This window comes from Mustela nigripes, chromosome 5, assembly GCF_022355385.1.
Source record: "Mustela nigripes isolate SB6536 chromosome 5, MUSNIG.SB6536, whole genome shotgun sequence".
Lineage (NCBI taxonomy): Eukaryota > Metazoa > Chordata > Mammalia > Carnivora > Mustelidae > Mustela > Mustela nigripes.
Genome location: NC_081561.1, coordinates 56,308,940 through 56,381,028, shown reverse-complemented (window position 1 = coordinate 56,381,028; position 72,089 = coordinate 56,308,940). Strand labels below are relative to the sequence as shown.

The following is a 72,089-nucleotide window of genomic DNA, read 5'->3' as shown; positions in this document are numbered from 1 at the left end:
TCTCTCTCTCTCTCTTAAAAAAAAAAAAAAATACTGTGATTAACAATTGATATTTTTGTAGTTGCAGACCACTTTTACAGATGTCTCTTAGGTAGAACCAAAAAATTTATTTTGAGTGACTACTTAAAAAAAAAAAAAAATACATATATATATATATATATAGAGAGAGAGAGAGAGAGAGAGAGAGAAAGAGAGAGAGTTTTTTTGATACATGATGGGTCTTTTCTTTATCGTTCAGTTTATCTGAATCATGCAGATTTTTTAATAGATTCCACAGTGTACACATTATAAACTGTAAGTTATTCATCTAGTAAGTATTTATTGAGCACTATTCACGTATGAATTAGAGAATGACCCTGATTTGTTGATTTTGACAGTTTACATTTTTGATACCAAGTCTGCTATTATTAATGAACTGATAATTACATTTACAAATTGCCTTAATTGCCTATAAGTGTTCTTAATGTAGCTGTAGGATGAATAAAATATTTGTGATTTATGTATACATATCAGATATTTTAGAAGTCTTTGAAAAGGTGTTTTCAAAGTCTTATTTCCTCTGGGAAAATGAAATGGATGGCAGACTTTTTAATCTGAAAAATAAGAGCATCACAGGAGAATGAATAAACATACACTGGTGTGTTGATACAATGAAATGCCATATAGTGTACAGCAATAAAAAAATGAATGGATTATGGCCACATGTGTCAACATGAATCCATCTGAAAAAGTGTTGAGGGTGGGGAAAACAAGTTAGAGACATGCATACAGTATTATTTCATTTACATGAAGTTTGAAAAGCATATAAAATCAAACTGTCGTTTCAAGATACATTTGTATATGTGGTAAGTAAAGGAAGGAAGGAAGACTTTTCCTGTAAAGGAGAGGAGGAAAGTAGGATTGCGGGTCATTCTGGGTATCAGAGGTACTGGTAATAAGAATTTATTTCTTGAGCTGACTTGGAATTCTTAGGTCTTTTAATAATTTTATTGCTATAGCTTACGAATACATAGTCTTTATGCATTATTAGAATCTAAAATGTTTGGAACAAATCATTAAAAAATTAAAGGATTAAAAAAATTGAAGGATATTGATATGGAATGATTGACAGAGAAATATATTATTAGTCTCTTTAGTTGAGAAGTTACAGAACAAGATAATATAGTTTGATCTGTTTTTGTAAAAAGAAAACAATTACATAAAAATTTTATATTCACAAATGTGTTTTTAAAAATAATGAAAATGTGATAATAGGATAAATATTTTAGGAATAGATCCTTATTTAGGTATAATTTAAATGTATAATAAACTCAAAATAATAGAATAATTAGAAAAAGAAAGCATTCATTTAGTAGTAACATTTTAGAAATACAAAGTTAATATTTTAGCAAATTTTCTATTATATACCAAAATAAGCTTTAAATAAATTTGAGTTAAATATTTAAATTATAATTTAAATTGAAATAGTAGGACATTTATTCTTAATATAGTTTTATAATCATTAAAATAATAGAAGAAACTAGTTTTGAAACTACAGAATTTAAAAGTTCCTTTCTTTCTCATATAGTCTTTCTTCCTGAGCATTTTCATGCATTTTTCAATCGAATACTTCTATAATACTTTTGAAGAGAATTTTCCTAGCATTTGTCCAAAAGCTGTGAATATGTCCCTACTCTTTGATTTAGAAATTTGATATACTGAATATTCATGATGTTAAATAAAATTTCTATTCTTTCCACTCCCCACCCCAAAAGCAACTAACCAAAAAAACCTGGATATTTGAGTGTCAAGCAACAATTATCAGAAATATGATAAGTTTAGCAACATGGAAATATTTTAAAACACTTTTTGAAATACATACTTACAGCTGTGGAGAGATGACTATATAAAAAAGATAGATGGGAACACAGAGAACTGAAAACATGAGTTAAGGAGGAAGGATTGTTGGCTAGAGTTTTTTGTTATTGGTTTGGTAATTTTAATGTAATGTTTAATTTTTAAAAATAGAGAAAGAGACATGTAAAGTCCAGGTAATCCTGTTAAATAATTTGTGTTGTACTGTGACATGTTTTGACATTACCAAATTGTTTGGGCTTTCGAGTGTCCAGCCTGGAAAAAGCATGATAACTGAATATGGAAAATTGCTTCTAAAGGACCATTATTATTTCTTTATCATGAGCTGCGCTCCCTATTCACTTAAAAACTTATTTATCACAGATGGGTTTGCCATGGTACTGCTGAGTTTTCTTTTAACTGTTGTATTGAACCATTCCATTAGTGAATTTGAAATTTTTATTGATTAGTATGGCTGTTTTCTTTAAAAAGTTTTTCCCAGTTTTGGTATGTCAGGTAAGAGATTCTGTTAACATTAGTCAAATATATTGTTTAAATGAAAGACTTAACAGTAATAAATTGTTTTTAGGAAAGAACTGGAAAAACTACGAAAGGATTTGGAAGAGGAGAAGGCAATGAGAAGTAATCTAGAGGTAAATCATTTCTCCTAACATTGAGATTGTAGTCAGCGTAAACTACATGTGTTTTTCCATCTCTTCTAGGTGATAGGGTTCACTACAGTTATGCTGTCCTACTTAAGTTGGACACTCCCTGCTGCTTGATAGCCATTTAATTAATCTCTAGTTGACTCCCTATCACATTCCGTTCATTCGTGAAGCAAATATTTTTGAGCGCTAGCTCTCTAAGGCAGTGTACGAGAGGCATTAGGTATACATTCATAAATAAAACGAACATGGTTCTGGCCTCATAAGAGTGTGTAGTTCTAAATCTTTTGCACTCTTGCTTTTTTGAACTATTTCTTTTTTTTTTCCACAGTTAAACTTTTTTCAATTCATTTTTCTTGGCCTGGAGGCAAGGGTGGTGGTGGTGAAGGTGGTAATGGGATGGCTATAGATTTGTTGACTTGATGTCTCACTGAGCATTTACTTTTTAACTATAATGTTATCATCTTCACTCTTTTCTGAGGTCTGACAATTTTACTTATTTTATCTTCCATTTTTCCATCTGTTCCATTTGCACATACTTTGGTCTTTATTTGTATTCTTGTTTTCTGAATATTTCAGGAAAAGTGTTTTCTGCCTTTTTTCAGAAGCTCTGCCCATTCTGTACTTAAGTATTTCATATACCTCCCTATTTATACCTGGCCTTATTGCTTACCCTATTTCTCTTGTTAGCATTGTGAAACAGAAAGAACATGGGACTTCAAAAAAAAACTCAGGCCTCTCTTCTGACTTACACTGTGTGTCAGTTAGGCTTGGCACCTCCTGTACATTATCTCAGGGGATACACATAACAACTGGTAAGGATTATTGTTCCTATTTTAAGGATGAGGAAACTAGGGTTTAGAGTGATTAAATCAGCAGTTAGGCTGAAATTTTTAACAGAAACAGCCTTCAGAATTTTGCTCTCAGGGATTAAGTGACACTGTTTGAACTTGAGGAAGTCACTTAATCGCCTTTTAGCTTTAGTTATTGAGATAATGTATATGAAGGTCTTTGGAAAATGATCAGAACCCCGTTCTTACTCTTACATCTGATGTATCCCTTTTATTTGCACTTTCCGTTTTTTCATGAAAATATTCAATATTTCGATTTTTCAAAAAAACCAAAGCTCCCTTGCAGGTCCAGCTGCCTTGAGTTTCATTTACTGCAAAATAAACAACTTAAAAAAAAAAAAGTACATCTGTGGTCTCTAATTCTTCACCTTTAATTCAGTCATTAACAACTCTTACATTTTAGGTTTACTGAATGCAACTCCAGTGTCTTTCCAGTTTCTACAGCATTTCACATTTTTAAAACTATTGCCACTTTTTCTGTCCTGATTTATGTGATCCGGCATTCTTTTGTTTCAGTCCACTTCTCAGTCTCTTCTTCCTTTCTCTAAGTAAAATGTTCCTTCAGAACTGCCTTGGCCCTCCTCTCTTTTCCTACCTGTGCCCTCAAGCATCATGATTAGCTCCTATGCCTCTCCCATCTGAATCGGATTCCTTTTTCTAGCTTCTGTCCTATTTCCAGCTGCTTGTCTTTCTGAATGTCTTTCCACTGTGATCTTAGAATTAGCATGTCCTCTTTTATGTTTATCATTTTCCTTTCCTGCTTTTCTGTCTTTTTCTGTTGATCATTCCATTGCCTTTCAAGTCTTACAGACATGGTGCTTCCATTCTAGTTCTATTCACATTCACACCTGTTAGCTTTACTCCATCACTTATATCTATTTCTTCCTAGTATTTTTGTCCTCTTCCTATGCTCTTTATCTTCTGTTTAGCTGTTTAAGTTTCTCTCATTCTTACCTCAAATTAATCTTTCTTTACTTAGTTCTTTTAGGAACTTTCTGTTACTTGCTGAGTAAGGTTCAGACTTCTCAACTTAGCATGTGAGGTCTTTGATGTCTTAGTCCTAGTTGTTTTTTCTTTTCTTGCTTGCTGATCCTCAGTTGTCCCTCACAGTTAATTCATCTGAAATTTGCTCTTACTGTATTTTCTTGGATTTTCCTTTTATTTCATCTTCTCATGCATAAGTTCTACAGATTCTCAGAGCTTACCTCCAGCAGTCACCCTCATTAAGTTAGTACCCATCTTTCTCTGATTTAAAAGTAATTTTGTCTTCTTCCAAATTCATGTCCTTTATTTTGAAAAGCATAAATAAGTAATAATTTTCTGTCTTATCACTGTGACATTATGGACTTACTTTTCCCATCTTCTAGATTATTAGACTATTTGAGGGTGTCTGTCTGTTCTATCTTTGTCCATAACTCTGAGCAAAGTGCCATATATATTAGATAATAAATTTTTGTCAAATCAAAGAATACATATTAAAAATGTCTTAAATTCCCAATATGCAACACAGTAGAAATTCAGAAATTAAAATAAGTTTCTTGATTTTTATTCCTTATATTGTATATGTACACATAGTCATATATGAAAATTAGGTGATATAAGCATAAGGAACTAATACATAAATTTCTCTATATGATTTAATTTATTATAAAAATCATGGCAAGGCAAAGGAATTATTTCATTTTTGAGGAATTTCATTTGATTCAGTTTTTTTTAAGCAAAATCAGCTGTTTCTTAGCCTCGTGCTGATTTGTATTACAGGCTTTTTTTTTTTTTTTTGGCCTAATGGGGAAAGTTTGACCCTTTATTTATAAAAGCACCTTAATAAGACAGAGTTTTAAGATCGTACATTGAAAGGAGAAATTATATTTCCCTAAAGATTAAAAGTAGTACTTTGAACATACAGTATTAAATTATATTGAGGAATGATAAAAGGACTAAAGATGAACAATGAACATAAAAGTGCTAGAAGAGAAACTCTAGCAGTAAATATATTGGCTTGATATCTAAATCTGTGTGACCGCAGTATGTAAGGAGTATTACTGATTGAGTGCAGGGTTATTCTCCCTATTCCTTCTTTCACCAGTGTTTCCCCCGCCCCCATTTTCTTGGCATCCTTGCTCATTAAAATTGGTGTAGTTGGTTCATGTATCTTTGGAATGGAGATAATGATAACACTATTCTGATGATTGAAGTTACTTTGTCTCAATCCAGGCTAATGACCAAGACTTGTTCCAAACCAGTGCTGTTAGATCCTAGAATTAACAAACCATACTTGAATGGTTAGAATCCCTTAGGAGATGGTGAACATACTGAAATTAGACCTTTTGACTGGCAAAATGCTTATTATTTAAAAATGAATTATTTGTCAGAGGTTAGCTATAGCATGTATTATTTGTATGCAGCATTGGGGATAGGTATGATGCTTTCAGGAGAAGGTAAGGCCCAAATATTTCCATACGCAGTGAAAGGTCAGAGATCATCAAAGCCTTACATAATTGGCAAGAGTAGAAAACTGGACTTCAGAGCCTTTGACCCAATCAGTGCAAATTCTGTACCACTTGCTAGTGTATGGTATTGAATCTTGTGCTTCAGCTTCATGATTTGTAATATGTCGGAATTAAATAACCATAGGTATTGTGAACAGGTATTGAGTTTTCCTAATTCTCTTAAGTTTCTTACATTGTGAATTTCTGTTAAATGAAAGATGTCTTCTGCCTAAAGGTGGAAATCTTTCCAACAAATTGACTGAATCTTAGATAAATTCCTGGGTTTTAAAAAGAATTTAATCTAGAACGTATTGCTTACAGATGAAAATGAGACCAAGTGAGGTTAAGGGATTGCCAATTTCACATACGTAGTAAGTGAAAAACATAGGACTAAATTGGTCCTTTATTATTACTATTTTTCAGTTCTTTACTGCCCACATCTTTGTTTAAATACAGGTACTTGTACATTTCTTAATTTAGTTTTAAGGATTCTCTTGTTCTTTGGAGGGTGGATTTTCTTACAGTATTTTTTCACATACTCCCATTAATTAACATTGTTCCAGCTGAAACAACTGTAGTTGCTGTTTTGTGGTTGTCTTCTGCCATTTAGGAACTTGTGTTGTGATGTGTTCTTCTGTTAAACTTCTGCATTGATCACAACATTGGAAATTGGATTTTAAAATGGAAATCAAAATCTGGAGTCTTCAAAGTATGATTGGATCTTAATGACATAGGATAAAATAAAGAAATTTGACTAAATATATTTTGTTTATTGTCAATTTATGTTTTATATCTTAGGTGGAAATAGAGAAGCTGAAAAAAGCAGTCCTGTCTTCTTGAAATGGCATGGCCCTGTGTTCTTAAGGTTCCAGGGATTCAGAAGCAACACTATGAACTTCAACTGACTTGTTACTTAAAAATAACAAATGCTGTTGTCATGATAAAGAAATATGAGTATTTGAACTATAATCTATAAAAAAAGTAGGGAGAGGGTAGTTTTTTTTATATATATTTTGTTTTGCCAATATGAAAAAAAAAAGAGGCCTTATTTCTTATGTGCTGGAATTGCAAACTTTTTTCTTAGTTTGCTTGAAAATACTACTGAATCTGTATAAAAAGGAAAGAAAGTTCACAATAGTTTTTTTTTTTACTGAAACTTGTATTATTTTTAAAGAGATCTATACTATAAATATGGTGATATCTTTACAAATAATCTGTAAAATATACTATTTGAGAGGGACAAATTAGCTTTATAGTAACTATAGCCACTACTTTTCCCATAATACATAAGGGAGATAAACTTTGTATATAAATATATTTTTTACTTTTAGCTTCTTACCCAGGATTACACTGTCGTGCCTGTTTGTTTGCAGTGCTGTTTATACTGTGGGTGATGAAATAGGAGTTTCCTAGCTATAAACCAGATTATTCACCCAAGCATATAGTAATAACTAATGAAACAATCAAAATAACTTTTAGAATATTTTATATTGCTTGCACTTGTAGGGTTCATAAAAGGAATTTAGTTAAAATGTATTGGATTGTTAACTGTATTTGGGGAAAATATGAGCTATATTTTAAATCCATTAGGTTAAGAAACTAAAAATGTTAATTTAACCCTTAACTTGTGCCTAGAAACTACAGCACATACAATATGCAAACACCAGCCTTATTGCTCTATTTTTCTGCTTATTTTACAGGCTCAGATATTACTCATTTTGTGATCTTGTGATTGAGTTCTTCACGTTCCTCCCTCTGATTTTTAATAATGGTAATATGAGGAGAAATTCAGTGTGAGGTTTCATACTTTGACAGATTATCATTATGTAAATACTCAGGTTTTACAATATGTAATTGACCTAAAAGACCCTAACTGGTGGAGATGTTTCAAACTGTCATTTAGGTACCAGAGTGTTAGTATATAATAAAACATAACAGTACAGCTTACTTAAAACCAAATATAGTTGACCATATTCAAAATGCATTTTCACAGGATAGATGAACTAGTAGTTTGTTCAGAGTCGATTTTGAACAGTTGAACATCTTAAAATGTATCTATAGATAACATGTCTTAAAATATGTGGGTTTATATTAAAAATAGAACTGACTTTTCATTTATAAAAAAATTAGATTTTAAGCTTTATTAGAACAGATTTTCAGATTTTGAGTACCACCTATCATGTGTCCGTTTTGTGTTATTTTAAATAACCAAACCAATATTTTCTCTTTAAGTTTTAATATATACTGAAATCTTGTTTTAATGAAATTTTGCCATCTTGTCTCACATATAAGAGAATTGAAGTAGAAAATAATAGAAATTCCAGGAATTACTTAATGTTAAATTCACAACTTACATTAATGCTTTTGGGGAAACTTGATTGTTGTGCATTGAGCATGTACATTTTAACTCTTTAAAGTCCTTGGGCTTTTCTGATGAGGTCACTACTGAATGGAATTGTTTACTCCTAATGTGTTTAAAAGACTTGTTGAATGAGTTCCTTCTTGCTTAAAAAAAAAAAAAAATTAGATTTTATTTTCTTTTAATGAAAGTCCTTAGATAAAAATGAAAACATTGTATCCTAGAAATCATTCTCCAGCTTTCTGACTGGAACAACTATTAAGTGACCCCTCTTCACCCTGATAATGGGGTGAGGGAAGTTTCCAGCAGATTTCAGCCTGTTCTTGAAGTTTTTCTTGGTCATTTTCTCACTAGTGCATAAAATGAAGGTGGTCATGAATGCTGACACACATTTAAAGTATCTGCTTTGTATACACCTCAGCCAGAATAGAAATTAAAGTACTGTTTCTATTAGAAAATTAAAGTATTGTGGCTCTATTTTTCTGCCCTTGATCAAAAAGTAGAGTTCCTAAAGCCAAACTCAAAGGGAAAAAAAATGATTACTTCACTCTAGCAATTTACCAGTATTTGCTCTTGATATGGGAATTTTATTATTTTTTATTCATGAAATTCATATCACAAAATGGTATATAATGATAATAGTCTTTATTTGGGGAGAAATCATTGTTTTTTTTCTATGCGTGAGTATAAATGGCAGACTAGAGAGGAACAGCGTGGAATCTGTCATTGCCAAATTATTAGTGAATGTATTTTTCAAGTTTGCTATTCTTTGAAACACATATTACTAGTTTTCCTACTTGTATTTCAATACTGGAAGTATTGTGTGTGTGTGTGCTTGTGTGTGACCACTAAGCTTTAGTGGTTGGTCTTACTATAAAGCTGTTACCTCTTTACAAAATCTAAGTTTGAAGATAGGAAGAGAATAGGGGTTCTCTTTTTTATGCTTTACTGTGATCACAGGAAAAAACAAAAAAACAAAAAAATAAAAACCCAAGTGCTCTCTTGAGTTGTTGGTAAACATTTTATGCATGCATTTAAACTTGAAATGTATGAACAGAATAAGACAATCAGTTAAATCAGAAACGAGAAGCGTTAAAAATGTAATGGCCTTGTTTTGCTGTAGCAATAAAATGACCAAGTGCAATGACTTGATTTAATAAAATCATCTTTTAAAAGTTGCTGCTATGAATATTTTTAGCCATAAAATTCTACCCTTGTTTTCTCCTGACTTGCCTTCAGTAACTATTATGTAATGCAGTTGGTGTTGTGGTATTCTAACATTCCAAAAAGAGGAAAATTAATAATAATATATATATATGTGGGGAAACTCAAAATAGTATACTTCACTGACTTGTTTACAGGTGCTGTAAAAAAGCATGCTTCTCCCTCAAAAAGAAAAACAATAAAGAATAGTATTGCCAGTTTTGTTGGTCTTTATTAGTTATTTTTCATTAACATCAGCATATATTTATTGCAAAGTATGATGAAAATTCTATTACGTGGAGTTTTCCAAATAAGGGAAACAATGTAAATAATAAAATGAAAGCCATTAAAAGTTCTAGATCCATGTGACTTTTACTGAACCTTTATGAGTCTATTTTTCCCTGGAACTATGACATGATCATTTCTGCCTCAAAGGTTTATTGGGATAATTTGAAATGATTTTTTACGAAGTATGTTACAGAGGCACAGAGTGGATTTTTTTTCTTTTTAATTGGAAGCTTCTGTTCTACTCCGCCACGATGTAAACTAGATGGATAAGATTAAAAGAAGGGCGCAGTACTTCTTCTCCCTCTGTTTTTGAATACGCCAGCTCATTCTTTTGGGGAAGATAACAGCTTACGTTTGCATTATATTCGAATAGAACTGCTACCATCTTAAAGATTCTGCCTCCCTGACTACCGGAGAGTACTTTGCCCAAATTGAGTTCCTGACTTAGAGACTGAGATTTTAAAAATTGGAAAGAAAAAAAAAATTTTTTTTTTTTTGAAACAGAAAGCACTGGTCTCAGCATGGGAGCGCTTTCAGTTAATAGTCTGTCATCTGGAAAAACCTGTGATTTGGAAGAACAGATCTCTAAATAGAGCATTAAGAGACGGAAACAATCCTGAAGGGTTTAAAACAGATTACAGTCATTCCTAAATCACAGCTATCCATCCACTGCTTGGTTTCTTAAGCATAAACTCCCTCTTAAATTTTTTGGGTTTCTGATGTCACAACTGGAAGTCCTGGTAAAATCAAAAAACCAGAGTCCAGAAGACATCAAGTCCCATGTACTCTAGATGAAAATACGCCACATACACAGCTGTAGGCTTTTTAGAAATCCACTGGAGGATTTGAATTATAGAAAAGGAATAAGACACCAGTATGAAGTAATATAGAAAAAAAAATGTGGCAAGTCATTTAAGTTACAAATGTAGTTTGAAAATTTCTACATGCTTCTTACTGCACTCGATAAATACCAGGCATAAATTAAGCCTTCCAGGCACAGGATGGTGAAGTTTTGGATTACAGAATTTTATTTTTTATTATTATTAATCTGGGAAATAAAGGCAGAAGGAAATATAGATAAAATTAAATGTCCTTACAACCCGCACCCCACTGACAAATCCTTGAGGTGGTCAGAGTGTAATGTTCAGCCAGGAAGCTCCTGACTGACCTAATGTTAATGCTTTGCTAGAGGGAAAAACAGCCTTGGTTTGAAGGCTTGACAAACTGCAGGGCCCTCAGTATCCTGTGAGTCTTCTTTAGCATGTGAAAATCTTTCTGAACTCTCCCTTATCTTTACTTCCCCCACCGCAAAGCACAGAAAATCAGCGGCTCCTCACAGTCCCTGGGCAGCAGCTCTTTCTTGTCCCTGTGCTTTAGTAAAAACCCTTTTTGTACAAACACAGCTTTAACGAAGAGACTTTCTTGGTGGTTGACTACAGAACCTCACCAACATTCCAAAACTATGTCATTGTTTTTTGGATTATAGAATTTTGGCTTTTGAAGGGACATTGCAGAGGTTTAACAATCCAATCTCTGTGCAGATGGTTTTATATGAAAATAGAATTTACAGGTTTAGTCTTATTCTAGGAAATAAAAGCAAATAGCACTTGAACTCGAATCTATTCAGCTTTATTACTTGCCAGTTAAGATTTAGAGAGTAGACTGGGCCTTGGTGTTAAAATTTGTTTCTGACTACTAAACATTATTGCTTTCATTTTGCCACTAAAACTTTTCGTTGTGAATATGCCTGTATATAAGGAAAATAAATTTAGAAATAGGTATCAGTATTTTTTGTATAGAGCCAATAATCTTTTCTATCACAGAAGGTGTTGTGGTTTTCATTTTGCAGCTATTGGGTGGTATTCTTCTCCTGTTGGGTTGCAAGTGTTTTTTATTAGCTGCATTTCAGTTCCTAAAAAATTGTGTGAATAAAGTTATTAAAAGTAAAACTCATTTTTAAAAAGTGTTCTGAGTAACTTAATCCTTCAGTGAAGAAAATTACTTCCTTTAACATTTCATTATTTCTCAAACAGTAATTGAACAGAATGCAAATACAATCTGATATGACAGAGCAATGACATTTTTACTTCTCATCTCCCTTGAAATGGACTAAAAACAAATAAGATGAAAAATAGATTTAATAGATTAAGGAAGAGATGTAAAATGAAAGCATCACTCTGCAATAAGGAAACAACCACAATTTATAATAATAATAAAAAAAAATAACCTCCCAAATGCTTTGAGGTTTGGAACAAAATGAGGGACAGCCTGAAGACCGGCAGGAGCCTCCCTAGACCCTTGTCAAATGTAGATTCCTCTGAAATGTTTATCTGATCATCTTGGGCCCAAATCCTGTACAGCAGAATGGCAGGGGACGTGGAACTGAAAGAGAAGCCACACTAACTGTAACTATTAATTTGAAGGCTGAAAACCAAGGGGAGGGAGACCTGCTCTTAGGACAGAAAACAGCTCTGATGAGAGGGTGTTTAGGTAACAGATGGAATTAAAGCTGCAGTTCCTCCCTCTGCTCCTCCCCAGCTAGTCAGCAAGTAACTGACGGCGTTCAAAGGTGAGTAATCAGACACAGGACACACAAGGACCTTTTAAGATAGCTTGTGCTATATATTTTTTTTAATATTTTATTTATTTATTTGACAGAGATCACAAGTAGGCAGAGAGGCAGGTAGAGAAAGAGGAGGAAGCAGGCTCCCTGCTGAGCAGAGAGCCTGATGCGGGACTCGATCCCAGGACCCTGAGATCATGACCTGAGCTGAAGGCAGAGGCTTAACCCACTGAGCCACCTGGCTTGTGCTATATTAAGATGCGTAAAACATCCTAAAACAAAGGCTTGATCCTGCAAATAGAAGCCTCTGTCACCCAGGCGCCCCTACGTGGTCAGTTTAATTACCCTAAGGGTAACAGGAAATGTATCTTTACTCAAAATAGACGTCAATGTCAAATACTGAGCTAATGTTTGCATTGTGCTTACCATGTTCCAAGCACTCTTGCAAGTAACATTTGTCTGTCATCTATCCTGTATCTCAGAAATTTTATTTAATAGGCACTATTGTTATCCTGCACAGATGAAGAAACAGGTTTGAGAGGTTAAGCAACTTGACCAAAGCTGCTGGGCTAGAAGAGATGTAGCTAAAGCCAGACATGTTTTGAAGTCTGTGTTCTTGACGGTATGCTAGCCCTACATAGATAATATGCGGGAAAGAAGAAGCCTGAATTGGGGAATTCTTCCGTTCGTCCAGTCTTTGTAATCCTTTACATTACCAAACGTTTTCATCAGTGCAGGAGTTAGACTAGATAATTTACAAAAGTCCATTTTCATGGACTCCCATAGTCTGTTTAGATTTCTTTGTGTGTTGTGGTCACACATAAAATTTTAAAGAACATTCTCTGTTTCTTAGTGTACATCTTTGCAATCGTAAGTGGATTTCATGCCTTTTTCGGGCAAGGAGGGAAAGAAAAGCCTTGCTTGGCTCCCATAAAGAAATGACCGCTAGATGGCAGTCAAAGCTCAGCTGCTTCTGCGTAAACCACAAAGACTTGTAGAAGGGGCAAATAAAATCCTTGGGCTCCGGCCCTTTGAATTCCCGCAGAAGTGGGATACAAGCACCACCCTTTCCTAGCCCAGCCATTTCTGCTGGATTCCGCATGATAGAATGAAAAGAACTGAGGCCTTGGAATCCGAGAGCTCGGTCTTTGAAAACTAGCTCTAAAAAATTAGTAGCTGTGTGAATATGCAAATCATTCAACTTGTCTCTTCCCTGATATCTGAGGAGATTTTTAAAAAAATTACGCCTATAGCTTAAAGCCTTTCCCTCTTCTCATACTCAGAGAGAGAAAGGAGGGCCTTGAGCACTTTGTATTTATTTTTTCCCTGAGCATCCCTGAGCAAATGATCATGTCACAACCAAAACCATCTTTCACAGCAGCAACCAAACCATCTTTCTCCTGCTTGTAGAGACCATGAAGAAGGTTCCTCTGAACCCCGGGTTGCTGTACGGGTTCTTCAGCTCTTCTAACACGTATCTGCAGTTGTCTGTCCTTGCTTTTCTGGGAGCTGCTTGTTTCTCCATTTTGTCCTGCTGTGTATTCTGTATCAACCTGGCCAAAGAGAACAAATCTCCATGGGCACTGAAGAAAAACTCAACAAAATCGCGAGCTTGTGCTCTGGGCTGCTTATGGAGCTTCTGATAAAGCATCTCTTATTTTGCCACTTCTGCCTTCTCCCCAGGGGCCTAGTGTACTAGTGTAGAGTTGAAGTCTGGCATGACAGCCCAGAGCAGGCAGTCGCTGGAGAGTCCATGGTGCTATGACTATATCTGAAAAAGCAAATCTATTTTCAGTTCAAACTAAGCCTAAAATGACTTTCTCTCCAAAGAGAAAAAGGAATTAAAGTATCTGTATCATGGTGATGACAGGACTACAGGGTCGCAGAAGCAGGGAAGAATAGTATTGCAGAGAGGGCAGGGTCATCAGAGTGTGTAGAGGTGGTACCCATGGTGTGGAAGGATGGAGTGAGATATCAGACAGCTCTTTCCATAACTGGCAGACCGCAGTCAGCCATCTGTAGGGCACTTCAGGGAGGAGAACGATTCCCTGAGTATCAGTTGATAAGCGCTCAAGACTTAGACATTATTTTGAGCAAGTGACAGAACTAGAGATTCTTCATAGTGATAGAGGTCCTGGAGTGTGACAAAAGCATCGTGGCACATGAAAGTATTCAGATGTAGAAGGAACCATTTTCTTAATCTGATGAAGTATATCACCTATCCCACGGTAGCAGCGAAGGAAATGAAGAATGAAAGAAAATAATGTATATATTAGGGGCGCCTGGGTGGTGCTTCCTCTGTCTCTGCCCCTACCCCCAAACTTGTGCTCTCTCTCTCCCCTAAATAAATAAATAAATAAATAATCATTCAAGACTTAATACACAGGGGGCACCTGGGTGGCTCAGTGTGCTAAACCTCTGCCTTCAGCTTGGGTCATGATCCCAGGTTCCTGGGATCAAGCCCCACATCGGGCTCTTTGCTCAGCAGGGAACCTGCTTCTCTGTGATCTCCGTCTGTCAAATAAAATCTTTAAAAAAGATAATGTATATTTTAGTCCATTGCATATGTCAATATATGTGTAATGTAAAAATGCTTTGTGCTTACTTGATTCTATCTTGATCTAAAGCCCTTATTCCCACTGATGGCAGGAAAAAAAAGACAAAATTTATCATTCAAAGGCAACAATTTTAGATGGCTTGCATTATATGTATATAAAGTAGCAATTAAAGTTCTTAAGCTGTTTCCTCCCCTCAAAGTTCTTTGTTCTTAGTGTGGTATCTGTGTGCAGGGAAATTAGATTCATCTTGGTAGTAGGAGGAGGTGAACCTCAGGTCAGCGCACTGTCCTTTGAGTCTTCATTGGTCCCCATGGCAATATCTTCATGGATCCCATGCCCACTGAGGTGCTGTTCATCCTGACGAGATTCTCATGGCATCACATTGATAGCACACTTGGCTCCTCCCCAAATGTCCAAGAACAGGTCTGATTGCAGCACTGCCTCATCTCATGCTGATTTTTCCAACAGTTCTTGAAGCTTCCCCCAACTAAGGCATCCACAGATTTCTGGGTAAAGTTATGCCCAGGCAGGGGAAGAGAGAGGTTCTCGACGCTGAGCTCACTACACGCTTATTTCCTTTGCTTTTACTATTTATTGTCTTCGTTCAACATTAAGCCAGGCCGGGCACCCCATGAGACCCCTCGGGTTAGTTTGAAATTCCCCATGACATGTGGGGGGAAACGGGGCTTTCATCCTTCATTCTTGGGTCCCAAGGGTAGCTGTGTGCTCCTGAGCCCCTTGCTTCCCTCCGCCCTTTGCTTCCCAGGCAAGTATAGATTTAAGAAGGTTCGTGTATCTCATGTCTTGCCTTGCTCTCAGGCCCCTCCTGTCCCAGAAGGAGAAGGGCTCTGTATTCCTTTCCCATTGCTTCAGTGATCACCACAAACTCGCAGCATAAAAACAAAGTAGTATCTTACACGCTGGAGATCAGAAGTCTCACTGTATTAAATCAAGGTGTCAGCAGGGCCAAGTTCATTTTTGGAGGTTCTGGGGGAGCATTTTTTCCTTGCTTTTCTACAGTTTGTACAGCCTGCCTGTGCTTCTTGACTCCCTTTCTCTGTCTTCAAAGCCAGCAGTGTTGGGGTCCGTCCTCACATTGGCTCCCCCGACCCTCGTGTGCTGTCGCATCTGTCTGTGACCCCGACGTCTCCATCTCCTCCTCCCACTTTGAAGAGCCCTTGGGATGCCACTGCGCTCATCCTGAGAATCCTGGCTAACCTCCCCGTCTCAAGGTTCTAACAGGTTCTAACTTACCACATCGGCAAAATCCTGTTTGCCACCTCTGGGAAGATATCCACAGGCTCCAGGGACGAGGACATCTACATGGACATCTACGATGTGGGGAAGAGAGATAATTGTGCGTCCTACTACAGGCTCTCTGCTTCCTGTCAGACGGACTGAAATGTTCCTATACACCAGTCCCCTTCCCTCCTGTTTGGTGTAATGTCGGCAAGGCCTCAGGGGAGCAATTCAGTTCACAAGTGACAGAAAGTGCGTTTTTAGGGGGTGTATTTTAAAAAATCATTCCCAGTTTGAGCAGTGATGTATTCATGGGATTCTGTCAGAGTTGAGACTTCAGGGTGTCCTACAATTCCTTTGTCATCTGCATAATCCTCTGAGGTTTTAAAAAAAAAAAAAAGACGGAACAAAGAACGCTTTGCATATTATTTCATGTATAATAAATAGCTGGCCTGGCCGACTGGACACTACCTTTCTAGAGACTCCCAGGAGTCCCCCAGTAGAACCTCAGGACTGGAGTGCCCCAAACGGGAAGTTCGAGATAAGGGAACATTTTCACAGTGTTATCACTTTCAAAACTGTTTTGTTGTTTTTGCATTTTCTTTCAGACACTTTTTATTCTTTTTTTAACTTTATTATATGGCGTTTCCGCTGCTGGCACTGCAGGTACATGGGGGGCGGCCTGCAGATGGAGAGGCAGAGGCCCCGGGGCTGGCAGGGGCGCCTTTGCTCTCCTGCACTGCAGGCTGCCTGGGAGTCACGGGCTCAGCCTGGGCCTTGGATTGCTTCCCTCCGAGCTAAGTCTTTCTAGGCGCTTCTCCCTCCTGCCCCTTCCATCCCTAGAGTGCAGTCAGAGGCGGCAGGGCCTCCTGTAGACTCTGTGATCTCTGGTGCCACCAGCTTTGCAGGTGCGGGCTGAGCCTTTCGGAGATAACTTCCTAGTTATCTGTTGCTCCCCTAGCCCTTCCAACAGATGTGGAAACCTCTCATTTCCTAGATTAAAACCCTCCATACTTGGTATACAAAGAGTTGCTTCTGTTTTCTGAACTAAATCCTGACTGAACGTTTTTGTTTTGCACTCTTTTTTATTTAGAAAATGTTGCATTGTAAAAACTTGGAAAATAGGAGTCTAAAAAATTTCCCACAAACACAGTAACTGGAAAAGAGACAATAATTACGAATATTTAAAAAATTAAGTATATATCCATTTGGCAGAGATACATATGGGATATTCTATCACTTGATATTTTATTAATATTTTTTTACATCATTAAACATTCTCAAAACATGAATTTACATTTACAATATTATATTACATGTAATATTCCATCATATAAACCCTAACATATGTTTAACAAATTTAATTGTTGGATTGTTAGACATTTACATAAATTTGTTTTTCATTTATTATAAGGCTGTGACAAATCTTCTTTTACATGAATATTTAGATACATCTCTTATCCTTAAGATAAAGACCTAAAAGTGGCACATCCAGCTGAGTTAATGGTTTGAAGATATTTAATGCTTTAAATACATGTAGCCAGAGCCAGAGTATAAATTGTACCAATTTATACTCCCTACTTCTCTCTTCACAAGGCTTACATCAGTCTGCATGGGCTCCAAGTAAGCTGAGCCTCCATTCCTGGTTTACCCTGGGTGATAAATCTATGGTAGCCATAGCAATAGGTGACACTAATACAAATCCATTAATACCCACCCATGGTGAGGCAGAAAGAAGAAAGTGAGACTAGAGAAGACCTAATGAGAGGAACGCCTGGGTGGCTCAGTCAGTTAAGTGTCTGCCTTTTGCTCAGGTCATGATCTGGGGTCCTGGGATTGAGAACCGTGTGAAGCCCTTCACGGGGTCCTTGCATGCAGGGTTCCCTGCTCAGGAGGGAGTCAGCTTCTCCCTCACCCTTTGCTCTTCCCCACTGGTCATGCTCTCTTTCTCTTACTTAAATAAATAAAACCTTAAAAAAAAAAAAAAAGACCTAATGAGAGAATAATAGAGAGAAGTAAGCTAATGCTCTGCTCTACTCACCCCTCCTTCTGACCCTCGTGCATTGTTCCACATGAGGCTCTTCCATCTCAGGAGAGCTTTTCTCTTATGAGGATGAATTCTTCATCGTGAGACAGTGAATTCCTAAGGCTAACAGTCTGCTAGAAAACTTTCTGTTCTTCTAGACCCTTGTGAAGACAGATTAGATTCACAAGCTTTGATGCCTGATATTTAGAGCACATCCCAGTGTGATCTGTATTTGCTTTTCTAGTTTTTCCTTCTGTTTCACTCATGCCCCACAAGGCACATATGCTCTGAGCTATATAACGCCAGTAAAGTGACGGGAGAATTAGTGATAGTAATGGTAGTAGGAATGGTAGTAAAGATAGCTAATGCTCATAAGGCCTTAGAATGTGCCAGGTACCCTTGGAAGACATTTTAAATGGATTAACTCTGACAGTCCTTTGAGGAGGGTAATATCAAATCCCGTATTTGTCTGCATGTAAACACACACACACACACACACACACACACCCCAAAACCACAGTACAGTGTAATTTTTTCTTATAATGTCATAAAGCAGGAGGCAGTCAGCCCAGCACTTGTGTAAATTGCTCAAAGAAGGTATTGAGAACCACAACTTCCTCCATTTCTGTTCTGCCATCCTTAGCTTATGGTTTTCATTCTTGATTTTACAGAAAAGGTATTGCATCTGAATCCCAGATAGATGGTGAGAATGCCTTCTTTCATATGCCTGCGGAATCTGCTCCCCTGACTTCCCTTTCTTTTAATGGGAAAAAATAAGACCTTTTCCAAAAGCCTCCCCCAGTGACTTCAAATAACATCTCATTGACCAGAGCTTGGTCACATCCCCAGCTCTAGTTGCAAGGGTCTCTTGGAATGCATGCATTTTAACCGAGCCCATCGCAACTCTGAAAAAGATCAGACAGAACTTCTTAAAAAAGGAAAACAGAGTATAAATATTGGATGAACAAGCAGCTGTCGGCCACGTCCCCATCTCAGATGAGCAAACTGAGGAAAGGAGAGATTATAACTGGCCGGGTTCTCATAGCTGGTGGGTGATGGATTGGGCATAAATGTGCCTTTTAGAGAACCAAACTCTGGTGCAGTGGTTTGAGGATCCCTCCACAGTTATTTTGGTTCAGAAGAATGCACACATGCACAAACCTGATTTTCCTATAGGTTTAAGGGTTTGATGCGTCTTTACAGCCTGTTTTAATAATTACTGTTTGAGGACCCCCTAGACACCTCTATGACACTAAATTGAATTAATAAGAACTAAAACTCTCTCTTACAAAAAGTTTTGCAAGACAGGATCTACAGACAATGCAAGGAGGAAAGTCTAGGTTACATGTCAGTATTTTTACTCACTACTGAGGAATTTGTTTCTACTCTTGGACTAGGAGATAGGAATCAAGATCTGGTTTCTAACCTGGCCTTGTTTTCCCCATCTCGGGGAGCTTAAGTAGATTTTATTACATCATTGGATCTTCCTTCAAATGAAAAATTAGAAAACTTGAATTTGAAGGGCTGTTCAAACTCTCCCATTATATGCGTTTAAAAAGTGGTATGTTTAGCATTACCCCTTCTTGCCCTTATAGCCACCTGTATGAACTGTTGGTTGTGACCCTTCTTTAGAGTCAATCTTGTTTAATCTGAGGGAGGACTTCCATAGTCAACAAGTCAGCAATGTTTTCCCACGAGTCCAGCAGCTCCTGAGAAGTTAAGGACGTGGGTGCTTCTGGAAGACGTCCCTTGAGACCCGGACCCGTAGGATCCCAGGCAAGGACAGCCATCACGCTGAATGAAGGCATTGGGAGGTGCATCTGGAAGTGAACCAGGACTGGAGCTGCCAGTAAATATTAACACAGGAAATCAGCCGAAAGGACCAGTCCTTTAAAAAGGAAAACAGGGAAGTGGCTTGAGGTGAATTGATGAATACAATGAAAAGGAAACACGTCCCTGCTGGGACTCATTCGCCATCCCAATTCCTTCCAGCAACCAGACTCTTCAAGTTACAGGCAGCAATGGCTGATTTTCTGGTAGATGATAAGGCTGGAAGAGAAGGATAAGAGGATCTCCGGGTGATCCAATTTAGCGTACAAACCTCTTTAGTGATTAAAATGGGAAACGAGGTTCTCAAACACATAAACGGTGGAGTTGAAGAAACGTGAGGGGGTGGGCAAAGAAGAGGGAATGAAATTAAAATTGATGGCGCATTGTAAAACTTGACATAAGCTTTCCTGATGGCTGAGAATTCAAACCAACGTTCTTTCCTGTGTTAAACAATATTGGAACTGAACATTCTTTCCTGTCCCACTGTGAAGTAACACACACACAAATAAGCAAAAATAGCTTAGGTGCTTGCTCTTCAGGAAATATTTACCCCTGGAAAATAAGTTCTGTTCCACAGAGAACAGCTTATTATCGACCACAGCAGTTTGTTCATCAAGACGTGCTGGAGACCTGTGCTGGGTTGTTCCCATCCTGTGGAGTCTTCATGTTGTAGACCGGCCAATCCCAACCAATTCTCCGATTTTCAAGGCCTGAAAACTCTACGAATATCCTCCCCTGACTTCTGTCTTCAGAAACCAGCTAAGTCTGCCAAGGTGGTGTTCTCTTACTACATACAACACATCTAACGGACTCAACTTTGTTTGATCAGTAAATTGTTTGGGTTGTCATTTGGGCCATTGACCTGTCAAGAGTGAACTGTTGTTCTTATGTATGAAACACAAGTAGTATTGTGTCAGAAATGAGGTTACTATATCATACCAGATGGCCTTTAAATGTTGTGTATTGGGTTAAATGTCAAGATTTCTTTGGCTTCTTCCAAGAAGGTCTTAGTAATCCTTGACTTTTGTTCACCCTTGGAAATCTGAAGAGCTCACAGAAACTGTATTTCCCGTGTCAGTCCTGTGGCAACTCTCACCCTCCTCCCTTCTTCTTTCTGCTCCACCCCCAGAGAAGGCAGAAGAAGGTGACCGGAGGTGATAGAATTTGAACCAGTGTTTTTTCGAGAATGAGTAATTGTGGATATTCAATGCATTAACAACCAAACATTTACTGTGTGTGTACAGCTCTGATTTTCCTGTGGAAGTGGGAGATAAGCAGACAACCACCAAATAAATAAATATGTAAATAATTATAGCTTGGAATAAATGAACTGAGTGGAAACAAATGGTACCACAATTCAGGCTGATGGAGAAGGCGGGCAGATGGATGGGGGTCCCTATTTAGAGAGAATGGTCAAAGAAGATTTTCCTGAGAGAGATCCTGGAGCTAAGACCTGAGAGAGGAGTAAGGCGGGACTGAGGTAAAGCAGGAGAGGGTCCTAAGGACACAAGGTTTAAGGAGGCTGTCACTCTCGGTCAAATGCAGGTTTGTTACTTCCCTGAGTGGGAATCTTCTTAAGGTTTTCTCCCAGGTGCTTCTCTTTCTTCATCCTAGTCTACTTGGCATGCTAGAGAGGAGAAATAGCCAGTCCCATGAAGAATGGTGTGTGTGTGTGTGTGTGTGTGTGTGTTGAAGAAGACAGTGGGACAAGTGAGCGCAGCAAAGGAGACATGAATATTGGTCTTAGGCAGAAGAAACAGGGTATGCAATGGCTGGAGTGAAAGCAGCTTAGTATGTTTCTGGAACTTTTCTATCTCTGGGTCCTTATGTCTAGATCAGAGAGGACTGGAGGAAGAGAGGCCCACAATGGGATTGGAGAAACAGACATATCCCAGGCCAGCCAGGCCTTGCAGGGTGCATGAGGAGCACGAACTTTATTCTAAGTGCAATGAAAGTAAGTTTAAATCAGTGGTTTGAAGAGAGCAAATGATATGATCGAATATATGCTTGAGGAGACTTTTGAAAGAGAGATTTGAAGGGCAAGAGAAATATCAGGGAGATGACATGAAATTGTTTGTATTAGTGTAGCCAAGGGGAAAAGATGTCCTGGACTGGCTGGAGATAGAAAGAAATGGACAGATTTGAGATATATTTTGAGGAAAAAATGATAGGACTTGCTGACACACGAATGTGGAGCTGAGTAGAAACATGGCCACAGATCAAGTCTATGGAAGTGGATGAGCTACTCCAGGAAGGACAGAGGTAGGGTGGGTGGGGAAGAGAAAGTGAGTCAAGGGATGAGGAGAGAGGACTTGGGAAACTTACAAGTCAGTAGAGAAGAGACCAGAGAGGAAATAGCAAGGTGAGGAACACATAGATTTAAGTAAGGGATATTTCAGCAACCCAAATGTCCGTTGGTAGATGAACAGATAAACATGTGGTATATATACACAATGGAATATTACTCAGCCCTAAAAAGGAACAACATTCTGACAGAAACTACAACATGGATAACCCATGAGGATATTATGCTGAGTGAAGTAAGCCAGTCACAAAAAGACAAATAATGTATGATTCCACAATATGTGAGATATCCAGAGAACCAAACTCATAGAAACAGAGAGTAGAAGGGTGGTTACCAGCGGCTGGGGAGAGGGAGAAATGGGGTGTTAAGTTTTAGTTTTGCAAGATGAAAAATTTCTAGAGATCTATTGCACAAAAATGTGAATATACTTAACACTATTGAATGTTAAAAATGGTTAAGATCATAAATTTTATTTATTCATTTATTTTTTAAGATTATGTTTATTTGTCAGAGAGAGAGAGAGAGACAGAGAGAGCACAAGCAGGGGGAGTGGCAGGCAGAGGGAGAAGGAGGCTTCTCGCTGAGCAAGGAGCTAGATGCAGGGCTTGATCCCAGGACCCCGGATCATGGCCTGAGCCGAAGGCAGACACTTAACCAACTGAGCCACTCATGCATCCCTAAATTTTATATATATTTGTATTTACCAAAATAGTAAGTTTTAAAAGGTGTTTCAAAAAAGGGAGAAGTGGTCAACTGAGTTAAGTGCTGCCAGGAGATCAAGTGCGAAGAGAACAGAGTTGATTGGTTGATTTATTAAGATGGAGAACATCGGTGACCTTTCTACATTGGCTGCAGTGGTGTGAGGAGAAAACTGAAGTGGGGGGAGACCAAAAGGTTAGGAAATGGAGACCTTCTCAGAAGAGGGTTAGCTGGGAAGGAAGACCTAGGTCAGAGTCAGTAGGAACACAGGGAACAAAGCAGGGTTGTTGTTTTATTTTAGGATGATACTTGAACATATTTGAGCATTAATGGGATTACCCATTATGGAAGAAAAGATTGATAAGGCAGGAAATGGGAAATCTAAAGGAATGTCATCCTTGAAAAAGCCTGAGGAGAAGGGATAGAACTCCTGGGAAAGGACATGTTTTGACAGGACAGACACTTTCTCTAACATAGCAAGAGGGAAGGAGGAGAAGGTGGGAACGTGTGTGGGGTGGAGGTGAGAAGCAGATAGAGTTCTCATCTGATGGCTTCTATTTTCTCTGTAAAATGTGAAGTAAGGATGGTAACATGAGGGGTGGGGAGAAGTTACAACAGTGGTTTGAAGAGAGCAAATGTCATTAGTAATCCAGGACTGTGGATAAAAGGACCTTGCCAGTGAATCACAGCAGGATTAACCACACTGCATGGAGGGGCTTTGGAATTCTATATTTATTATTTTAAAGTAAAACTACCATTTTTATATTTTATCTATTATGAGATGCACCTCTGGAATTGAGATATATTCTCGTATTGTTCTGTGGGATTGTATAAGGTTTCGGGACATGAGAGACTCCATTTTGAAGCTCCATTTTCCTTTTGCACCAATGAGCTCTTAAGCTGGGCAACGACAGAAATCATTTCAAAAGCAGTTGCTCATGAACTTTCAACAAAGCAACTGGCATTCTGATCAAATGACAACAGTGAAGTTAATTAATACATTCCAGGGACAGTTTTGTTTGATAGCACCAATAAATTAATCAATGAGGTGGTAATCGAAAGTAGCTCAACTGGTCAGCACCAAATTAGCAACTTTTTTTTTCCCTCTTTTCTTCTTTGTGTAACTTGTGGAACTACCCTATCCCTCTTTTTCAGAAAAACCTCAGGGTTTTCCCTATACAAGTGAGACACTTTTCTGGTAACTCTGGAAACTGTGCTCTTCCAAATGTAATTCTGAGACTCCAAATAAATATTTTATTCTTTGTCGGTTTTGCCTCCTTTTCTTGGCTGCCAGTCTCAGAGTCTTATATCATTGTTTAGAGATTAATTGTCTGCTTTTTTTTTTTTCATAATGGGCCATAAAACAAGGGGAATCTTATAATCAATGGGGTCTTTGAGTCAGTGACATATGGCACCTTTATTCCTGCAGGTCCATCGGTTTGTGTGCCCACATGGAGAAGGCATTTCTTTCCGGGTTGGGTTACAAAGACAAGATGAGTAGGTAACAGCTCAACCATAGCTGTCAATCCCAAAGAAGCCAAATGAGCCCACTCAGGGAATAATGTCACTGCAACAAGACTGTGAGCCCTGCTTCCTGAGGGGCTCTGCTCTTCAATACTAGAAGTATTTAATCTGAAGTTTGGTCTACAAGTCTAATTTCTAAGTTATTTTTCCAGGTAAGACTTTACCATTTTACCATTCTCTTGTAAACTGAACTAGCCTAAAACAACAGTCCAGGACCGCCCGGGTGGCTTGGTAGGTTGAGCGTCTAACTCTTGATTTAAGCTCAGTTCAGGATCTCAGGGTTGTGGGATCAAGCCCAGCTCAGAGTGGAGTCTGCTTCTCTCCTTCTCCCTCTCCCTCTGCTTCTACCCCCTGCTCTCTCTCTCTTTCTCTAAAATAAATAAATAAATATAATTTTAAAATACACACACACACACACGCACACACACACACAACAACAACAGTCTAGACTTCTTTTACCAAGGTGTCCAATATAGGATGTTCGGCAATTGTATCCTAAGTGGAAGGTCGTTATCCAAGAGAGGTCCAGAAAACATACATCACTATTCATTAAATATTTGTTAATTATCTGCTGTATCTCAAGCAGTCTGTTTGGGGGGAAATAAAAATAAATAAAATCTGGGTTTCTGATCTAAAGGAGCTCACAGTCTGCTGTAAGAGACAGAAAAGAGACAGAGTTGTTACTGGAGATATTCATTCATGCAATCACTTGGGTAACTTGGGTAACAGATTTTTGATCTCCTACCAAGTGGCAGGCACAATTCTAGCTTCTAGAAATATAGCAGTGATAAAACTGACAAGGTTCTTGCCCCCAAGGTCCTTAGCTTCTAGTGGGGGAAGACAATAACCCAATAGTGTTCTAATAAGCACGATAATTTTGAGTAGTGGTATATATTAGAAAAATAAATGGTACTTAAGATAGGGGTTAGGAGTATCAACTAAATTACTTTGGTTGTGAGTAATAGAAAACCTAACAATGGCATAAGGAGACTTAATTATTTTAAAAAGCCAGATGTTATTGATTTCAGTAATTTAGTGGCATCATTAAGGACAAAGGCTTTTTCTATCCATTTTTTCCTCCATATTGGAATTTCCCTCAGCCTTATGGTTGCAAGATGGCTGCCATAGCTGCAGACATTACATCTTCTTATGGTTCCGAAAGGCAGAGGAAGAAAGAGGTGGGGAAAAGGAGAGAAGATAACTTCCTCTCCCTCCCTAATTGTATCAGGAGAAAATTCTTCCTAGAACTCTGTCATCTCCCAGTGGACTTTCCCTTAAAATTCACTGAACACAGTCACCTGGCCACATTTAATTCAGTGACCAGAAAAGAAGACCTGTATTGCCACAACCTGTTCAAAATAGTTATGAATCATCAAATGTAAATTTGGGACAAGACAGAAGACAGAATGACCTTGGGTGGGAAATAATGACTGCCAGAACAGGGAATATTTCTCTGAGGAGATGACGTGTGAACTGAAACCTACATGGTGTGGTGGCACTGCTCTTGTGCATCATGGACCATGGTGTGCGAAGTAGGGAACTGGGCAGGGGTGGTTGGTCACGGAAGGTCCAGCAGTGCAGGAAACACCTGACGACTAGAGTGAGTCAGCCAGGCAAAGCTGTGGGTGGGGATGGGTGGAGGCCTCTCAGGTTGTAGAAGAGGCCAGTGGGATGGAAAAGGGATGTAAACCAATTTGTAAACTAGAGCAAGATGAACGAGACGGGCTAGGTTGCAACCCTGGTGAAGATGACTTCAGAGGGGAAGATTCAGATTCCAACATGGCAAAATTAGTGGTAAGTATGTGTGTGCAAAAGGAAGGGTACTCAGTTTCACTTCAGTCTTTGGAGTAGATTCTGTGAGGAAAGAGCCCATGGGGTTGAATCCTGGCCAAGGACAAGGAGTTAGCCAGCAACCAGAGTTAGGAAAGTTGATCTAGGCATGGAGCACAGCTTATACGGAGGCTTGGACACTTGAGCTAACATGACGAAAACACTCAGTAAGGCATTACCAGTGTGTAATGTTGGGGGGTGTGAGTCAGGGCGTGATGGGTGAGGAGGCTGAAGGCATGCTTGTGAGCTCTGCTTTATTTAGTGTAGACCAGTACTTACTTACCTTTTACATAGTTGAGAGTCCCAGGTAAGAATAGTCAAGTTGGTTTTCTCATGGTGCAGTGGGAGGTTGGCCTTGGATGATCTTCAAGAACACTACCAGCTTTTACATTCCTGGTCTCTAGTAGGTGCTCAGTAAAAGTTTACTGAACAAATGAACTATGAACAAGCTTCATTTTTTCCTGCTGCCTAAAGTTTGATCATCCCTACAAATGGCTGTGGCCTGGCCCAGCCCTGCAGGCTCCATGAAGTGGTCCCGACCACCAGCCTCCATCCACTTGCATTGGACTAACTGCTTCAGTTCTTCACAAAGGAGACTTTGTCCATTTTCATACGTATGTTTCTTCTCTTTCTAACTAGAGTGTGAACCCTGAGACCTCAGGATCATATTTCATATAAGTCAATATATCTACCACTATATGGCGCATTGAACACATTGTATATATACAACAAAAATATTGAATTTCCTCATTTGATGGATGGACTTGGTTGAATTTCAACCTCACAGCAAATTCTCAAATTTCTTGCCACTCCTTAGAAGATCAAGAACTATCTAAGCAAAAGAGATTGAAAGAGTGTTGGGATTAAAAATAAGGGGTGTCTCTCACAAGGTTGTAAGAACTTCCTAGTGAGGGTTTTGAAGAATGCCGCTCTATAAATAATTGTAAGTGTGGTGTTTGAAGCACGAGCTTTTTGGGAGAACTAGAAAGTCCATGAATGCTTTAAAAAAAAATTAGAAAAGAGTTTTGAGTGTTTCAAAGTTAGAAAAATACATCACTGCCCATGTTGTCTTCCAAGAGTCTTGGTCCTCGTGTCAGTCAGTAGAGGCTCGGTTATGCTGAGGTAACAAATAGCTCCCAAATTCCAGGGACTAAGAACAATAAGGAGTAATTTTTGGCTCATACCCATCACAGGTCAGCAAGGCCCTCTGCTTCTTACAGTTATTTGGAGACCCAGGCTACCATTTTGAATTGCTGGTCACCATGGCAGAACAGCTTGCATGACCCCATCCACCCACAGAGAGGTTAGGAATTGCACTGCTACCTCATGCCTGGATGTAGGGACTGCCGGGGGCAACCAGAGACAACCAGAGACCCAGACTATCATAATCCCCGTGACCCACAAGCCAGCCAAAGACAGAGCTGCAGGCACAGATACTTGTCTTTTCCATAATACCTCGTTTTCAGGTGTAGACAGATTCATAAGGATGTTCAAAGGCACGGCTGCCATCACGGATCCCGTGTCACCACTGTAGTCTTGGCTCCCTTGCCAGAAAGGGAAGCCTTTGCTTTTTGTGAGAGTCTGTGTGTGGATCACCTCGTATGTGACTCACCCATTCTCCGGCACCGGGCCCCTCCCACTGCAGGAGCTACTCCCACGCAGGGCTTGTCTGTTGGGCTGCAGGGCTCCTGTATGTGGGGCTGGCTGCTGCCACCGGGGCCAGGCCCAGCCTGGATGCCTCAGCTTGAGAATCCGCCATTTGGGGCTACGTTGGCTACTCAGAGCTGCAGGAGTCCAGACTGCTGATTTGTCGCAAGATACCATGAAGGAAAGCCACTGACACCTGTTTCTTTAGCTGCCAGAGAGTGGGACGTGTGTGCCAGTGACTTTTTGTCGGCTAGCCACAGTGAGTACTCCCACATCCTCCTTCTCCTTCCAGTGACTTCTTTTGGAGAGGAATTTCAGAGATGAGCAACCTATTATGATTCTCCAGTTGTGAGGCTTTGTAATTTGGGGTTTCATTAATAAAATACACAGTGAGTAAGTAACAAAAAAGAATTTGGTTCTTCGGAGGCACTTTATGTAATGCAATAAGCTCTTTAGCCTGGTATGAAAATATTTTGTTTTTATTACCCTCTGCTTCTCTGATCCCATCCAGATATCAGAGTCCAGGAAATTGGAATCTTTAAAGAAATTACTATTTTTTCCGATAAACTACAAATGATTAAGTTCTGATGACCTAAAAATAATAAAGCAAATACAGAATGGAATTAACTGTTTTTAATCATTATTTCCCCTCATCAGCCTTTGTAATGTTTTATCTATAATTTAGACTTTTATTAGTAGGCATCATCATTTTAAAGTCTCCCTGAAAACAGAGGAATATGTTCCTACCTTCACAAAAAAAAAGTCCTGCAGTTCCAACAACTAACTTATGGCATTAAGAGTTTGATCCTGAACCTTATTTTCTTCAGATCAGACTTTCTCAGGGGGAAGGTAGCCTTTGGGGAGATTTCGCTCAGTTCATAAGCTTCTCTGCATTTTGCCTATCTTCGCAAAGGGGAGAGGGTGCCCAAATGCCTGTGTTTGGCATTGACTTTAACAGCATTCCTTGAAATACTGCTGTGGTGGATGCTTGGCTCTTCTTCCTTTTCCTGAAGGATTCGGAATCGCTATTTCTTGAGTGTAAATTTTGAGAGTTTAGTTTTGCTTAAAAACTTTTATCCTGGGGCGCCCGAGTGGCTCATTTGGTGAAGCAGCTAGCTGCCTTTGGCTCGATACCCAGGGTCCTGGGATCAAGCCCCTTGGGCTCTGCTCAGCAGGGAGCCTGCTTCTCCCTCTCTTTCCCTGCTCATGCTCTCTGTCACATAATAAATAAATAATAAATAAAATAAATAAATAAATCTTAAAAAAACTTTTATTGTTTGAATTTTGAATTCTTGAATTTGAATTTTGACAAAGTGCGTTTTTCCCCTTCTACAGGAAACTCACAGACAAAAGAATGAGGCTTGAGTTTATCTCACGTTATCTTTGGTTTACTGTATTCAATTTCCTTTTTCCGAGTTCATTTCTATTCTTTGAGTTTGGAAACATCAACTTATTTTTTTAGCTCAGAGAAATGATTTCAAGTACTTTGTTGGGCAAATAATTAGACTTAGAAGACTGCAAAACATTAAGTGGGGCTCCTGGGTGGCTCAGTACTTAAGTGTCTGCCTCCAGCTCAGGTCATAATCACAGAGTCTTGGGATTGAGCCCCGCATCAGGCTCCCTGCTCTGCGGGAAGCCTGCTTCTCCGTCTCCCACTTCCCCTGCTTGTGTTCCTTCTTTCTTGCTGTCTTTCTCTCTGTCAAATAAATAAATAAATAAATAAAATTAGAAAGTTAAAAAGAAAAGAAAGAAAGACTGCAAAATGCACACTTTATGCCTGTAGGGCTTGTATCCTAATAGGGCACTAGCCCAAGTTCTGTTCTGACTGTATTTGCATGATATAGAGTTACAGCATCATTGTCTTTTTGCAAAATGAATGAAAATTTGTAAATAGAATCCAGGATTCTTATTCAAAGATATTGAGATCAGGGGACATCGTGGAGCCTGGTGACTGCTTGGTCTTTCTAAAATTAGACCTGGGAGCGGGGGCACGGGGTCTGGGGTGGACCTGGTTTGTCCTGGTTCTGGGCCATAATGGGTTGCAGTGTCTACGGAGAAAATATTTCCGAATGTGTCTAAAAAAATAATAGAACCGACTAAAAGTCAGTCTCCCTTTTATTATCAGCATGTTGCAGTGATTCTAACCCACGTCACTGATAAAATACTTAGTTCTCACCACTGGGGCAGAGCACTCCCACTGCCACCAGCCCTTCCTGACTTGGTACTGCACCTGCATTATGCAAGATTGGACTTAATTCACTAGTGGAAAAACAATTTGCTTTAGAACACACTTGCTATTGCCACAAAACCATAGTTGAGCATGTGGTCTAATTATCTTCAATCTCATTATCTTGGGTATTCATGGCTTCTGTGTGTTATTTTAAAAAATGTGTTTCTCTTAACATATTCTTATCTCTCAAGCCTTCTGTGTGTCTTTTATTTTTTATTTATTTATTTTTAAAATTATTTATTTATGTGACAGACAGACATCACGATTAGGCAGAGAGGCAGGCAGAGAGAGAGGAGGAAGCAGGCTCCCTGCTGAGCAGAGAGCCCAATGAGGGGCTCAATCCCAGGATCCTGTGATCATGACCTGAGCCAAAGACAAGAGGCTTTAACCCACTGAGCCACCCAGGCGCCCCCTTCTGTGTGTTTTTTAAGACGTGTATTTCTCTTAATGTAATCATGATCTCACAAGCCAATAGACTCTGGTTTTATTTCCAGTTAGGGGTGGGTCTGTAGAATCACGCCATCTTTGAGTATCATTCTTGAATCTCCTGATTGCAATGAACATGATCCCAAATCACACTACTTTAAGTCCCAATGCTGACTTTTTAGAAAGATTCTAGGGTATCTCACAGAACCCAGGTCATGAAATAGAGGGTTCTAAATAGAGCATCCCCAGAACTTATTTTTAAAAAGTCATTTTCCTTCTTGGTCTATCTGTTCCATTTTGCACTGTCCTTCTTTTTGTAGTTGAGTTCTTCTCAGTTACATATCACTGGGGGTTGGCCTCAATTCTGTGTATTAGTATCACCTGGAAAGTTTTTAAAAACTCATTCATCCCTGAATGTTAACAATTAATGCGATCTAGGTGAAAGGGTGTGTAGGTGTTCACTGTACCATTCTTTCAACTTTTCAGTAGTCCCAAAATTATTCAAAATAAAATAAAAAGATTTTGGAGAAATATTAGTGTCTGACCCTTACTGCCAGAGATTCTGCTTCAGCGGGTCTACACTGGCATCCAGACATTGGCAAGTTTTTTCAAACTCCTTTAGGAACAAAGTCAGAAATGATTGCCATGGGCTGCTCTCTTTGTCTGCTTCTTGAGAAGAGAGTGAGCTCCCCTTCTTCTCTTCTATGGAAGTTTGACAATCCCTGGGGTGAGGACTGGTTGGGACCATCTTTAAAATGGCTTCACGCACAGTAAACATGAGAGATGTAAACAGTTTCCAGACCTACATGGGTGCTGTGGGGGCCGGCTAGGTAAAAGTATTAAAAATAATAATTATAATAGGTGTCCAGTGTATTCTTCCAAAGAAATGCAAATTGAGTTCTGAACGGTTAAATTCGAGAACATCTGGCTGTTGAGAAGTTCAAGTCTTTATCTCCTTTCATAGCTATTTTTCTTAAAAAGTTTTTATTTATTTGTTTTTTAAAATTAACTTGGGAGGGGAATGCAGGGGTAGAGAGAGAGGAAAAGAGAGAGTCTCAAGCAGACTCTGTGCTGAGCATGGAGCCTGATGCGGGGCTTGATCTCAAAACAAAAACCAGGACTCAGATGCTTAACCAGATGAGCAACCCAGGTGCTCCCCATTAGAGCTATTTTTCAAATTATGTCTTTGTTTTTAAAGAATGGAATGATGGGGAATTTTACTGTTCTTTTGAAAGTTCTGTATAGCAAAATACAAATTAAATCTATTTAACAACAAAACAAAACTCTGTCCATATCAAAGCAGGCCTTGTAAGTTGTTATGCGTTAAATAATGTATTTGAATAAATACCATGAATGAAGGTCCCTTCTAGAAATAATGTTCTAGTTGCAGCAAGTATACATTTTCACGTTTCCATGAAGAAATTCTCTAAATTGATTAGCAGCTTGAGTCACACCTCTCGCCACAGCTGTCTTGCAAGAAATTCCATCTCAGTCTTGTCTTCGAAGGCGCTTTCTCTTGAAGGGTCCGGCGAGAATTCTGAGAGTCTGAAGCAGTCTCAAATTGTCTTGCAGCTGAAAGAGCATGGTGCTATCACTCCTGTGTGAGCTTCAAGGTACAGACCTTTTGTCATGGTCCCTGGTGCTGTGGCTCTCAAATCTGAGTCCTCCATGCCCCCGAGTCACCCATGGGAGGTCCTCTTGTCTCCAGGGGCATTGGGTTGTTGCTGACCAGGGAGTCTGTGTTCTGGGGATGATGGGGCGGGTGATCAGTGAAGGAAAGCAGGAGATGCACTGAGCTAGCACAAAATGGCTGAATTGTGCCATGTTTCCAGCTTGTTCCCAAAAGAAGACTGGGCTTCCTGTAGCAAGAACTGGACTTCAGGGGAGAGCAAGGCTCTGTGATTCTGAAGGAATCAGAGCAGGAAGAGAGAGGAGGAAGAGCAGATGAAGACAGAGGAAAAGTTCTCCATGCCCCTGGGAGGCTGCAGAGACTAGATCTAATCCAGGTAGTTTTTGACCATTGAGAAAATAATCAGTGTGATCTCTGTGGACCTGGCTGCTAGGGAAGAGAGCAGGGCACAGATGTTTCAGTGTGGGCAATGTGGGGCTGAGCACTGAGACCCAAAGATGGGCAGTGCTTGTTCCCCTTGGCAGAAGCTAACAGGGTTGGAGGCTTATCTTATAGCATGCTTCTCTTCTGATGCTAGGATATCATCCCTGGGGAGAAAAGAAGAGGAAAAGAAGGAACAAATCTTGAATTGACCAAAAAAGACCGAGTTTAAACTGAAAATCAATGTGTTTACCCTGTAGGGGAAAATTTCCATTATTGGCTCAAATAGGGTTCCAGTGCTGATTAAATTCAGTTCTAGTACAAAACACAGTTACATCTGTGCCAACCTAGTTTCACGACTGCTCAATGTGTACCGCTACCCGTGAGCATCTCGGTCTTTGTGTACTCGTCCTAAATACTTTCAGTACCGACTTTTCCTGGTGGATTTATCCGGAAGCTCTTGCTTCTCTTCAAAATGCTGGCTGTGCCTGAGTTCTTTGTCTCATTCACCTAGGCCCGCCATATCTTGGTTTTCTTTGCCTGCTGTCCTTTTCCTGGGATCTCATCCGTGAAAGCTATTTCGAAACTTATTTGATGCTCAAGTCTCTTCTGCCCAAGGACTGGATTATAAACAAATCCCACTTTGAATAGAAACACTGAGGTCTTGACTCTTTTCTCATTCATTGAGTCATCCCAAATGAGAATAAAATAAGAATATTTTTAGGCATTCAAAGATGAAAAGAGTTGGCCACTCAGAGATCTTCATGAAAAGAAGTCTAAAAAGACATATTCCAGCAAGAAGTAAAGTGAAAAGAAAAGGCATGTCATGCAAGAAAGCATTTAAAATGTTAGGAACCGAAAGAGGAAGGACTTTTTTCCTAAACATAGAACTGAACCAGGATGGAAATATCTTTTCAGGTTTAGGACTTAAACAGCTTCTTGTTTTCATACTTGTTTTTTTATTTTTATTTATTATTTTTGAAGATCTACTTAAGGACATTTTCTCTTTCTGTTTCTATTAGAAAATAATTATTCATGAATCTTCTGTACATATGAGTTGTGAATAATTATGTTCAAATATAGGTAACATACAGAAAGTACCAAAGGTCGAATGTGAGGCACCTAAAGACCACCAACAAATTCTGAAACTTTTTCATCAGAAGTAACTATTTTCAACATGAAATAGTAATCTGAAACTTCAACTTGTGATCTGGTTAAAAACATCTCTGGTTGAATGAGTATGCATATTTTAATGTAAGATTTAAGGGGCTGAGCCAAGAAATCCCCATTTTTAATCCCTCCACTGCCAGGCTGATGAGTAAGGGTAAGGGCGCTCTTTAAAATTTCTCACTTTAATATTCTCCTTCTGTGACAAGAAAGTGGAATTATTTCTCATCCATGAACATAATCATGAGGATTTATACTATATAAAATTCAAAGTTAATACTTTTATAGACATCCACAGTTCAGAAATCATCCTTAGGTGATGAGACTGCATTTTAATCTTCTAACAGTTACTTTGTGACGATTAATTATTATGCATTTTTATGGTGGGCTTGTTCATTTCTGCGTCTTCACTCATGTAGGTGTGAGAGTTCAGGGAGGCTTTTGCAGAAGCACAGAGCATTATGGCTCCATGTGTTCCACAGCCATGAGACCAGCAGGATTTTATTGAAAAAAAAAGTGCTGAAGTCTCTGGAAAGCTGATAGATGATAGAAGTAGCAGAAAATTTGCATTGATGGAAATGCATCAATCCTGAGACAAATTTTTCCCTATAAGTACTATCTAAATATTTAGCCCAGTTATCTTTCTTATTTTGCTTCTCTTATACTTCCTTTCAATTGATGTCATCAAAACTCCCTCAGGCGCTTGCTTAGTCTAGAAACATCATGTTTTTCTCTGCTACATTTTCCACATATGCTTTCTTCCCTAAATTTTGCTTACTCTTCTAAACTAATTTTTGATAGTATTCACCTCTTCGCTGCTTCTTCTTGCTCTTTTAGTCATCGGGTCTTTTGAAATCCACCCAAATGCCATTGTCATGGTTCACTTTTCACAATTGTTCACTTGGATTAAAGTATGGCCTCTCCACTGGCTTCTTTGCCCTCACTTCTGCCTTCTCTCCTATCTCTACGCTGTTGGTAGAATAATTTTCCTTAAATGAAATCTGATCCTGTCACTAAAGGATCTGATGGCTCCTCATTGTCCATGGAAGAATTCCATTGCTTTCCTGGGGCACATAACCCACCTCACTTGGGCATCAACACGGTTTTAGCTGATGATTTCCATGTATTGTTTTCCCAGCGCACACCTGATACTCCGACATTGTGATCTTCCCCGTCATCCTGAACCCTTGACATAATTCCTGCTTCAGACCTGCTGTTTCCCTGCCTGGAATACTGTTCTTCCTTGCCTCTTGCAAGTTCCACACCAAAAGTCACTTGTTTGGGATGGTCCCCCAAATTCCCACAGGGAGCGTTTATGACATCTTGACATAGTTTATGACTTTTGCCATAAAGTATATTTTGTATACCTCAAGGGGAATACTTATGACATTAAATTCTACCATTTATATTTTCTGTCTTCCTTAATTATACCTTAGATTCCTGAAGACCTTGTCTCCTTTGTCTTCATAACTGTCTCTGGAACATAAGTTGTACTTCCATGATACTGGCCCAAGATAAATGTTTTCTGAATGAATGAATGAAGAAATGAGACTCAGAGAAATTAATATCTTGTCAAATTTCATAAAATGAATCATGACAAAATTGGAGGAAGAAAATTGATCTTTTGATTTTTAACTTATTTTGTACTCCTTCTGCCACAATGCTAAAAAGTTGATTTTTTCCAATTATAAATCTAATTTATTGGTAGAAAATATATCCTAGATGTATCTCTATACATACTCTGTATATAGAGAAAGGGGAATATATGGAAAATTTGTCTTTTTTTTTTTTTTGTAGTTGCTAATACTTTGGTATCTTCCAGAGTTTTATTTATGTTTCTTTAAAAAAAAAATAAGATTTAGAAATTAGGAAAACCTTGGTAAAGATGAAAGTAACAAATCATCCACATGCCCATCTCCAGAAATATGTGCTATTAATATGTTGCTATATTTGGTTCCAGTCTAGTCACTCCCTCCTTTTTAAACCGCTCCTTTGTTTTAGTAGACATAATATATGCTTATGGTAAAACAATTCAAAGAGAGCAGAAAATTTAAAGGATAAAAGTTTAAGAAACAATGCCCAATTCTGATACCAGAAAAAGTCATTGTTAATGATTAAATAGTATTCCAGATATTTTTTGTGCATATATGTTGATTTATAAGGACAGATAGGTAGATGCATAGATATAAAGAAAAGCAGAAATCAATATAAGTACAAAGAGGTGATTATACTATATTTGCTATTTTTAAGTGAAAGTTATTAAATTTAGTTTTATTTAAATTAAATACACAAAAAAGAAGCATGTAAAACCTAAGAGATTTTTGAACTTCTTTCTCCCCTTACAATAATATCTGGAGATATTATTTTCTAGAAGATGTTTCTAATGTTTAAAAGAAGAATTATGAAATTTATTGAGATTGGAGGTAGTAATTAAAAAAAAATTCCTGTTAATTTTAGGCAGTGTGGATTTATTCCTTTCTAGGAGGATAAGGTTTTTGCACCCTCATAGTTCCTTTTAGCTTTCTTCCACTTCTTAATTTTTGACAGCTATGTTGTACTTTTATTTTGATCTTTTCTCCCTCTAAATTTCAGGGAAATGCTCTTGTATGGCAACACTTTTTTTTTCTTCTAATCTTTAGTTACATTTTAAGTATGTTCATTTTTAGGTCTTTGTTTGGATTTGTTCTTGTTGTGGGTTATCTTTGTCTTCCATTTCCAGTACTTCTTTCTATTTGCAGTTCTTTTCTTTTCTTTTCAGCATTCTGCTTGATTTTCTCAGGTATTATATTGATACTTTACTTTTTATCATTCCTCTTTTGTTGAAGTTTCATGAATTTTCTTTTGAAAGAGAGAGTGTGCAAGTGGGCGGAGGGTTATTTCAGAGGGAGGGGCAGAGGGAGAGGGAGAGAGTCCCAAGCAGGCTCTGTGCCCAGCCCTTAGACCGACACAAGGCTCCTTCTCAGGACCCTGAGATCATGACCTGAGGTGAAATCAAGAGTCAGATCCCCAACATGCTAAGCCAGGTGCCCCCATGAATTTCTTGATATTTTGATTTTGGGGTTTTTTTAACTTAATCAGTTATTTTATCATTTCTTTCTGAAGCTGATGTGTAATAAAAAATTATAGCTTAAACTGACTGCGCATGTTTGTGTGTGTGTGTGTGTGAGAGAGAGAGAGAGAGAGAGAGAAAGAGAGATCTCATCGGTCAGTCACAATTATTCTTCTCCATATACAATGTTTTGCCAACATCCAATTTGAAAATGTCTCTGATTAAAATAGGAGAAATAGGGTGCCTGGGTGGCTCAGTTGTTAAGCGTCTGCCTTTGGCTTAACATGGTCATGGTCCCAGGGTCCTGGGATTGAGCCCCTCCTCTGGCTCCCTGCTCTGTAGGGAGTCTGCTTCTCCCTCTCCTGCTGCTTGTGTTCTCTCTCTTGCTGTCTCTCTCTCTGACAAATAAATAAAATTTTGAAAAAAAAAAAAAAAACACCCAAAAACAAAAAAACAGGAGAAATAAAAGGATTCTCACGTTTTCCCTCTCTCTATGTTTCTGGGTACTAATGAGATTATGAGATTTCTGAAGTGGTTTTTTTCTCCCCTACTCTAGTTTGGCTAAAATGGGAAAAGAAAAGAAAGATCTACTCCTTTTAAAAAATTTCCACTTCTTTAAGAGTTTTTGAAATTGTTCCCTAAAATTCCATCCCTTTTCTCATTTTCTTGCAATTAGTGAAGTTTTTGCTTTTTTTCAATATTTTGTTAGTGTTGGGAGAAACAGTCTATGATTCATTTCCAATCAAGCATCTTAAGTGAGAAATCCCACCATTGTTTTTCTATAGATTTGCATATTATTAAGAGAGCATCTTATTGACTAATTTCCCATTAGTATTACATAATGTTATAATTATAATATTTAGTATACTAAATATATATAAACATATAACATTTAGTATACTAAATATTTATAAATATATAACATATAGTATACTAAATATATATAAATATATAACATGTAGTATACTAATATATAAATATATATTTATATAATTCTATATACTAATATATTATCAAATCTCTTCATGGATGTTTTTAATGTCTATATAGATTTATCATAATTTTATATAGATTTATCATAATTTCCTATTCCCTTCATTATTGTTTGACATTTCTACTGTTTCCATACTCTTTTTCCACTGCTGTATATACAAATTCGCCATCAGCAAATTTGCATATCATGCTGTTTTCCTATATAAGTTATTTCTATACGATAGAGTCCCAGCAGTGCTATAATAATTTGGATTTACCAGGTTTTTTCAGCATTCTCTTCCAAATTTTGTACACTTTTTATAATCTCTTTAACTTGTCCTGGAACCTTCTGACTGTCAGATAAATTCTCTCCTGCGTTTTATGGTGACTCATGAGGAAGCTGATTCCCGGGGCACACCTATACCGAAGGCCTGACACAGATGCCCTCTGCACACATCCATCCCTGTTTACTATTTACCTTTCAGGTGTGAGTAATCACCCATCATTTAGCACGGCTTGAAACTGGCAAGCATTAGGAGGAAGGCAGCCAGTTCCAAAAGAGGTTTCGAGAACTCGGCCAAGGTTCAGGGAAACCAATGGAAGTGATGTAAAGTTTAAAAAACTGGGCTTTTGGAGAAAACTGAGGGCTCATCTACCCTTGTAGGTAGGTAGCTCTGTGTGGCTGGGGACAAGGAGAGCATCCTTGTTTCCTAGAATCTCTATCTATCTACCTACCTACCTATCTATCTACCTATTCTCCCCGCCCCCCACACCCCCAGAGATGGTGATCAGCCTTTCAGCCTTTTTACATCTTCAGGCCAAGAAGGAGGATGGGACAGAATGATGTATTTAAAAGAACCTGCCTAGCTCATAAAATTTTATGATGTCAAGATGAAAGTTACGTGAACTGTTCTGAAAGAATCTACCCCATACAAGGATCAGCTCTTTCTCCTATCAAAAAAGCAATAAGACCAAAAAAAAAAAAAAAAAAATCATAGACCTGGGCTCAATCCTAAATATGTCTCTTAGCATACCTGGAGGTTCGGCAGGGTCAACTTTTAGCCCCTTACATCCTGGAAGTCACTTCAGTCTCACAGAACTACTTGATGGCATTAAGAGTTAATGCGGATAGTGCCAGACACAGAGTAAACAGACAATAACCATGTATTTTATTCTCTTCTTCCCTTCCATGATGTCTGCATTTAGGCGGGAGGGATGGGGTTGGTGATTGACTAGAAGCAAAACAGCGGGATGGGTAAATGACAGACCCAAAGGGACCATCCACCTCTGAGATCATCCAAAGTGTATTCCCACAGTATGTTTGGGAACTCTGATACTATTTTGCAGATCTCACAGGGGACCTCAGTAATTTGCTACAAAACCCAATTATGCGAGTAGTAGGCGCAGACTGTCCGCTGACAGAGCTGGGGACTGAAATACTCCTGAGTGGCTGGCAAAGTTCTGTCTGGAGTTTTGTTTATTTTTGTTTGTGATTGCCATGAATCGTGTCCCAATACTTTTGTGTTTCCCTAATCAAGATTTAAGGGTTCCAGTTGTAGAGTTTTTCTCCCAAATCACCGTATAAAATTGCTCTGGTCTCTCTTGCTTACGTGTGTGAGTGTGTGTTTAAATTAAGCAAATGTTTGTTTCTGATGGGGCCAGGCACAGAACACGTCCCAGCATGGAGCTCACGTGCTTGCTTCCTGCCGGCTTTGTCTTCCCTTAGTGAGCTGTGCCTGTTGCCAGTCAACCACGTGACTTTGGGGTGGAGGAATCTGACAAGAGAGAGGAAGAGATATGTTGAAATTAAATTGTTAACGAAGACGAGAATCGTTTGGTGAAATCTGGAACTTTGGAATTCTTGCTGTCATGCTGTTTTGACTAGCTTTGACTTGTCGAGTCTGCAGGTCTCCAGGGAGCAAAGCTCGTCCAAGTTCCCGTACCCTTGGAGCTGGTTCAGAAACCTCATTAGCCTGTGGCTTCCCTGAGGTGGTGAGCAGGCCGGGAAAGAAGTTATCCTTGTGGTTGTTTAATTTTGAGCTGTTAGGACATCGCTTGGAAATGAGGAGCTCACCTTCTGTTTGTTGAATAAACACATACATGAACACCTTTTTCAGATTTGGAAAGCAGACAGCAGAGAATGGGAAAACATATTCTAGTTTGGATGTTTGGAAAAAGGATCCTGTACACTCTACTGTTCTCCTCCTCCTTCTTTATAAAGGAGAAGGGACATGGTTTCTTCACTGAAAAAAGTTGCAACATTTTGTATTTGGCACATTTTACTTTGTGAAATGTCAGTGCTGATGTAATTGCTTCTTCTTCTTCTTTTTTTTTTTTTTTTGGTGTGAATTGTATGAGGTAACTGTTTTTTCAGGTTGTATGTTCTTGAGAGATAAGCCTTTTCTGAAATGAGCGTGTGTAATGAATTTTTTTGGCTTGGGATTCTCAAAACCAACATTTTCGAACATTTGTTTAAGAGAGAAGAGTTAAACTCCCGCTACCTTTGCATTGCAGAAAGTTATGGGGTGAGTCGGGCAAAGGCGGTCTCAGCCATTAGAGAACTGAGGCTTTTCAAAAGAAAAATGGCTCTTCCAAAAAAGGTGGGTGGTATGGGGGTTGGGGCTGGGGGATCAAAAGATTGGATTCCTGCTGCTGTCTTGCCACCATACTTTTGACTTCTTCCAGACTTTGTACTTTCAAGGGACTAGGAAAAAGAGCTAATGACTATGGTTTAATGTCAACAAATCAGGAAAAAAAAACGGATTTTATTTGAGTCCACTTTGCTTAAAGAGAAGTTTTATAAGCAAGACACCAAAAAAGCCAACTTTACTGTTTCTTCCAGTTAAAAGAATTAAGAAAGAGTTCAAAATGCACCTAGAGTCCCACTGTTGTTGAAACTTGCACAAAGACCGTGTTCCAGAGTTGTGGTCCTCAGTCCTTCTGTGACAAGCTAGTCCCAGATAGCAAAGAAGTTGCTAGAAGATCTGGGCTCCAAAATTTTAACAGTGGCATAACTATCAAAAAAGTCCCTACTGTAAAGTCTGTAAAGTTGTTACCATATAAAGCACAAAGTGCTCACTTTGCCATATATAAAAACAATTTTAGTGATAATCAAAATGCATTTCAATAAAATTAAAACAAAACTATGTTCAAAATTTAAAACAAGACAATGAAGATTTTTTCCCCAAAACAACACCTTAAAAATATTAAGCAAACAATAGATTTCATACTGATCCATCTACCTGATCTAAACATTCAACTTCTTCCAGCCCCTTTTAAAAAAAGTCTATTTGAGTATCTGAATGGAGCAGTGCTAACCCTTCAAAAATTGTTGTCTTCTGCTATTCTTTAAATCTTCTTTTTTAAAGTAGTTCTAGTTAATGAGAAAACATTCTGGATCATGAGAATTTTAATGTAAAATTAATGTAATTCTGAAAAACATTTGGACTCATGCTCAGATTTTATGAAAATTATGTCCACAAATTCATCAATCGCTTGAATTTCTTTCTGATTTTGCTGATTTTACCCAAAGCAATAACTGCATTGGTGATGATTGTGTTAAGTCACTTTAGTGATTTTCATAATGGATTTATATCCATTTGAAAGGCATAAATTTGGAAAAAGGAAGCCAAAGGGACTGAAATCTACTTGAAATTGTGGGTTCATAGGGGTTGCTACTAAATACACTTGGAACTGATGAGCAACAAAGTAATCCTTGTGCTTAAAGAACTTCTGACCTTCAGAAAACCCTGTTAAAACAACAGGCTGAAACTAGCAATGTAAAATATTTGAGTCATAGGATTTAATAAGATAGGTATTTCACTGCAGGAAATATGGTTAGAAAGAGACATTTTGCCTAGTCTTCAAAATAATGGCATTGTTTGCTGTAGAATTATGCATGATTGGGAGAAAGGCCATTCCTTTCTGGCTAAAAATGGTTAAATAGCCAATATTGACCATTGCAAAAGTTCCTGGCCTTTGTTGAGGACACCAAGTCCTCTGAAAACTTCCATCTAAAAGCAAAGAAACATCAAATACCTTTCAAAGAGGATTTCACTCAAAATGCAAACTATTAAAACTATTAAAATTTAGTTCTAAAAAAATTCAACTTATGTTGAGTCATCTACAGAACATGGATCTGATACGAATCGTCAGCTCTTCCTGACTACCTGCCCTACCCCCATCCACTCTCCTCTCTCTCTAATGAGTGTATCATGGGCCCACCATATGTCCAGCACTGTTCTGGGTGCCAAGGAACCGTTTTAGTTTTTACATCAATTTGGGCTTAAATACCAATGGCAGGACTTGGCTAGAATCGGTTTTGAACTTTGCTACCTACCTATGAAAATACAGCTCCAGAGTTAGGTGGGAGTGAGGCTCGCAGGCGAAGCCTGGAGCTTACTTTCCTTGCAAAGATATTTCTGGCCCGAGTCTGCACACAGGAACCCTAGCTCACCTTCTACTGTGGCCACCCACACATTTCTCAGGCCTGCCTAACCCAGGGAGTGAACCATCATTCTGGTTCCCTGAACATGAGCTATTATTCATTGCAACCCAGCAGGAAGCTTCCTTTGGAGGGATTCCCACAGGAGGTATCCCATCGCCCGCCCTTCCCAGTGCCAGCTGCCGCTCACACCTGCGGCCTCTCTGGACCAACGGGAGGCTGCAGGGATGCCACCTCTGGGGCATAGACATTTGAGACGACGGCAAGAAGGACAGAACCTGGGCTTACAGGTTGACTGAATCTTCAGGGAGAAGCTTCGAAAGCTTCGGATTGGAAACACTTTGCTTTTTCATTGATTTTTCTAGAAGCAAGAGAGACAGCAGTGTGGAAGACGATGACTCACATGCTTTTGCTGTACTGCTTCATGTTTCTTTTGCCCACAGAGTCCTGCAGGACGTTATGCCAGGTAAGAAAAGGGAAGTGGGAGGAGGAATGAGCGGGAAAGCAAATGGAAATGCATAGCCATCAGTTAGGGGGCCTTAGTTACCTGTGCTCAGGTGGAGGGGGAAGGCAGTGGTCTAGCCAGAAGAAGTTGCAATGACAGGTATCCAAAATCCATTTGAGTTAACAGCCTCAAACTATTTTCCCTTTGATTTTTTTTTTTTAATGAGTTCTTGAGATGAGGCTCAAATGATTTGAGGTTGATAAAGTTTTTTCCTTTTCTTTTCATATCCTTTGATGGTGAAGATTTTCATTGTTCTTAACCGGGGGGGGGGGGGCTACTTCTGTGGAGGCACCTGAAAATGTGGGGGTGGTAAGGGGTGTCATGTGACTGGGAGATATTTAATGGCAGTTAGTGGGCAGGACCTAGGAATGGTCTGGCTCAATGAAGCTTGTCCCACTCAAAATGAGATCTCTTTGAGAATCCTGAAAATGAACCCAATGGATGGGCTCGGGGGAGCAGTGAGCCCCTCAGATAGTCAAGGAAGGTTTAACTGAGATGAAGTCTGTAGCAATGTACTGGTTGTAAGTTTTGTGGGGCAGTGAGCCCTATGATGCTCTCTAGAATATTTTCCCTCATACCATAAGTCATTTTAATGTCCTTAACCGTTACTTGGTTAAAATAAGGTGTGGAGGATCATTGAGATAGATAGATGGATAGAGAGACATAAAACTACTTTGATATTCTTGGGAACAGTGTATTATTATTGGACTACAAGATCTGGAAGGGAGATTTGAGATCAACTGGTAAAGCTCCATCTCTTACATGAGAGAGGAAACTGAAACCCATATGATGGAATGTAATTTTCTTGAGGTTTCATACCTATCCAGCCAGAGGACTAGGTAGGACCCTTGTTTCTTCAGATTCTGTTTCTTACAATTTCCATTGTATTATGTCCCTTCTTAGCAAGTCTCCTTAGGAAAGAATGATTTTGGAAATTCTTCGTAGGAGTTTTCAAATTATAATCATTTAAGGAGTTTTCTCCACGACTCCCCTTCTCCCCAGCACTGAGCTGGTGCCTTGCTTCTGGGACAGTTAAGACTCCTTCAGAAAGACTTCTCCTGGAAAATATCCTGATCCCACAGCTTCGTTCTCCTTTCCCCTTCCTTTGCTCATCCCCATTTTCCCATAAGACAGAACTTAGAGAGTAGACAAAGCCTGGGACGTTTGTTTTGTTTTCTTAGTTATTGAGGACCACCTTACGAACATTCTGTCCTTTTCTTCTCAACCTACCAGTTACTGGATGCTGAGCTTCTGGGTGCTACCCCTCTCCTGACCTCCCTTCTCACTTAGCATCTTCTCAGGCTTGGCAGATTATAGGTTTTCAAAGGGATCTTTTCATAGTATTCTGCTGAAGATTGCAGATGTCTAAAGTTGAAGGGGCTCATATCAGAGGCCACCCTAGAAGTGAAATGACCAGGAGGAGTTGGATGTGGATGTGTTTTAGCAAGTTAATTGGGAAGAAGTGAATCAGGTCCTTCACTTAAAAAGGCAGAGTTTCTAGAATTCCTTGTAAATAGCACACTGTGGTCCTCTGCCCACATATCTGATAAATAAAATGTGACTTCATAGGATCCTTCATAGGATTCTGTTTAATGGGCCAGAATTATTCACTTTGAAATGCTTTATTGTGGTGTATTAGAGGCCATGGACCTCTCAAGATGGGCTGAGGACTTCACTTCCCCACAACCTACAACCTTCTCTGCCATCTCCACTTGCACCTGGGCTGACTTGGTGGAAAAGACAGTGTCATAGGATTGAGAGGAGTTGAATTCTAGACTTAGTTCTAAGAGGAATCCCCTGCGTGACCTCAGGAAAGTTGTCTGGTCTATCGAAGACTCACCTTTCTTACCTATGTACTAAGAATGTCTTTCAAAATGCAAAAAACTGCCATTTTAATATTCTTGCTGGGTCAAAATCCTTTAAGTCTTCCAGGTAAATAATAAGGCTTGGATCTCTAGACTTAAACGAGAAGTCATTTTACATCAGTGCTTTGAAGGACATTGTATTTCGTGAATCCTCGGTGAGACCTTCTTCACCTTGGACAGACCCTAAAATGCTCAATTCAGATCCTCCATAAATTCTTACTGGTAGAGAAAATGGAAGATTCAAGCTTGTTTCTTGATAACATAGAGAGAAACAATATTGTGAAGAAGAAAGGGACATGAACTCCATAGGTTACTCACATAGCTAAGTCACTGAGTTTATAGGTCCTTCCCTAGTGGTTTAGATCTTGGAATGCAAGTTGGAGAATTGGACCATGGCTCTTCCCAGCTACTAGAGAGCAAGCTTCTGACACAAAACCAGGAGATTTCAGTCTCCACCATGTGTACACATATGTACACATGGCGGTATATATATACATATTAATATGCACATGTACACATATGTGTGAGACACAGAACTAGCTACTTAGGGAGATACAAGAGACATGATACACAACCCATGTTCTTAAGGAACATACACTTTAACTGAGAAGATAATATGTGCATATAAAAATGGTTAGATAGTAAATAGCAGGGAGGTGAGTCTATGCATATATGTGAAACATTGAATGAGTGTTATGTAGATATAAATAATAAATCCTATGGAAGCCAGAGAGAGAAGGATGTATCATTTAAAACTGCATCAGGAAAGATTTCTTGGTAGGGACAAACTTGAGTTTTGTATGTGTTAGATATTCAGTAGGCCTTTATTCAGAGAATAATAATGGGAGCTAAATCTTAAATACCACTTAAAATATTCCAGACCCCATTCTAAGTGTTTTCCTTAGGATGATATCATTCATTCTTCATGAAAGTGCTCCGCGATATCACACAATTATAATACTATCATTTTTACCCTACTTTAAGGATGAGGGAACTGAGGCTCAGAGAGATTAACTTTTTCAAGGTCTCAAGTGGTAATATTGGGATTTGAACCCAGGTGGTCTGTTCGCAGAGTACAGCCCTTGACCACCATGTGATACTGCTTCTCAGTGAAGGGTCCAGTCTGATATGAATGGGTAGGATGGAGAGGGGTTTTTAATCAGGAGAGGTAAGAAGTGCTCATGATAGGGGGAAGCCAGATTTGAAGGGAGATCCCTTGAGGAACAGGAATACAAAATTACAAATATAAAATTAAGGGAGAAGTGAATGTCTACTTAAATTGAGGAAAGCAATTACAATAAATTTCAAATTTTACAACAAATTGAGAAATGCTAAAGAGTTTACATTCAGCGATTACTCAACATTATTCAGTAATAAACCCAGTAAATCACAATATTTTTATTAATAATAAAAGATGCCCACATCTTTTCCTCTACACTTTTGACTACATATTTGATTGCCAATAATTTTATAATTTTTTTCTATAGAGAAGATAGAAAACTTGTTCAGTTTTTCCTCTAGCATTGCTGATCAAATTTGTCTTTTATTATGGCTAGTTTAGAAAAATATCTTTCAGCTTCTCCTTTCATTATTAGTAATGCCATTTAAATATGTAAGACTGTTGTCAACTGTGGGGAAAGCATCTAACAAGTTTCTTTCAAATATGAGTTGCAAGGTATCCAGAATACTTAGAATTTTCTTACTCAGTGACTCATTATAAATACTGCTTTTTAAAAATTGTAAATACTCTAAAATGAATGTCATTTATTTGTTGATGTCCTCATTGTAATATGGAAATGACTGAAAATTTCATAAATATATCCTATTAAATTCAAAGTAGATGGATTCCCAATTCAACTTATACTTGTCCAGATTCCATAAAGAGCTACACCCTCTCTAACACTATCTATCCAAAATGGGGGAGAGTGTGAAGGAAGGAAGGGTAGAGTGGCCAAAAATAGTGGTCTGAACAGAAGATGGTTAAGCTGTTTTGCCTTTGGAAATTCAATAAAATATATGATCGTGTGAACATATTGTTAGACCCTCTCTCAGGGCTTTGAAGGCGCCCATACAAGCAAGGGATTCCAAAGCTTCAGCTCTTTTAACTTCCACTTAGGTCCATTTCTGCTCATAGTGTATTTCTTGGATAGAATGCTGATCTTTGCTCATGGTGTATTTCTTGGATAGAATGCTCGTTGGAGAAGAAGGAGGGCTCTTGCTGAGTCTCCGCCAGAGAGAAAGCCATCCACACTGATAACAAAATGGGCCCATGGGGACGTACTTCATGGTCTCAGCTTTTGGTGGCGTCCTGGCATCAGAGATGATTCAGATGTGGCCATTGGTCTGTGACTAGAGAGGACCATTGGGCTGGCATCACAACAATTAGTTTTCATGTGGATTTTGATTTTCCCTTTCTAGGTTGCCAACAAAAGCAAAGAGAAGATGTCTGCCAGGCCACATGGTACGTTGGCAGCAATTAGTGATCAGATGGAAATTTTTGTTTATTATAACAGAGAACCGCGCTCAGCCCTCTCTTGATGGCATGACAGATGGGACTGCTTAATGGCTCACATTTGGGCTCTTTAGTTATCTCATATTAAATCTTACCTTTGACCCCTGCTCCCCTCTCCTCCCAGTACCCTCTGCTCCATCCTGGCCAGAGAGTTCTTTGCCATAAACTATTTTGCTGACCCAGTCCAGCCTGGAGCAGTGGCCCAAGCAGGTTTGGGAAAACTCTTAGGTTTTCCCAAGATTTTTCATAATAATTACAAAGTTCTGGAGCTGGGAGCTTTCTCACAGAACACGGGGTGCCGTGGCTCCCATACTGTGTTCTGGGGAGCTGGAGGAGTTTGAGGGAACTGTGGGGTGTGAGAGACCTTGTGGACTGAACGTGGGCTCTTCCTTGTCACTTCAAAAGGGGAAGTTCCCCTTTTATCTGTTTTGTATGTCTGAGTTCTGGATGAGATTTTGTTGGAGGGTGCCTGGGTGGCTCAGTGGGTTAAAGCCTTTGCCTTCGGCTCAGGTCATGATCTTAGGGTCCTAGGATCGAGTCCTGCATCGAGCTCTCTGCTCAGCAGGGAGCCTGCTTCCTCTTCTCTCTCTGCCTGCCTCTCTTCTTACTTGTGATCTCTGTCAAATAAATAAATTAAAAAAAAAAAAACCTTAAAAAAAAAAAGAGGGAAATCCTAGATTAAAAAAAAAAAAGATTTTGTTGGAGACATCAGGTGTTCATCACTGAAATAGATGACGATCACTGATCTACTTCAATCGTCCTCCAGTTTGAGAAGAAAATACATCTGATGTACATGGGGTTGATGTGCCTTCACTGTGCTGACGCCTTGGTGATAGGCTCACGTGGTATAGAGCCCCAAGATCTCCATCTGATGTCAATACCTTTTATTTCTCCAGGTGTATGTGATGGTGTCTGTGTGGACAATTCCCACTGCAGCCAACCTTGCCCTCCAGACAGTGAGGGAAATACGGGGTTTTTATGCAGGCAAAAGAAATGGCACAAGATCACTGAAACCTGCCGGACTCTTAATGCCTTCAACATCTTTGAGGTAATATCCTTTCTCTCACACGCAGAGGGGAGACCCAATTAACAATGCATAGTGCAGTCAATAAGAGAGAGGGGAAGCAATACACAGGGCTGGTAGGTGAGTGCGTTTGTACATGAATACATAGACACCTACTCATTTTCTCTCTCTGCACAAGAATGGAGGTTCTAACTTTGGGCCTCTGAAAGTTTGTGCTCTGGCTCCCACACGCTTCATGATACTAAAGAACCTGATCCTCAGGTCAGAGCTGAGCTCCACAGAAGAACTGTGGAGAATGATCACAGCTTATTTCTCCATCTTTGCTCTTAGCTCTTTACTACAAAGCCTCGGGCCTCAAGGTACCCTTTTCTGACCAGCAGCCTTGGCCGCCCTGAGAACTTCTATTTATTTATTTTTTTAAAGATTTTATTTATTATTTGACAGAGATAGAGTGAGAGAGCACACAAGCAGGGGGCGGGGGAGGCAAAGGGAGATGGAGAAGCAGAGTAGGGAGTCCGATACAGGGAGTTGATCCCAGAACCCTGGGATCATGACCCGAGCCAAAGGCAGATGCGTAAGGATTGAGCCATCCAGGCGCTCCTACCCTGAGAACTTTTAGATATGCAGGCCTCACTCCGGACTTGTAGAATCTGAAGCTACAGGTTATCAAGGCCCCCAGGTGATTTCTGTGGTCAGTAAAGCATGAGACACAAGCTGGCTGCAAGGGAAGGCCTTCATCACCAAACAGATGGACCTATTTCCGTACATACTTAAGTAATGACATACTTTTAAAGATCAAATTTTGATAAATAAAATCAGGTGAAATATTATTTCTTCTCTTTTTTTTTTTCTTCACTCTTCTTCTCGTAGGGGCTTTACCTTTCTGACATTCAGCTCCTGATTCCTTCAGATGAGTCAATACCTTCACATCTCTTTGGTCCTAGGGAACATCCCTATTTGGTTATTTTAGGGGGGATCAGGGGGATGCTATACTTGAAGTCCCCAACCAGTCTTCAAAAGGCTGCTTGCCTCAGGGTGTCCATCACTGGATGCACCCCTAATTTGAGGAATCTGGGCAATGATAAACACAGAGACCCATGTACCATGTGTTTTAATATCTAAATGCTTTAAGTCAAGCTTCCAGACTGCTAAGTAAAATATGTTCTGCTGGTGTCCCATCAGATTTTATCTTGCCCCTCAAGGGTGGTGGAAAGCCAAGGTCACATGTTCATAACCCTGAAAACCAGTATCCTGTTGCCACCTCACAGGCCTAGTGGTGAGCATATTGGTGGCATGGTCCATCATGTAGCACAGACTTAGAGAAGAGGCCATGTGGGCCCCGGAAGTGGGCTTGGGGTTGCTGAGCAGGGAATTTGAGTGTCTAGATGCGGGGACACGAGTTCTGAGTAGGCATATCCTCTAGGCCCACAGTCTCTTTGTCTTGTGAAGGGGCAGGCGAGAAGATGCCAGAAAGGGGTTCTCTAAAGTAAGGGTTGGCATTTTTTTTTCTGTAAAGGAACAGATAATTAATATTTAATCCATGTGGGTCAAAGGGTCTCTATTGTGAGATTTCAACTCTGCCATTGTGGCAGGAAAGCAGCCTTAGACAATATTTCAATAATGAGCAGATTGGCTCCTAATAAAACTTTATTTACAAAAAACAGGCAGCCAGTCAGGGGCCACGTTCGCTTCCTTTGTTCTGAAGGCTGGGACCCAGAACCTGAATCTGTGGGAGATACTATTTATCACTATTTTCAGTCATTCTTTTGTGTTGGTGTCAGCTGATTCACCCAAATCTAGTCCAGAATTTCTATGTTTAAAATATGTTTAGTAAAAACAGGCTTAAATGACACTAGAAATTTATCAGTTGCACAAGACATATATACGGTATATATATATATATATATATATATATATATATATGCACAGAAGGGGTCTGAAGTGGTATGCTAAAGATAACATGTGTTCACTGGAGGGAAAGGGTTTAGCAACAGGCAGCTGACAAGCCGGAACTTGGGTTTTTCTGTTCATATACGTTGGTAGTGGGGCAAGTTACTCCATAGCAAATGTGACTATGAAAATATAAAATTGACAAACATTTTGCAATGTACAATTGCATGATAAGGGTGTCCTAAAGTTAATTAAAGGTACTTTCATATTCAAAGCAAAAGTAACCCAATACAAACTTTCTTTTTGACCTTTCTTAGACAAATTCATATTCAGTTCGACCATTTGGAGGGAATACTGTAATAAAAGAATATGCCAGAAAGTCTGAGACCATCACAGACATGCTGATGCAAAAGTGTCCGGAGGATTTGTCCTGTGTACTCAGGAACATTCGGCAGTCTCCTCGGCTCCCAGGAAACATCGCTGTCATTGTGCAGCTCCTACACAACATATCCACGGTGCTATCGACAGGTGTCAACGAAGTGAAGATGCAGGTGAGTGGCCTTGACTTGGTAGAATGACATTTTGGTGGAAAGGAGTGCAGTTTCGCTGGAGTATTCTGTGGGCTTTTTGGGGTCTTTCCCATCAGTGTCTGGAATGCCTGGCATAGCACGTGCTCAATAAATGTTCACCACAGAATAAACAGAGGAAAACAGAAAAGGTGAACACATCAGTACATGTTTAGAAACAGAACTTCTTGGATGCTGGGTCTGATGCAGAGATAAACTTGCCCAATGTATATTTTGGCTACTGAAAACCTCTAAGAACTATTCTGGTTCTTGCAGAGGAAGACTTTTCCTAGTTTTACTTGTGAGTCAGAACAGGATGCTAAAGTGGAAATTAAGCGAATGCAAAGAATACAGCCATACGTGTTTGCTGCAGAAGTGTGAAGTGGACCTCAATTCACTTCTTTTACTTTCAATCTTTGAGGCAGAGGAGAAAAAGGAGGTTCAGCCTCTGGTGTCAAATTTCAATTTTCTATGTTCCTGTCCAGGGTCCTGCACACAGTTGGGATTTAATAGATATTTGTGCAAGATTGGGTATTCTGAGCAGGGTGGGCAAGTGGCTGGCTTCACCACGGTGTAAAGGGGAGGTGCTGATGTCAGTGAGATTGGGGAAGGCTGCCCACTTGCCTGCCTCCCAGGGAGACTCTTCATACATGACATGAAGGCAGTTCCTTCCTAGCACTATTCTCCAGCTCAAACTTTGTTGGCTGGCCAGTACCCTGGGGATCTCATTACGAGGCTGATTCTGATTCACTAGGTCTGGGGTGGGCCCTGAGAGTCCATCCTTCTAAGAAGTTCCTAGGGGATGCCTATGCAACTGGCTGGAGGACCACACTTTATAAAAGTGAATCCTGACTGTCCCGGCAGATTCGGGAAGTGGCTCAGTACTAATTCTGGTTCTTCATTGGCAGAGTTACAGTATCATGGCCAACCACATTCTCAACAGCAAAAGCATCTCAAACTGGACCTTCATCCCTGAAAGAAACAGCAGCTGTGTCCTGCTACACTCGGTCAATTCCTTTGCAAGAAAACTATCTATAAATAAGTATCCCATTGACATATCAGATGTCTTCATTCATACTATGGGCACCACCATATCCCAAGACAATGCTGGGAAGAATTTCACTTTTTCAATGAGAATTAACGACACGGGCAGTGAGATCACTGGGCGGGTGCTGATTGGTAGAGATGAACTTCAGAAGGTGCCTGCTCCTTCCCGGGCCATCAGCATTGCATTTCCGACTCTTGGGGCCATCTTAGAAGCCAGTCTTTTGGAGAATGTTACTGTCAATGGGCTCGTCTTGTCTGTCATTTTGCCCAAGGAACTTAAAAGAATCTCATTGATTTTTGAAAAGATCAGCAAGTCGGAGGAGAGGAGGACACAGTGTGTTGGCTGGCACTCCCTGGAGAGCAGATGGGACCAGCAGGCCTGTCAAATAATTCAAGAAAACTCCCAGCAAGCTGTTTGCAAATGCAGGCCAAGCAGGTTATTTACCTCCTTCTCTATTCTCATGGCACCCCACATCTTGGAGAGCCCGATCCTGACTCATATCACGTACCTAGGGCTGGGCATTTCGATCTGCAGCTTGGTCCTTTGCTTGATCATTGAGGTCTTGGTCTGGGGCCAAGTGACAAAGACAGAGATCTCATACTTACGCCATGTGTGCATCGCCAATATCGCTGCCACCTTGCTGATGGCTGACGTGTGGTTCATTGTGGCTTCCTTTCTTAGTGGTCCCATGACACACCACAATGGATGTGTGGCAGCAACGTTTTTTGTTCATTTCTTTTACCTTTCTGTGTTTTTCTGGATGCTGGCCAAGGCACTCCTTATCCTCTATGGAATCCTGATTGTTTTCCATACACTGCCCAAATCGGTTTTGGTGGCTGCTCTCTTTTCAGTTGGCTACGGGTGCCCTTTGCTCATTGCTGCTGTCACGGTTGCTGCCACTGAGCCCAGCAAAGGCTACCTACGGCCTGAGGCCTGCTGGCTCAACTGGGACATGACCAAGGCCCTCCTGGCCTTTGTGGTCCCAGCCCTGGCCATCGTGGTCGTAAACCTGATCACAGTCACCCTGGTGATTGTCAAGACCCAGCGAGCCGCTGTTGGCAGTTCCATGTTCCAGGAAGTGAGAGCCATTGTGAGAATCAGTAAGAATATCGCTATCCTCACACCACTGCTGGGCCTGACGTGGGGATTCGGGATAGCCACGGTCATCGATGATGGCAACCTGGCCTTCCACATCATCTTCTCCTTGCTCAATGCGTTCCAGGTAAGTCTAGGTTCTACTGACCCAGTACTAAGGGAGAGCATTGAGGAAGAAGATTTGTCATCAGGAGCTTCTGCAATGGTATTTCTTTGTGAAAGACAATGAACTTGGAGTAGCATAGTGAGTCAGGAAATAAGCTTTTCCCCCAGAAAGGCCTGGGTTCAAATCTTGATTCTCTCACTTACTGATGTGTAATGTTCCCTTGGGATATTTGTTTAACTTTTCTGAGCCACATTTTTTTCACTTACAAGATGGATATAATACTGCCAACCTTATAGGGTGTTAGGAAAATGAAATAAAACATTGGGAAAGCACCAAGTATCAAAATGACCTAAAGATTATAAAGAGCACAACAGTAAGGCTGAGCCGCTACTGTTTAGAAATTTAAACACTACCACTTCCCCCAAATCTCGGTACCTAACTGGAGATATTAAAATGTGCACCTTTATTATATTTCTTTCCATTTGGAATTTTTAGTTCCCATTGGAAATCATCTTATTTTAATGAGGCAAGTCATACAGAACAGTATTAAAGATAAATAGTTTCCCTTCTCTTCTCTCACCTCTATGAATTAAACAATGTTCACAGTTTCATGTGTCTCCTTGCCAAATTTTTATGCTTATATACAATATATTTTGACATAATATAGGGGTTAGGATATATATTACTATGCACCTTATTTTTTCACTTAAAAATACATGGTAGCCTCTTAGTAGATAACTATGTATAAATACGTCTCTTTATTGGCTGCATAGTAGTTATTCCATATTTAATAATCCCTTACTTGACTGAAATTTGTTTTTTTTTTTTTTTCTGGTCACTAGGTACCAATGAGCCAAAGTTTATCATATTGAATGTTAAATACATAGATAAGAATTAACTGATAAGAAAACATTTGTTTTTCTTTTTTTTTAAATTTTTTAAAGATTTTATTTATTTATTTGACAGAGATCACAAGTAGGCAGAGAGACAGACAGAGAGAGAGAGGGAAGCAGGCTCCCTGCTGCCCAGAGAGCCACCCAGGCACCCCAGCATTTGTTTTTCTAATGACATTTACAATAATCCTTTTTCCTGAATGTAGACTTATTTGAAAATAAATGTTTTACCTGGTGGATAATAGAGATTTGAAGTCAAATATTTTCTCTTTCAAAATTTAAATATAATGATTTCATTTTACAATAAGCATTTTGATGCCTGGCAAACAAGGTTAATAATAATAGAGGTGCCTCAGAATTTGACTCTGTATTTGTGCATGTCTACAAAAAAAACATTTTTTATATAGCTTTTACCCAAGTTTATGCAGCTAGTCATGGCCAGGGCTGGTATAATCACCTAGCGTTCTCAAATTTCTGATCAGCATATCCCATCCTGTTTGTCAGGAGTCCTTAAAGAGTTCATGTATCTATTCCTCTGCATTTCCCTTTCCTTGTCTCCCCGGGTGTCCTCTTGCCTGTGAGTTTTGGTCTGGACTAGGCTGTGAGCATTTGCATTTTGGTACCATGAGCTCCTTTACTTATCATGATAAGATCAATTTGTAATTTCAACTCAGTTTCTGCCTTGACTCCTGCCAAGGAGGGTGGAGCTCATCTAAATGCCAGTACTGATGGATGTGAGAAGCTGAGCCTGGGGTGTGGATGAAGGATAGACCCTGGCGCAGGCTCTAGGCACTGGTATGCTGCAAGATGGCTTGTCCTGTCTCCAGAGAAATGACTTCTATTTTCAGGAGTTTTGCAAGCTGACTTGTAATTAAATAAAACAAAGGTTTTGTGTAAGGTCCTACATCTTCAAAATCCATTAATTCCTAATTATTTGTCCACATTTTCCTACGCTCGTGAGGTTATTTTCATCTATTATATATGTATGGGGGACATGCTGTATAATGATGTGCCCATCCCTTCTTAACTCCACATTTGATGACATTGCATTGCTAGATTTAAATCAGCCAGTGTGGGAGTATTTAACCACAGAGACAGGCAAATGCTACAAATTAGTAGAGCTGGTTATGGCTATTTACCAGTGAATCAGTGGGCCAAGGCATCCTTGGGATGCCCAGGGTGGGAGGAGAAAGGGGAGCCCTCCATCAGCTGACATGGGGGAACACAATCAAGCAAGAGGAAGGAAGCAGAACTAGCAGAGTCTTAGGATGAGGGGCAGGTGGTACTGATGGAGCGGACAGAGAAGGGATACCCCTGAACACACTGTAGGGTCCAGAAGATGTAGGAGAAAGACTCTTTTGGAGGTTTCCTGGTCCTAGCCCTGTGAGAGCACCTCCACTGGTTTTAAAGCTCAACTGCCCCCTTTGCTGGGGAAGTATTAGTTGCTGACTTGACTGCACACTTTATAACCTGCAACTCCTGGTTGGTATCCTCTCTTGCGTTTATTGAGAGTAACTGTGGGCTGGGTAAGGTTTGGAGACCCCCTTATAGTTGTTTTAGTAGGAGGAAAGTTAATGTCTTATTCCCTTTGGGTTGCTGTAAAAGAAAAAAAAAACAACACCATAGACTGCGTTGCTTATACATAACAGAGGTCTATTTTTCACAGTTTTGGAGGCTGGCAAGTCCAAGGTCAAGGTACACACAAATGCAGTGTTTGGAGAGAACCTGCTTTCTGCCTCATAGTCATCTTCTTGCTATATTATCACATAGCAGGACAGGCCAGGGAGCTTTCTGGGGTCTCTTTTGTAATGGCACTAATCCCTTTCATGAGTGCCCTACCCTCATGACCTAATTACCTCCCCAAATCATGCCTTTAAATACCTTCACATTGGGCATTAGGATTTAGCAGATAAATTTTGGCAGGGGTAGGGGCATTCCTTCCATAAAGCATATATTTTAAAATTTGGGAGAACACCTTGAGATTTATCTGCTCCAATTGTGGTTTATCTACCAAAGAATTGCAAAGAATCTGCTACCGGTGAATTTTTATCAATCAGATACTAAACCCTTGATTAATAATTTATCCAGATTTTCCGAATGATATTTTGTGTAACTTTTCCCTCGGTGGGACCAATGAAAAGTGATCCTAGTGGAATATTTCCCAGTTACACTGTATGTATGAGTAAGATAAATGACTGTACAAATGCAGGTTGCATAATAAAGCTGTTAAGCACACACACACACACACAGATGTAGACACAGACATACACACAAATAAATATACAGAGACACCACATTTATTGAGTATTTTGTGTCAGGCGTTATGATAAGCGTTGTGGATGTGAATATACTTAGTTTAGCCCCGAGAATTGAAAACCTTATATGGAGAGAATTCCTCTTTGTCCTTTAGCCATCGGAATGTACTTTTTAGAAGAAACAGGCTAAAATCATGGTTTCTAGATATTAAAAAAATTTAAATCCTAAGCAAAATTCATAGAGATTCCGATTTAAAATGTATCCATTGTATCAGAACCAGGCCTGGGTGTACGTGTCCCAAGCACTTTTATACAAATGACACTTTGTAACCTAATGGCCCATGACATCCATGACATTTTCTTGGTAGATACAGTGACAGATTTCCACAGTTATCTCGTAGGCTAAGCGTGTCACACAAAAAAGCAATCTCACAGAAGGTCTCCAAGCATTGAAGTGCTTGCTGGACTGGCTGAATGGATAGGTATATTTGGTATGTTTAGGGGAATGGATGAGCTATATGGGCAGCACCAATGCCTGTGAAATCTTCCATCTCTCAGGTAAGTTTTTTTTTTACAAATAGAGGTAGCAGTGGGTTTGGTATCATTCCTGTTGAGGACCACCGCATTGCAATATCTTTATGGTGCCATTTATATTAAAACCATGTGTCTTAATAGACATCTGCCTATTATAAGCCTAATATAAGGCTTCATGTTCAATTATGAAATTGAAGGTGATGCCTTGTTAATGAAAGGTCATGAGTTCAGTTCTCTTCCCAGGTGAGCCAGGACCTGCATAACCACACCTTCAGGAGAAACTGTCTAATGAGTGCTGCAATTTATCACATTTTCAAAGTTGAATCTCTGAGTTTCTTTCTCCTTGTCTGGAAATGGGACAAATACTTTTCCTTCCTTCTTCAGGGGAGTGTTTTGGGACAACTCAAATGGACTATCCTATAGAGGAACAGCTTCCTTTTGACTTTCATGGGGTCTGACTTTGTATGGATGGTAAGGGATCTGCGAGCTAAGTGATTCCCTCCATGTTATCCTATTTGGAGCATCTGTTTCTGAGCACACGTTATGTGCTTAGAAGCTCAATCTGTTTTGGGTCTTAGTCTTCTGAGGGTCCATGCGCTTGACTTCCTTTGTGAGTTTCATAACAATCTTTGGTTGTGGATGGGGGGAGGAGGTTGAGAGTGTTAACAAAAGCTGAGCATAGTCACTTTTGATATTTTTTCTATGGAAGTTTCTTTCATTATAGTTTGTCCAAGAACTGCAAGGCTGCTGTCTACGACCTAACATATTCTCTGACACTTGCTCAGACTATTATAGTCTGGTGAGCTCCTGATAAATGCAAAACACTTTTATTTTAACCAGTTGAAAAAGAAAGTCCCATCGTCTGGTATGGATCCTGGACCTTGGTCTGTTTGATTTACTGAGGTTTCCCCAGTGTCTGGCATGAGGCTGGCACATGGAAGATGCTTAATCAGTATCCATCGAATGGTGAATCTAGGTGCTGTGACCGTAAGAGAGTCAAAATTTTATTAAACTGTTTCTGATTTTATTTATTTATTTATTTTAACCAGACTAGAAACTGATGAGTATTGGTATTTAAAATGGCTAAATGGCTCTTCTTCCCTCTTCTGTGTTTCTCAGGGCTTCTTCATCTTGGTGTTTGGAACAATCCTGGACCCAAAGGTATCACAAATCCTTCTTCCTTTTGTTTTCCCCCATGATCCGTACTTGGCTCTGAAATCCCCACTTGTAAAGACCACTTACTGAGTGTCTCCGACCTCCATCATTTGTGCGGACACTTGCACACGGCATCACTCTTCTTTATGATGCAAGTAAAATCTACCATCTGCCAAAGTCCTGTGGAGCTAAGCATTACACATACATTAGCTCTAGTCCTTAAAACAATCTTGGGTATTCTTATTTTCAGTTTTATGGATGTGGACCGTGAAACTCAGAGTGATTAAACTTGCCCATGAGTTCTACAGAAACCCACTCTAACAAGCTGAAACAGAAAAAGGATTGATTAAATCTCACAAGATCAACTTCGGGAAGGTCTCTCTGGCTTGGAGACTCGAGGCTACACCCAAGGAACAATTTCCAATGCAGAGACAGAACTAGACACCTGTGCTCCTCCCCACTTCCCTGGGTGCAGATAGCACAGCTCACCAGGCCCATGTCAGGCAGCAGATGCTAAGCTAGACTTGTTGCTCCTGTTGTCCTGTAGATCACCTCCACCCTGCCTGTTGGGATCCACTGGCACCTGCTTCTTTGTCCTATCATGTCTGATTGGCTGAGTCCAGGTTACGTGGCTGGATCTCTGCTGCAAGGGAGGTCAGGACATTGAGTTCCACCTTAAAGAGCTGTAGACTTTGGGAAGGGAATTTTCCAAGTAGAGATGTGTGTGTGTAGGTGGTAAGTGGTGAAAACAGAGGAAGACTAAACAAATGAATAGAACACCAAATGTTTACTCAGCCTTCTAAGATCACTGTCTTTCCTTTATACTATGCTGCCTCCTGAGTGAGCAAAGTAATCAACTCTCTCAAATGTAGAAGCAAACACCTTTGCTGCAGGGTTGATTTTTTAATTAATTATTATTAATTAGTTAATTCCATTATTAAGTTAATAGCTGAGATTTATGAAAGAGGCATTTCACACTGGCTTTCCTTTCATTTTGTTATGAGGATACCATATCGACCAAATAAAAATTATTTAGAAGTGGTAGAGTATTGGTGTTTCAGTCTTTCTATTTCCGGTACAAACTTTGTACCACTGGGAGAGTTCCTTAAGTCTCAGGAACCCAGATCCCCCAAGAGGAATGCAGAGATTATGATGATTTTCTTGCCTATTCTGCTCGATCCTCATAAAGAACAAATGTGATTTTGTTAAGTGAAAATACACAGAAAGCATTTAAGGTAGTACACAGTTGTATACCAAGTGATTTTTTAAAATTAATTGTAATACCACAACTAGTGATTATTGTCAAAACAGCAGCAGCATTATTATTTATTAATTTACCAGGTGTTACGAGATGTGCAAAGAACTCTAAGACCTAGAACTTTCTATGAAGATCAAAACCTCTTACATTTAACATTCTAACGTAAAAGGTCAAGACTCAAAGATGTCACAGGACCGGACATGATTAATTGACATAAAGTTGTTTATGCCAGGAATCTTCACAAATTTTTTTAGGATCAGTAAAAAGTAATGAGCATATGTCCCCAGATGTGTTTATTGTCAATTTACAAAGTATGTATTTTGCATGTTATGAAACACAAATTTTAAAAAAGATGAGAAAAAAGAAAATGTAAATAGAAGCTCTAGGCTGTCTCCCCATATCCCCGTGGACCCTTGAGTGCACAGCCCCAAGCCCTGGGGAGTGCTTCTCCTCCTTTGGATGCCGTGTCTGACAAAGCATATTGTATTTTCTGGGAAGCATGAAGTCACTTCGAGCTGGAGAGGTTTGGTACCCATTAACTGTGAAGACAGAACTAACTATAAGTCCTCAGAATGTGAATAACATTTTATGAAGTGGAAGTAGAAATAAGACAGTGCCCGCATTCAGCAGGAGAGATGTAGGGAAATTGACAAGTTGGTTTGGAGTCTGGGGACATAAAGCCAAGTCTCAGTCCTTCTCAGTAGTCAACTGGCTTTGGGTGTCACCTTGGCTACTAATCTTAATGTCCTCTGTTGTAAAATGGACATAATATTATCTATTTTATAGGATTATTTCTTGAATAAAATGAGATGACAGGCATGAAAATTGTTTTTTAAAAGTATATGAATATAAAACAAAATATAATATAAGAAACAAAGTATATTTGATACATTAATAAATTACTTAATTTATTATAAGGGGCTCCTTATTTATTATAAGGGGCCCCTAATTTATTATATAGGGGCTCCTGGGTGGTTCAATTGGTTAAGTATCTGTCTTGGGCTCAGGTCATGATCCCAGCGTCCTGGGATAGAGCCTTGCATTGGGCTCGCTGCTCCACAGGAAGCCTGCTTCTCCCTCTCCCTCTTCCTCTGCCTGTCACTCCCCCTGCTTGTATTCTCTCTCTCTGTCTGTCAAACAGATAAATAAAATCTTAAAAAAAAATTACTTAATATATAAATATGCTGGGGCGCCTGTGTGGCTCAGTGGGTTAAGCCGCTGCCTTCAGCTCAGGTCATGATCTCAGGGTCCTGGGATTGAGCCCCGCATCGGGCTCTCTGCTCAGCAGGGAGCCTGCTTCCTCCTCTCTCTCTCTGCCTGCCTCTCTGCCTGCTTGTGATCTCTGTCTGTCAAATAAATAAATAAAATCTTAAAAATATATATATATATATATATAAATTGCCATATTAGCGTTATACTGTGTTAATTTATATTATTATATATCATGTTATATATTATTTATAACATTAATACATAAACATGTTTTATTAGTATATTATATGTATTTCTATTTTATATTACATTATCATTAATATACTTATATAATCATATATATTATTTAATATGTATTAAATATATTTACATTTTATATGTATACTTACGTTAAATCTATTTAATATATATTTAACATACAAAATATAATTGTTATTTGTTATTCTTATTTTCTTTATTCCATGGACTTTTGCTATGTTGCATAGGATTCTGTTTTTTAACTATGGATTGGCCTCTAGAAAAGGTTGTTTTCTTTTTTAAAGATTTTATTTATTTACAAGAGAGAGCATGAGCAGGGGCAGAGGGGCTGAGGGGCTGACGGGCAGAGGGAGAGAGAGAAGCAGGCTCCCCACTGAGCAGGGAGCCCGATGCAGGTCTCCATCCCAAGACCCCGGGGTCATGACCTGAGCTGAAGACAGACACTTAACCACCTGAGCTACTCCGGTGCCCCTAGAAAGGGGAGTTCAAATAACAGACAAGCCTAACTATCAAGTGCTCCCAAAAATCTGCTACCAAAGTGAAATCAAAGACTCCTCAAACTTGTGGCAAACTTCAGGCTTCAGGCTTCTGAATAGGCGTCTCCTGTGCTAGCCTCGCCTTCCTGTGTCTCTCCCTCTCCCCACCTTTTCCTGAAGCGTTCCTCTGAGTTACAGACCCCTCCACATCCCAGCGACAGGGCCTGGCTGCTAACCCACTTTCTCCCCACATTGTTGGCCTGGTCTGTGCATCTGTGTTGACTTTCATAATCTTTTAATTCTTAACTCTTTTTGTTCTCATTCCAGATAAGAGAAGCTTTAAAGAGTCGAGTAACTTCTGCAAAATGGAGCTCCAGACTATCTGAGGTAAAGCCTGCATACTCATTATTGCATGGGGCGTGTTGCTAAAACAGTCCCCCTAACTCTGTGTATTCCGAGGTGCCCCGTGAACACCTCTTTGACCTGTTCAGATTCCTTCGGGGGTCGTGGCATCCTACGTGCATTTAGAGAAGAGTGGCCAGGCAGGGAGTGGGGGTGGGGGATTGTTTTGGGGGGCGGACTTCAACCCAGACAGCAGGAGAGCAAGCCCATGCGGAAGCAGAGAAATGAGAGAAGAAAATCTCATCTTCTTGGATTGCCTGCTCTTTCCCTCCGACTCCGGTTGGCAGAATTGCAAACAAAGTGAGGAAGTCCAGGGAAACAAGTTCTGACGCTACACAAAGAGTCTCCTAGTAGCTTGATTTTCAAGAGGGGCTGGCTGCCATGGTTACCGGAGTTGTAAAGGAAGGCTGGGGCCGGCTCAGTGGTGTCGTTGAGAAGGCTCTACCGTCTAGGAGTACACACGCCCTTGACCTTCACTTGTATTTCCCTCCCTCAGCTGATCCGAGGGAGGGAAATACGGAAAGCGTTTGAATGGCAGCAAAAGGGACTTCGAGGTTAGCGCAGGGGACATTTCCCAATCACAAGAGAAAAGGCAATCTAGAGTTTTCCAGGCTGACATTGGGTAGGATCCATACCCATGACTGGGCTGACAGCCTGTGGCCTGAGTAGCAGCCCTGTCCCACCCTATATCCCTTGCCTTGCTGGTCTCTCTCTTGATCTCCATCACCCACCTTTAACCTCCGCTCCTTTCTTTCCCCTTTATTTTCCCATCTCTATTGCTGTTACTCCCACCCGAACTTGGTTCTTGGTTTGCAAACTCTGGGGATTGTTGGCCTCTCCATTGCCTTTCCAGATGAAATGTTGAAAAGCTATAATTTATTTAGACTAAACATCAAACATGATTTAAAACAGTCGATCTCATGGGATGCCTGGGTGGCTCAGTGGGTTAAAGCCTCTGCCTTCGGCTCAGGTCATGATCCCAGGGTCCCGGGATAGAGCCCCGCATCGGGCTCTGTGCTCAGCAGGGACCCTGCTTCCCCCTTTCTCTCTGCATGTCTCTCTGCCTACTTGTGATCTCTGTCAAATAAATAAATAAAATCTTTAAAAAAAAAAAAAAGTGGATCTCAACCTTAGCCAAAGACTGGAGTCAAGTGGGAAGCTTCAAAACATGTTGCCTGAGTCCCACCCCTGCAGAGTCTCATTGGATTGGTCTGCGGTGTGTCTGGGGATTTTAGGAGCCCCCCTGATGGTTCTCATGTCTTCGAGGCTGGGACCCTCTCATCCTGAAGTCCCTAGCATTGTACATATTTGCCTCTAACCAGCCTGCTTGGCGAAAGTCCCCCCCCCCCCCCACCACCTCACTGGTCTGCCTGGGGCCCTCAGGAGAGGTAGCGCTCTTGCAACCCAGTCTGGCTCCACTCCTTTCTGATGTGATTTCAGTACCCTTTGGTCCAGCCACACAGGGCTAGTCTGCCCTTCAGTACTATCCAGAAATAGTCACTGGGACCATTTCTCTTTGTGTTTTTACCTAAAAGCTAAGTCAGGATTATACTCAGAACTTTATTTTCAGTTTGTTGGTTGTTGGAGTCCATGGTTTTCAATGCTGGCAGCACCTTAGAAACACCAAGAGAGCTTTTTAAAAAACAAATGCTGTGTACACCCAAGAAAATTTAAACCAGGCACTCTTGGGGTTAGGGCTTGTCACTTTAAAAAATTTTTAATTAAATTTAATTTTTTTAATTAAAAAATTTTAAAAAAATATTTTATTTACTTGAGAGAGAGAGAGAGAGAGAGCATGAGCACGGAGGAGAGGGAGAAGCAGGCTCCCTGTGAGCAGGGAACTGGATGTGGGGCTTGATCCCAGGAGCCCAAGATCATGAACTGGGCTGAAAGCAGATGCTTAACCGACTAAGCCACCCAAGTGCCCCACTTTTTTTAAATTTTAATTTTTTTTAAACTCCCCAGTAATTCTGATGAGCTGCCAGGGCTAAGAACCATGGGTCTGGGAACCAGGTAAATTTATCCTAACTTTTTGCAATCCTTCCTCTGCCCACAAGCTTTAGGCTGTTTCTAGTCAGTATTATGTCCTCCTCAGAGGAAGTAGGCTGATTATCTGTCCTCTCTCCTGGTGAGTAGACCTGAGTAGATCTAAGTAGACCTTTCTGTGCAGCAACCTCTCCTCGTAGTACCTGCTTGTGGGGTGTCAGTCCCCGCTCCCCAGACCCAGGATACAGAGATGTGCTTGTCTATGTTCGTTTTACTCCAGTGTGGCATGGTGTATGCTCCTGTGGAGATCATTCTACTTGCAAGTTAATGCATTATCTGTCCTAAGCAACATTTCCATAAAACATGAGGCTATTTTAGACTCAGGTACATTATAAAAGGATGACTGTAACATGGAAGGTTCCTGTAGGCCAGCTGAGAAGTGCTATTTGAGGGCTAGGAGGCATTCTAGTGCTGCTCTGTCTCTCCAGGCCCCTCACTTGCTTCCTCCCGCCTTCCTCCCCTCACGAGTACCCACCCCAGGCCCCCAGGAGAGGGATCCAGGCCAGGTGGGTGGAGGAAGTCTCATAGGGGCCTGTTCCTATGTTATCAGCAGTGCTAATATAAAGAAGGAGGGGTTGGAGAGAAAGGATACAATCAGTAGTAGCTGTAGGTCACCATTCTGTGTGCTTTGAATATTTGTAATAATCACAAGTGGACTACTAATGATTAAGTGCAATTACGCTTTTGTTGTTGACAGAACCCTTCTACTGATTTCTCCCGTCACCCCACCAAAGCGCCAAGCTAACAAACCTGGCCATACCCCTAACTTGGGAGGTGAGTGCAAAGGAAGGGTGTTCTCAAAGACATGCCATCTGAATGACATTTCTTTTAAAAACATCACAGTGTGAGTGGTTGTAATTAAGAATGATTTCTTTCTTGATTGGAAGGATTCTTACACAACCCATTCTCATCTGGTATGGTTAGAGTGATGTTCATACTTCTTCTAATGGTTGCACTACTGAAATTTTCGTTGTGGCTGTTAAACAGTGAGGTGTATCTGAGAATGGTTATAAGCTAGCCTGACTGAATTTCGGGGGGAGGGAACAGAGATGCCACTTCTACGTGGCCGCAGTCCCCCTCTCGCATTCGTCATCCCCAGGGCGTGAGACCAACAATATCTCCACATACCCCACTGTGGCCGCTCTCTTTCCCTAGTGTGAAAAGACCAAAGAATGATCATAAACACTGTCTGTGAGGGTTTCAGGGATAATGTCGAAGTTAATTCACTTCTGAGGTAATGTCTGAGAGACAGAGGCATCGAAACAGAGGAAAGGGGGAAACAGAAGTATGGAGACACTGAGGGGAGTGGTGACTCTGGATTGTAAGAGAGCCACCCAGATATGTGGACATGAGCAGACAAGTCTGCTAATCCTCCCTGCCCGCTTCTCTATAGATCTATAGAGAGAAGATCAGACAGGGAGATGGAGACACCCACCACAGGATACCCCATTCACAGGGAGTCAGGGAGAAGCAGAGAGAGGCCAAGGGTTCCTGAGAGAGACCCAGAAAATACAGAAACAGAGATTTATACAGAAACACATAGAGAGTGACAGAGACAGAGCAGAGAGAGATGCAGAGAGAGAGGCGCTTGGATATCTAGACCAAGCCTTCTTCCCCCAGCCCAGTACATCAGGACTCCAGTAAGTTGCTGTGGCTGAGACCTTCTGCGGCAGCCCAGGGCCTTATACAAAGAAAGGGGGTTTTTCCAAGAGGGGAAAAGAAGTGGTCCAGCTTACAGAAGGACAAAGTTTGTAACTCAGCATTTGTAGGCAACAGAAAACCACCAGCCTATCCCCTGGCTTCCAGAGTGACTTAAAAGACTCCCACTTGCCAAGAGGATGATACCCAAAGGGGCTTATTGCTCCAGAAAGAGTGAGCCCATAATGCAGCTATTGTGAAGCTTTGGGGTCTCACTGCTTGTACACTAAAGTTGTGATTTTTCTGTTCTTGACATGGTCATACGTTCCAGGAATGGCAGAGCCCCAGGAAAAATGTGCTTCTTCCTGTCTTCTTGCCTCTGGGGAGTATGAAGGAAGCCTCCCATGGTGCGGTGCTGATGAAGCATGTATGAAGTATGGGAAGGATGGAAGGCCGCTCTGTCTAAGCTGTTCTGCACTGCTCAACATTTCTCTCCGACAACTGTCAACATGAATATATATATACCATACGCATTTGTATATATACCAACATTCATATATATATATATATATAGACACCATGCCAGGCATCCCCAAGGGAAGAAGAAGATAAAATGGGCCGAAGCAGGACCTTGGTCCTTTTGGAGCCTCCAGCTCCATGCTGTTGGGCCATGTTTATCCTCAGGAAGAGAGTCTGCTTCATCTTGGCAAAGATGGCCAGGGATGTCACCTGGCTGGTTTCTGTGGGTTGTTAAGGGAGACACCCTCATGAATAGTCACCAACAGTTGGGCTGACTCTAAGTAGGTCATTGCTGGTTCTTTGTACAAAAGGAATCCAACTGCTAGCATCGTCCACCTGTCCATATTTAAATGGATTACACAGTTAGCTCAGCTTGGGCTTGAATGCAACTTGGCCGTGAGCCAAGGGAAAACATAGAGCTTTTGAACCAGAAAGGTGCTCATTGTAAGTGAAGGAGCTAGGAGCCTGGCGTGATGGACCATAGCTAATCCAGGCTTGAGCCAGAGCTGGACACCCGAGTCTGCAGACCTCCAGCTCTGAACTTTCACCGCAAGACACAGAACCACTGAGGGACTCTGTCTACTCTGAAGATGTAAGATTAACCCTCACCAACAATATGTTTTTTTGAAACCAGTGATGAGGAAGAGAGACTATCATATTTCAAGTACAGAGCTGCTCATTTTCTTAACCTTGTAGATAAACAAATTCGATGTTCAAACAAAGGGCCATGGATAGGTGAGCAGTACAATAGGTAGAAGCCCCTTTGCAGGGGCTGGGAAGCTCCTTTGCAAAGCAAGCACTCAGGTTGCTGCATCAGAAGAAAATGAATGGCTAAAGGAAAAGGGGACAGTGAATAGCCCCTAATTATCCTACCAAGAAGCCAGTGTTAAATGATGTTACATTACAAAAGGGAAAGTGAGACACACTTTGTGAATGAGTAGGGTCTCTATCTTTTGTACTGTAAAAACTTTCTCTAAGTAAGGAAGCTTGAAAAAGCAAAAAATATAATTTAAAAAAAACCAATAAGAAGGTAGAAGGATACACCAACTTGCAGAGTAAGTCGTCTTTCAAGTGGCATTGCTTAGCTTGCGACAACAGTCACATTTTTCTCAAATGAAGTCAGAAAGGATTTTAATTTGACATCTCCCTAGTTTTTTCTGTCGAGTCTCTTTCAGGGAAGGGAGTGGGGCAGGCACAGTCCTGGTTTTCAGAATGCAGAGATCTCTCAGTACAGAGAAATGGGACTTACCCAGAGTCAATAAGTTGAAGTGAGGATGGAAACTCATGAAGTCAAATCGTTACAGGATTAGAAATATAGGAAAACTTTAGAAAAGACTGCATCCAATGGCCCCATTTTATAGATGGAACTCTGGGCATGAATAAGAGAGAAAGATTGGTATTTCATCTGTACTGTGCATTAAGCACGAAACAGTCCCGTCTTGGATGAAAGCATGCTCCACTCAGATGTAGAACACTTCCTGGGATGGGGCGGCAGTAAAGACTTTCTTTATTACGATTATTATGAACAAAGAAAGGGCCCATTATTGCTAAGAGAAACTCCAGAAGTTTGTGGAAATCCCTCGAAGAAGCTGTGCCCTCTCTCCTGCAGCCCACAAACCCTCCTGTCCCCTCCTGGAAGATGATTCTGAATGGCACGTTTTGGTTGACGGTGGAAGACCCCGAGTGGAGACATACTCCGTGTCCTACTCACACCTCACAGAGGAAATGACCCGGTCAGGTGGCTCAGGGAGAAATTGGTGCTACCAGTGTCTAAGGCAGATTTGTGGTTAGACACGTGTAAGACATGATGGTTCTTGGGAACGTTATTGAAGTTCCTTAGATTTTTATTTTCTCACCCATATATTGAAAAAATGGAGTCTACCTCATAGGATTGTTGTAAAGATTAAATGACTACATGTAGATAAAAATACCTAGTAGAGTATTTGGCCATTGAAATGCTAGCTGTTTTTGTTCAAGTATCTGTGAATTCACTTGCAAACACAGGGCCATGGCCTTGTGTGTGAGTTTAGAGATTGATGCACTCATGGAAGTTAGTTCATGGAGTTCTAAATAAAAGAAATTAAGCATTTGATTCAGTCCATCCAGCATTGGGGAGATCAGCCAGCAAAATCTGCAGAGCTAACCATCGGACAGTTCTTTGTTCCAGTGTTACCATGTTGTAATACAGACTCTCCTCCTGGGAAAGACTCTGTAGTTCTGTTTAGGGCACATTGTGTCTGAGCTCTGCTTCACTCTTTGCTTTCTCTCCGAAGTCTTCCCTGATGAGTCCATCCAGAAGTGCTGATGGCCCCCACCTGATTCCTGTAATACTTATAATCTGTGCTGCTCACTTTATATTTAGTATTTATTGTGTTTTATTGTTTGTTCGCTTTCTGTCTTTTGCTGTGCATATGTTTTCTTTCTCAGATAAGACTGTAAACCTTTGGGGATTGTGTTACTCACTTGATTTACTCACTCTCTTACTCCCTTTTGTATGCCCAAAGTGCAGAGCAGGTGTGTTGCCATAGAACGTGTTCAATAAAGACCTCTGATTACACAACCGAAGGTTTGATGATACTGGCTTTTCAATTCCCAAATGACCCGGTACTTAATGAGCAACCTCAGTAGAAATGACCTAGTTTCACAAACGTGGCCTCCTTAGTTGTCATTACGGTAAAGATGTAACAAAACTGCCTTTTCCTTGTTTCTCCTTCATGTCAGCATTTCCCCTGGTGATATTGAAACGGAGGTTTGCATTGGGTTTTGTGGCTCGGAGGAACTATGGAAATAGGAGACAGTAGAATCGGGATGTGTGGGCTTTGGTGGTGAGAGAGGAAATCCAGGCTTGGCTACCCTGTCAGAAATCAGACCACATGAAGTTTTCAGTAAGTGGAGACTGTGCCTTCTGTGACTGAATTCCCACGGTCATGGCCCATGGCTCACTAAGAACTCTTGGGCCAGTTATTAAAAAATAAAACAAACATCTCTTTGGTGAAGGTAGGGATTAGATCATGATTTACCAATCCATTTCCTAGCCATTTTTCCCCCAGGCTCAACACCGACATAGACAAACTGTGATTGCCCTTAAAAGTCTTCATTCACAGGGGCCCAACTTTGCATTTTATCCCCCGTGTTCTAATTACATTAGAGCCATAGATGCAACCTGGTCTCATGTGATCGTCTGAGATAAAGATGAGGAATTAAAGCACAAACAAGTGACTCATTTTAATGGATTTACTCCAGACAGGAGAAACCTGTAATTTCTCTTCAGCGTGCTTGATGGACCCATCGTGGAGTGAATCACAGACTTACACAAGCCTTGAAACCCCAGGCGGTTTTACAGTTCTCAGATAGGGTTTTCACCATCGGTGGCTGGTTTGCACCGGGCCCTCTTGGATTTCTCTTTGAAAAATGGAGAAGTGGCGTCACAGGCGCTGAAGGGGGACCATGGGACCTGCAAAGGGAGGCACCCGGGATGGTGGGGCACAATGGCTGGAAGCTCCGTGCCAACTCTCCTGCCTGGCTGCTAGCTTTCCTGGATGCGGTGAGTACCCATGCCAGGAGCAAACCTTCCTCTGACTGAAGACTGGATTGGTTTTGCGTATATTATGGAATGGGGAAAATGCGCGATTTCTGGTGGTATTCTCTGGGGTGCTTGATTCTGCAGGAAGCCTTCCTGACATTATTTAGAAATTGGCTAGCTCAAGGTTGAAGTCCGCCCTTGATCTCTTTTATATTTGTTTTTCTTTAAGAAGTCATTTGTCAGGATCTAATTGCTCACTCCCAGGAGTGAAAATGCAAAGCACTCTGTCAGGCAATTTGACTCTGTTTTCTGACTGTCCCTTTGCTTGATAAAGTGGATAAGCAAACCAGCTTGCAATTCCCTTCCTTTGGGCTGAACGTAAAGATGTATATAATTTATTATAAAGCATTCCTTTAGTAGTTTTCTTCTATTTATTTATTTATTTATTTGACAGATAGAAATCATAAGTAGGCAGAGAGGCAGGCAGAGAGAGAGGAAGAAGCAGGCTCCCTGCTGAGCAGAGAGCCCAATGCAGGGCTCGATTCCAGGACCCTGAGATCATGACCCGAGCTGAATGCAGAGGCTTAACCCACTGAGCCACCCAGTCGCCCTAGTAGTTTTCTTCTTATAGTGTGGCTAACAAAGCTGTCTTTATATCAACTTAAAAGGAAACATTTCCTCTAGTGATGGTTAAATCTTTTTGTAAAGGGCATCTACCCTTGTTTTGAGTGGTCTACTGTACACCATTTAATCACCTATATTCCTTATCCTCTGAGGACAATTGTGACCTTTCAAATGTATGTTGTAAGATGCCTTTGTGTGTGTGTGTGTGTGTGTGTGTGTGTGTGTGTGTACTTCAGTGACCTTTCTTCCTGGAGCCAAGCAATTGCCCAGTTGACCAACTACTTTAAAATCCTGTAAGTCTTGAGAGAGTTGGTGAGAGGCTAGATACCTTCCAGATCTGAAATCGTGTGATTCTTCAAACATAACAGTATTTGAACCAGACTGCCGTTCTCAGAAAAGATACTGAGCCACAAAGAGATTGGCTAGAAGCCATCTTAAATAGCCCAGAATAAGACGCTTCTGATTGTAATAGATCTTTTCTATCTTTCTTTCCCCCAAGGCTCTTTATGAAACTGCTCTGCCATGGCAAGGGACAACTGGTAAGAGTGACTTAATCCGTTCTGTTACTGACGCCAAACAACACGCAAACAACTTGTTTAGCTGTCTGACTCTATAATCAGCTCTAATTACCCCAGAGGAGTAGATGGGACATATGGTTATGAAAATCGGCTGAGGGGAATAGAACACACACACCCCAGCATGTAGGTCAGCAGTCTCTAAGTTCCTCACCCTCAGTTAACCTCTCTGAACCGGACCTTCCCATAGAAGGGATTGGCCAATAAGTGTGAGGTGAGCAGCTGCCCAGAAGGTGAGCCAACAAGTGGAAGCCCCCCACCGCCCCCCGCCACCTCACATTGGAGTGAAGGTCATGGAGGCAGGTAACACTTTGAGACAGTGTCCCCTCCGTAGGCAAACATCCTCACCCAGCTCACCTTGGGGTGTTCTGTGTGGAGGAGTTTGAGAGATCACGGCTTCCAATGCATTCTTTCCTTCCTGACTGCGGTTACTATTCCCAGGCTTACCTTTTTTAATTTGCTTTGAGAGTCCTGATGCTAGCTCTCACGCAGCGTGTCCGGGCAGGTGGGGAGCGCCTGGGTTCCATGACTCATATCTTACAACCCCATTCTAGGGAAGGTCAGAAAAAAGCTCTGGGACCCAGGCAGACTAATTGTATTTCTTGATTCTAACTCATTCAGAAACCCAGCTCTTAGTACAAGGGAGGTGGGACAAATAGGAGATGGTGTGTCAGAACTGCTGGAGTCTTCTAGGTCTTTCCAAGAAAGGGTTTTGTGAGTTCTGACCGTGGAGACAGGGCAGAAAGGGTGCTCACGCTGCCATGCTGGGAGCAGACATCACTCATCTAGTGTGGCATTGTCTCTTGCCAAGCCTAAACAGGACCTTGCAATCCTTTTGCACAGAGGCTCCAAGCAGTATAACAAAGAGGTAGGTTCAGAGCATGTCTACTTAAATCTCTAGGTTCCAAAAGGATCTAGAGTAGCACATATGCTCACCTCCCGCTCTAAGATCGAGAACTTGCCTTGTGATTTTAAAGCAAAGACTTCCAAAGTTGGTATCATTCTCTGTGGGGCCATTCACTTATTCATTCATTTATTGAGCACATGCTGACGGGGTAACTATTACCACTCTTACACTCTGCTGGGTGCTCGGGACCAAGAAATATCCCTTCCTGTTCACCTCCTAATGACAACATGATTTTTTTGGTTGGGGGGAGGCCTATTCTGTTAGGTGTGGGCTAATTTCTCTCAGGCTCTGGGGCTGGGAACACTAGCTCTTGTGCTCTTTTGACCCTTTGTCATCAGGGCTTGGAGCACAGGCAGTGATGGGGGAGGCATCCCTTGCTGGGAGTTCTCTGGGGAGGGAATATCCTGAGTCACATGACCTCTGGGACCCTTCAGTCCAGCTACATTGTCTTCCTAGCCTCGGGGGGCCAGCAAAGGTGATTTTCTCTCTCTCTCTTTCTGAAGTAATCACTCTGTTAGAGCAGAGTCTGGCTTCCATTCAGTGGCCTAGAATCGCCTATTACCAAGTGAAAGACAAAAGTGGCTGATAGTGGGCAATTCACACTTTTATGAGGATGCACCGAGGGAGAAGGCAGGTTAGGGAAGCAGGGAGGAGGAATTTGGGATGCTACTTTTCCAGTACCTGAGAAGCTGCAATTCCAGGTGGCTCATTGCTTTTAATCTCTGAAATAGGCCAACTTTCAGGCACTTTGGGAACAAGATACAGGGCGTGTTTCTTTGTAAATGTCAGGTAACTAGTCACCTAATTGCCACAGAAGACTCAGGCATGAGTTCTGCATCTTGTTTTCTCTTCTTCTTTTTAATTATTCATTTCTGAGTCTGCCTTCCCCTTGCTGGGATCATCCCAGACACCTGAGATGTCTTTCATCCCTGCCTTTCCTCACCTTTCCACCCAGA

General features: G+C 40.3%; 2 protein-coding genes across 3 annotated transcripts in view; both read left to right on the top strand.

Annotated features, from left to right (window-relative positions):
- CD2AP (CD2 associated protein) overlaps positions 1–9,622 on the top strand; it is a 136,203-nt gene extending 126,581 nt beyond the window's left edge. Inside the window, exons 17-18 of the mRNA XM_059400292.1 lie at positions 2,423–2,486; positions 6,637–9,622. Of these exons, the coding sequence (XP_059256275.1) occupies positions 2,423–2,486; positions 6,637–6,678 (106 nt within the window). The 3' untranslated portion in view covers positions 6,679–9,622. The remainder of the gene's footprint in view (positions 1–2,422; positions 2,487–6,636) is intronic.
- Positions 9,623–27,929: 18,307 nt separating this feature from the next.
- On the top strand, positions 27,930–68,064 carry LOC132017983 (adhesion G-protein coupled receptor F2-like). Of its 2 annotated transcripts, XM_059400289.1 has the most exons (10): positions 27,930–28,168; positions 42,613–42,713; positions 47,036–47,078; positions 48,026–48,177; positions 50,361–50,594; positions 51,518–52,879; positions 57,660–57,701; positions 61,227–61,286; positions 64,045–64,121; positions 65,317–68,064. In XM_059400289.1, exons 2-9 carry the CDS (start codon positions 42,642–42,644, stop codon positions 64,090–64,092), a joined length of 2,013 nt encoding a protein of 670 aa, XP_059256272.1. In that variant the 5' UTR covers positions 27,930–28,168; positions 42,613–42,641; the 3' UTR covers positions 64,093–64,121; positions 65,317–68,064. The 2 variants fall into 2 exon arrangements, with proteins under 2 accessions (XP_059256272.1, XP_059256274.1); XM_059400291.1 differs by lacking the exons at positions 27,930–28,168; positions 47,036–47,078 and having other exon boundaries at positions 42,631–42,713.
- The last annotated feature ends 4,025 nt before the right edge of the window (positions 68,065–72,089 follow it).

What these genes read in the sequence shown, in the direction of transcription:
- LOC132017983 (XM_059400289.1), top strand. Translation starts at nt 42,642, where the DNA reads ATGACTCACATGCTTTTGCTGTACTGCTTCATGTTTCTTTTGCCCACA. An exon ending in ATGCCTTCAACATCTTTGAG is followed by an intron (nt 48,178 to 50,360) that starts GTAATATCCTTT and finishes GACCTTTCTTAG; the next exon opens with ACAAATTCATATTCAGTTCG. An exon ending in GGAGCTCCAGACTATCTGAG is followed by an intron (nt 61,287 to 64,044) that starts GTAAAGCCTGCA and finishes TGTTGTTGACAG; the next exon opens with AACCCTTCTACTGATTTCTC.